At 37.8% G+C, this 72,089-nt stretch overlaps 3 protein-coding genes and 1 long non-coding RNA gene across 12 annotated transcripts; 2 read left to right on the top strand and 2 right to left on the bottom strand.

The window, feature by feature from the left end:
- Positions 1-6,035: 6,035 nt before the first annotated feature.
- LOC114270517 (CDK inhibitor P21 binding protein) lies at positions 6,036-18,435 on the bottom strand. Of its 8 annotated transcripts, none has more exons than XR_014330667.1 (11): positions 18,216-18,399; positions 17,512-17,703; positions 17,254-17,327; positions 16,899-17,123; positions 16,574-16,783; positions 16,403-16,468; positions 16,214-16,303; positions 16,080-16,136; positions 6,962-7,035; positions 6,464-6,574; positions 6,036-6,366 (listed from the first exon to the last, which is right to left on the bottom strand). XR_014330667.1 is itself a non-coding variant. In XM_082870680.1 (11 exons), the coding sequence occupies exons 2-10, from the start codon at positions 17,669-17,671 to the stop codon at positions 6,483-6,485; spliced, it is 1,017 nt and encodes a 338-aa protein (XP_082726806.1). In that variant the 5' UTR covers positions 17,672-17,703; positions 18,216-18,399; the 3' UTR covers positions 6,036-6,366; positions 6,464-6,482. The 8 variants fall into 8 exon arrangements, 6 of the variants coding, with proteins under 6 accessions (XP_082726806.1, XP_082726805.1, XP_028067853.2 ...); XR_014330668.1 differs by having other exon boundaries at positions 17,512-17,690; XM_082870680.1 differs by having other exon boundaries at positions 6,962-7,004.
- Positions 18,436-26,298: 7,863 nt separating this feature from the next.
- On the top strand, positions 26,299-27,564 carry LOC114270533 (uncharacterized). The gene has a single exon (XM_028212070.2). It carries the CDS (start codon positions 26,299-26,301, stop codon positions 27,562-27,564), a length of 1,266 nt encoding a protein of 421 aa, XP_028067871.2.
- Positions 27,565-42,763: 15,199 nt separating this feature from the next.
- Positions 42,764-57,431, top strand: LOC114263019 (ARM repeat superfamily protein). Of its 2 annotated transcripts, none has more exons than XM_028203513.2 (9): positions 42,764-43,304; positions 45,109-45,459; positions 45,549-45,764; positions 46,998-47,647; positions 49,055-49,151; positions 49,247-49,300; positions 49,390-49,496; positions 55,185-55,393; positions 56,582-57,431. In XM_028203513.2, exons 1-9 carry the CDS (start codon positions 43,080-43,082, stop codon positions 57,214-57,216), a joined length of 2,544 nt encoding a protein of 847 aa, XP_028059314.2. In that variant the 5' UTR covers positions 42,764-43,079; the 3' UTR covers positions 57,217-57,431. The 2 variants fall into 2 exon arrangements, with proteins under 2 accessions (XP_028059314.2, XP_028059313.2); XM_028203512.2 differs by having other exon boundaries at positions 55,185-55,399.
- Positions 53,312-54,280, bottom strand: LOC145791039 (uncharacterized). The gene is made up of 2 exons (XR_014330666.1): positions 53,928-54,280; positions 53,312-53,890 (listed from the first exon to the last, which is right to left on the bottom strand). It is a non-coding gene; the product is annotated as an uncharacterized LOC145791039 (long non-coding RNA).
- Positions 57,432-72,089: the final 14,658 nt, after the last annotated feature.

Raw genomic sequence — 72,089 nt, 5'->3', positions numbered from 1 at the left:
ACAACCACATTTGTGATAATTATTCTTTTTAATTAGTATATTAATAAACAGTGTCCAACTACTAAAAGGTTGAGGTTTAAGGGAACTGTGCAGTTTTTAACTCCCAAGCACATTAAATTAATCTACTACAACGTTGATTGTCTAACTTTAAGTGTATTTTATTCTAAGAAGATTTTCATTTATTAGCGAAGGACATTAATGTTATCACAATTTTCTATTCACCAGCTCTCCTAGATCCTCATAATCCTTTGCAGTTCATAATATTATTAAAAACCTCAAATAAGTGAATTTGAATTTGTGTAGGCCACCTCATAATGCACTTGAATTTGTATTAGGGAAACTTTAATTGCATGTCAAAAGAGTTGGGGCTGTTTGTTACAATTTTTTAAGGTGATTGTAACTTATTTTAATATAGGAATTTATGTCAAACTATTTGGTGCAGCTTCTGCTTATAGCTTATTAGGCAGAAATAGTTTAAATAAACTAAAAAAAAATTGATTATTTGAAAGCTGGGATAAGAGTATTTTTGACTCCTGCTTTCTGATTATCAACTTTTAACTTAAAAAAGCTCTACCAAATAGAATCGTTGTCATTGCCAAAATTTGACAAAATCTCAAAAGAAAAGTAATTCATCATAATTGTTCAATTTTATCATTAAAAATATAATAATGATACTTTGATAACAAAAATATTTCGTTCCTAAAAAGTAATTTTGCCCCTAATTTTTTTTTCTTCTCTAAACCTTAATTTATTGTAGAGTCTACCGGTCTCATCCATCAATAATATTTGCATTTGTTATATTTTAAATAGCATTTACACCATTAAAAAAAGGTTATCAAATTATAGCATTTTGGTACTTAAAGAGCATCTCCACTGATCTACATTCCTTGTCAAAAATAAAATTTGACAAAACTTCTAAAAAATTTCTTCCTAATTGTTAAAATTTGGCAAAACTCTCTCTCTACCTCTATCATGTTGCGGTCCACAAATTCATTTCATATTGAATTTTTATTGAAATTTTGTATAAAAAATTATTTTATCATTATATAATTTATTTTAAATTTATATCTATGATTTTTTTTTATATATTGTCCATGATATACTAATTACAAATAATATATATATATATATATATATATATATATATCTTTCTTGAAACTAATCGTAAAAATTTATATGAAATATTTTGTAAAAATTTTCAATGTTATAATTAATAAGTGCCCTCTCTGATTTAATTTCTTGGTTCCGCTACTGGTTACTAAGGCTTGGTTTGGGAAGTAGGTTGGCTTTTTGGCTTTTTGGCTTTTTTGGCTATTTTAGCCTGGGCTAAAAAGCTTGGTTTGGGAAGGGCTTTTTGGCTTTTTGGCTTTTTTGACTTTTTTTGTGAGAGAAGAATGTAATGATTATAGGTTGGATGTGATGTTTTGTTTGTTATGGCTAAAATAGCCTATTTTGTTTTTTGTGGCTAAAATAGCCAAAAAAAACCTGAAAACCATCTTGCCAAACAGAGGCTAAATTATAACATTTTAACACAATAACACGGCAAAATTTGGTCTTGGCACTGTCATTTTGGCATTTTGGCATCAATCACGAGAAAAGTTTGCATTGCTAAAATGGCAAAACATTCTGTTAATTTGTATTTATTTTTTATGTTTTAAGATAATACTATTGTCCATCACCCATTTCATAATCTCTCTTTTTGATAGATCAATCTCCTGCAAGGGAATGGTTGGGGCCACAAAGGACAGTGAGTACTAACCCCCCTAGCATGTGCTTCATGTGTCCCTGTTTTTTATTTTTTCATTACTTTCTAATAAAAAGAATGAAAAACACTTTGTTGCATATTAATGTTGGATACCATGTTAAGGGTAACATTGGTTGATTGAGGTGTCCCTTAAAAAGCAGATATGCCCTTAGGAGGGGGGCAGTGGGAAATGGATGGTGGACACTTATTTTTTTCTTGTTGCAACATTTGGCTATACTCAACAATCCCCACATGCCTATGGCCCTCTCCATGTGATTGTGTACATACACCACCCCCCTGTCCTGTCATACCATACACTACAGCAAGTTTGTTTGGTTCAATTTATCATCAGTTAAAAATTGATGGTAAAAAAGTAAAAAATTAAAACTATACATTTCTTAATTTCTAAATAATCAACTTTTTCCTAATTAATTTGAATTATTTTTATCTACCAAGTTGTAAATAGAAATTACACCAAGCAGTTTAACACTGATTCCTAAATAAATAAATAAAAATCTATAAATAATGTGAAGAATCAAAATTTATTTTTTATTTTTTTTTATGTCTTGAATTAGTTTACTTTTATTATTATTATTTGTTATGACACGGCAAAAGGTGATCATCTTGATTTTGGGACTGCAGACCTCATTAGATAAGCTATATTGGCTTTTTGACTTTTTAATTTTTTTGGCTATTTTAGCCTGGGCTAAAAAGCTTGGTTTGGGAAGGTCTTTTTGGCTTTTTGACTTTTTTGACTTTTTTTGTGAGAGAAGAATGTAATGATTATAGGTTGGATGTGATGTTTTGTTTGTTATGGCTAAAATAGCCTATTTTGTTTTTTGTGATTAAAATAGCCAAAAAAACCTGAAAATCAACTTGCCAAACAGAGGCATATGAGGTTTATTGGGCTATCAAGTCCATTTAATGCCAATGAAATTAGGCCTATATCCATATGCTTGCTAGAAACCTGGTTAATTATGGTGCAGCATTTCAACCTAGCAAAACTCAATAATTTTGATGTAATTTCCTTTGTTCCCATTTTAAGAAAAATTCCTCAATGCTAGAAATAGACTACTATAATTGCGTAATCTTTTTGTATAAATTACCCGAGTGCAAAAAAAAAAATCTCTTTCTTCAATAAATCAAATTTCTTCCTAGTTTTGTCGTATGTGCAATTTTGATGCGGAAAATGTGTCTGGCTTATTCACAAACCGTTCATAAAAACAACCAAAATAATTATGCTTACATCATTTGGTGCATGTTATTTTTTGTCGATGGTTTTACTTTAATGCAAAAATTTCAGAGATCAGATAATGCTAAAACTTCTTCACGTGTTAATGATGTATTGTGTAATGTCCTTAACTAACACTGGTGGAATGAATTCATGCTTCTTTGACATCTTTATAGCGAGTTTCGCAAGAATGGTGCACATTCATCTTCCTTTTGTTATACTTTTAGATGAGAAAGGGGGATTATATGTTGCTCCGTTACTTTTCACTGAAATGGAACTAGAAGGAAATAGAAGGATAGAAATACTATGTTAAAAGAAAAAGTAATAATATACAAATAGAAAATTCATACAGAATAAGATAATAGATGTGTATTCATTCATTTCAAAGCAAAAATTATAATTTTAAAAAATGCTACTACCACATCGTTCTTGTGGAAAGTTTTGTATGAAATTTGTATTTGCAAAATAATTTGGCAAGTCAAATTAACTTAAATAAGTTTCCAATAATTGTACATAGTTTACAATTACTATAAGTCTTGAAACATGAAACTTTACTTTAAAAATGGGTTTTCCAATAATTGTACTTAGTTTACATTTACTATATGTGTTGAAACAAGAAAATTTACATTTAAGATGTTCACATTGAAAGAACTAATAAGAAATCTTTATCCTATCAATGGACAAAGACAAAATCACTTTGTTCAAAATAGAAATAAAATTAAATGTCACTTACATCTAAAGATTGCAGATTCTAGTATTAATAAGAGAGTGCTCTAATTAAATTCTTATGATGTGTGCTACATGTGAACACATTCAAATCATTTTTATATTCATCTCTATTTTCATTGTGTGTAATAGCATGCTTGCTCTTCTGCTCTTTCCCCTCTTGGTACCAAGAAAACTACTAGTTCTTGCCATGTCCATTTCCCACCAGGGTTGCAATTTGGGTGGGTTTGCTTAGATTATTAGCGGGATTTGTCCAAGGCTGAAACTAAGGGCCTAAGTTTAATTCAAAGAATTTGGGTTAGGCTCAGGTTGCTCGAATTCAATTATATATATATGTATATATATTATCTTTAATTATTCTAAACAAATGTATCAAACTTTTTGACGAAAAAAATAAATAAATAATAATAAAAAATAACCTCACAAAATGCATACATGAAACATAAAATGAAAATTAGTTTGAATTGTGTACCAAGCAGTAAAATATATTACATTGTAATATAATTTAATCCAAATGGTAAAAAAATTACCAGTAATTTATAATATATTAATAAAAGATTTCGAATTGTGAGAACCTTCACTCAACCTCTATGAATTTAATTTGAACAGACATAATTTAGCCCATTCCCAAATCAAATTTGAAATTATATTATCTAAAAATTTTAAGGCTCTGTTTGGTGGAGCTCTGGAACGTTAATGTTTACGATTTTTAAAAATTAATTCCACTCACTTTTGAAAATGCGGTCAAAGGCGGAAAAATTTAGACTAACCGGTTGTCCCACCGATCGTTCGGCTGGTTGACCGGAATAGTGCAAATTTTTTTTTTTTGGCAATTGACACATGTTAATTTTTATATATTCAATAAAAAATATTTTCCAAATTTTTAAAAAAAAATTGTGAGCTTTAATGAAATTTTGAGTTGTGTATTTGGTTGAGTTGTAAATTTTTGTATCAAATATCATATGTCGTATCAAAAATTCCCCACTCAATTCAAAACTCTTTTCAAAACTCATTCACCAAACAAATTTTCTACACTCAAATCATAATTCCAAAACTCACAAACTTAAAATACAATTCTATTCTCAAATCATATTTAAAAAATCCTACCAAACACAACCTAAATCTTTCAAAATTAACCTCAAATTACTTGAGTTGAGTCAATTCCGCGTTGCACCTCTATTCACCACTATCCCATGTGAAAATGTCTATGCTTTTTTCACTTCTTGTGAGCAAAAGATGATTTGACAAAGAAAGTAGCATCAATATTGTCGAAGACTCTCTGCATCTCTCACTAATAGCTAGTATGTATATAGCATTGCTTTACAAGATGCTAAAAAGGACACCATGTTTGTTTGGCTTACTTTTATCTCTCTTTCACCACACTAAGTTTATGAAAAATGAGTGGGTAAGAAAGCTCAAAATGGCAATAAAGAAGCATCTGCACTATTTTACAGTTGGAACACACCGAGCAATAACTATTTGCCTTGAACAAAAGAGGGGATAAAATACTTTGCTTATGTTTTCAAACATTCATGTTACTTCATAAACATGTTGAAAATCTTCACCCAATTTTTAACCGAACTCTCAACAAATTGATAAAAGGGTGTTTTCTTCAACCTAACCCTAAACCCTAAACAGTAAAAAGCATATGTATCAACACTCATCTTTGGACCTATTACTTCAATGGGCCCTTCACTCTCTGATCACCAAATGACTCCATTACCATTTTATGATTGCGAAAAAAAATGACTCCATTATAGATTAGATTGTTCATTCTTTGTTTTTGAATAAAACATAATTTCAAGTGAAATACACAAAAAAACATAAGATTGCAGGCCTGTTTGGGGCAACTTATTGTAATTTAAAAGCTAATAATGATAAAGCAAAAACTAAAACCACTCTTTTCTGATCTCGTTTGAACATAGACTTTTTTAATAACTTTTTAATTTTTTAATTAAAATATGATATAAAAAACAATTTAATATGTTTTGAATAATTTTTTATAAAAAGATGTGCAAAAAATAAAATGAAAAAAAATTTTTAATTTTTTTATATAGATTATTAGTTTTTTTATTCTTTTAGTGACTTTTTAACTTTTAGTTAAAAAAATTACTTGCCAAACGAGACCGTTTTCAAATAATTAGTTTTTTTCAACTTATTTAAAATAATTAATTTTTTTCAACTTATTTAAGCCAATTCTGCCTAATAAATTATAAGCAAAAATTGTACCAAAGAGTCTACTACAAACTTTCGAAATAAAATAAGCTATAAGCAACTCAGATAAACTACACCATACTGCCATGTCACATTAGTTCAACCAGATAGACATGCAACTTGGCCCCAAATATTAATATCTCTACCTCATAATTGAATAACATTAAAACAAAAATGAGGAAAATAAATCCGATAGTTTAAACAATCCAAGATGGAATTGAATAAAAGAAACATGAGGAAAACAAAATTTCTGGCATCCAGCCTAGTTGACAAAATAATTCTCAAGCCTATATAGCTAAATATGCATTATCCACTAAAAATTACAGGCCTACTCCATGATCATTACTGAAATACCCGCAAGAAGATCAGGCAGGTTCTGAATCAGATGAATCCACCTCTGCCATGCTAGCAATGCCAGTGACGTGTATATCGAAAATTGAAATTCTTAGACCTGCAAAACACGAGTTCGACTAAGAACATGATGATGAGCTGAAATTGACAAATTATTGCAGAAATGTCAGAAGAAAACAAACTGACTACTTATGCACCTTTTGATGGCATCATGATTCATTTATCAAAGAATGCAACTGTTGTCGAAATGTCAAAACTTTTTCTGCTTCTAAAGCCATGACTAAACCCATTAACCGGTAATTCCTTAGCTGCAATTGTTATTATCAACCAAACAAGCAAGAAACATAATTGTGTTAAACAAACCGTGACTCCAAAAAACGAAGGCACAGAACAATGTAATATTATAGTGCTCCATCCTACAAAAGCATAGCAACTTCAATACCATCAATTAGAAACAAGACTTGTTGGTAATGAGAAGTAAAAGAATTACGAAACCACAAAGCATGAAAGATAAATATTACAGCCAGCGAAGGTCACAGTAAGCAAAGCAACTAAATTCTTCTCATAATTTTGTTTTCTAATTTTATTTTAAAGAATTATTTGGTTCCTCCTGTCCAAAATAAAGAAAGCAAGGCCAAAGTGAAAGTAGCTTTTCAAGAAGTGACCAACCAGGTATTATCTTATTCATAACACACCTGGAGGGTAGATACAGACTACGGAGAGCACCATTTGAAACACCTAGCATATATATAGCCCAAAACGCTCAACGCTCCACCCACCACAAAGAAAAAAGAATGTTAAAAAGAAATATAAAAGAACAAAGGAAAAACAATAAACAAAAATAATAGAAAATTACATCCCAGTTTGAATGATAACACATCGAATTAGAGACACAATATGCAAGCTACTAGGGTAACACCCCAGCCCCCAGCCATGACCATGAGTAAATAAGGAAGAAACAGAATGCTTTAGCATGTCCCACAGAATATTTTGAAGTGTGCCTTTATTTTATGGTTGCTGCGCCATGAAAGACTGGCCACAAAGAATTGATTTAAGGAATTGCACATGGGGATTGATACAACTTGTCTATTTTGCAACCAAGAAGACAAATCTCAGCAGAACTTGTTTTGAGTGCCAATATTCTGCTTCTTTTCAGGAAGCCATTATGAACAGGAATGATTTTCCCTTCGTCTGTGGACAGGAATCATTGAAGACCAACAATGAAGGAGTGAGTTGCAATGGGCTGTCCAGAATTCTTAGAAGAATAATTTTAAAAGTGCAGTTTACAAACTCTATATATATATTTTTTTATGACTGAGTGTCCAAATTAGTTTACGCGCACCTTGACTAATCCCGAGACCCACGCAAAGTATCCCCTCCACGTGGATCCGGCAAATCTAGGGCAGAGCCTGCGGGCGTGGCCCTAAGGAGTTGATAGCGCCTAGTAAGAGTTAAACCTGAGACCTGAAAGAAGCACACGCAAAGTGCCCCCTCCCCACCCCAAAGAATACCACTAGGTCAAGCCAAGGTATCTCTATGAAGAGTTCCACATTGTCTAGGTAGTAGGTACAAAGGGGATGTACATTGTATCAGCATGAGGACAACCTCACTTCAGAAGCTATCTTTTAGAGTTGAGTTCTACCCAAGACCTCAATCTCTCCCTAGCCACCCCTACTCGATAGTAGCATGACTTGACACCTCTAATTCAGTTAGTTTGGTATTTCCCTCCTCAGTCCATTAATTTTGTTAATTTGGTATTTCATATGGAGAATAAGGTTTTGTTTGAGGACTCTCCAGGAGTTGATGCTTTCTAGCCAGCTTCCATAATTACTTCTTGTCATCCCTGTGGTGGATACCTGTTAAAATCCACCTACTCTCCACCTACTTCACCCACTTAAACCTACTTCACTAAACCTAACCCACTACACCACTACCACCTCACCTACTCCACTAAACCTAACCCACTACACCACTACCACCTCCACTTCACCTACTCCTTACCTACTACACACTCACCCTCTTCTATATATAGGAATCATGAATCATTGTAATATAAATCAATAACATCAATCATAATGCATACAATTTCTCTCTATATCAATTTTTCTTACATGGTATCAGAGCAAGGTTAAGAACCTAGTAATTTCGTTTCACCGGTGGGCGGCAATCTCGCCTTGGCCGCCCGCCGGACAAACCCAAATTTCCTCGATTTCTTCTTTCATGGCAGATTCTTCAACAACACTTCATAGCTCCTGCTTTACATACAGCAAGTGAAACTGCCAATATAGCATTTGCACCAGCCCCATTCATTAACTGTCCCATCGAGTTCTTGCACCATGAAGTTGTCGATTTTGGTCTGTTCTGTTGGTTCCTTGCCAATCAATGCAGGTCCGATGATTGAATTCACATTATTCACAGCCTTGAGGACACCTTTTCCGAGATAATCTGAACCCCCATCTCTCAATTCCAAAGCTTCGTAAACACCTGTGGAAGCACCACTAGGAACAGCAGCCCTAGCAAAAGGTCCATCATTACAAATGACATCAACTTCGACGGTTGGATTTCCACGGCTGTCGAAGATCTGGCGAGCTTTGACGGCTTTGATCGTCACCATTGTTACAACATCCGTTGCTTCAGCTGCCTCTGTCTTCACCTCTAGAGCCTGTTCTGCTGGGGCAGGATCAGCCGGTGCATCTGTAGCTTCAGTAGTTTCATCTTTCACCTCCTCAACAACAGGCTTTGCCTTCACCTCTGGTTTTGGTTTGATGGTCCATTATTTTAGTATATATATATATAAAAGAAAAGTGTGAAATAAGGTGGGTGGAACTGCTGTGTTGTTTTTGAGAAGAGTCAGAAAACTTGCATCGAAATTCCTCTCTCTCCCTTTACTTTTTCAAACCCACAGCTCCTTTTTCTTTCACCACATGATCCCCTTTCTTTTCTTTTCTTTATTTTTCATTTTCAAACACACAATCCTTTTTTTTTTAATCAACCCACTCAACTTTCTTTTATTTTAATATATATCTATATATATTTATGTTTATTATAATATATTGCACCGACTCTGTCTACTTTTGCACAAACCCATTTTCTTTTCTTCTTTTCTTTCTTTATTTATTTCTTTCTTTTCATTCCTTTATTACATCTATACCCATATCCATCATCACTCTTTCTTTATTTATTTCTTTTAATCACCTTTTGCACTTCCCTCACCGACTTCCTCACCACAACATAGAATTTTTATTTATTTATCTTATTTTTTTTGTGTCCCCTTTTTCACAATCAAAAAAATATATATATAGCTTTGCACACCAAACCATATTTTATTCATTTCAGGGATCAACCCGATCCCCATTTTACACCAAAAAAAAAAAAAAAAACAAACAAACAAACAAACCAAACCAAACCAACCAAAACCACCCACAGGCGGGATTTTTCTTTTCCCTTCTCTACTCTACAGCAGGTCTCTTCTTCTTACTTTTATCTTGGGTGTCCCGTGCCAGTCCGGCCTCCGTGTTTCCCACTCCACTGGGCACGATCACTACTCTCTGCTCCTCCACTGCAGCAAATGGCGAACCTCCAAATCGGAACATAACGGTGGCCTTCCGCTTCAGCTCCTTGTTTTCTACCTTTAGCACACTTATCTCTGCTCGCGCATCCTTATACATGCGTTGGAGCAGAGCCAGCTGGGAATTTAACTGTTGCACCTCATTTGTCCTGCTCTGCAGCCGGTGCGACAAGTTTGTGACCGCAGTCATGGTTTCCACACATGACTTCAGAGTATACTGATTGGCCTCAATATCAGTTTGCACCGCCATTTTTTGCTCCACCGACCGCATCGGAAAGTTCAACGGAGCAAACACAGAGGTGTTTGGTTGAGGTTCACTGGCCACCGCACCAGTTCTCTCTCTTGTTGACTCATTGAGGTCGGGAAAGAGAGTGAGCAGCCCACGGGAAGACGAAGCCATTTTCTGGGCAACAGAGTGTTACAGCGTATTACAGAGTTTCTCTCTCAGCAACGGAAGAATTTTTCAGAGGTTTCTCTCAGTTTTTCTGTCTCAGCTTCTGCCTCAGCCTCAGCCTCCGTCTTGGTTAAATAGCCGAGGCAGCCACGCGTATCGCGCGCCACTTGACGCCAGACGACAAACGGGCGCGCCAGCCAAGGCACTCACGTGCCTCGCCATCATATCTGGCACGCCTTTTATGGATTGGGCACGCCTTTTGATGGCACACCTTTTGAGGGTGCGACTTTTTAAGGGTCCGACAAGACTCTGTAAATTGTCCCGACACTGATTCCGGTTAGCTCCTTCAGGGGTCCGACAAGACTCTGTAAACTGTCCCGACATTGATTCCGGTTAGCTCCTTCAAGGGTCCGACAAGACTCCGTAAACTGTCCCGACATTGATTCCGGTTCGCTCCTTCAAAGGGTCCGACAAGACTCTGTAAACTGTCCCGACATTGATTCCGGTTAGTTTCTACAAGGGTCCAGCAAGACTCCGTAAACTGTCACAACAACTGTCACAACAGTGTCTGTTACAACGGTCCGACATGACCCCGTAAACTGTCTTCTACATCGGTCCGACATGACCCCATAAACTGTCTTCTACATCGGTCTGACACGACCACACAGTGTCTGCTACAACGGTCCGACATGACCCCATAAACTGTCTTCTACATCGGTCTGACACCGCCATCCAGTGTCCTCTACACCGTTATGACACCACCATACAGTGTCCTCTACATGGTTATGACACCCCCATACAGTGTCCTCTACAACGTTATGACACCACCATCCAGTGTCTTCACCAATGGTCTGACACGACCATACAGTGTCTCTTATCCTCTTTTATTTTTATGTATTTTCTTGTTTTGTTACTCTCTCCAAACTCAAGTTGGTTAGTTCCTATCCCCCTTGAATTTGCGGGGGCTGTTAAAATCCACCTACTCTCCACCTACTTCACCCACTTAAACCTACTCCACTAAACCTAACCCACTACACCACTACCACCTCACCTACTCCACTAAACCTAACCCACTACACCACTACCACCTCCACTTCACCTACTCCTTACCTACTACACACTCACCCTCTTCTATATATAGGAATCATGAATCATTGTAATATAAATCAATAACATCAATCATAATACATACAATTTCTCTCTATATCAATTTTTCTTACAATACCTTATAGTGGATGGCATTAAGGGTCGAAGTATTGTTCTCATGACGAGTTTCATTCCTTGGATGCCTTCAACTCTTGTAACTCAACAGATGAGAGGAGTTTTTTTTTCTTTTTTTTCATCTAAGGAGAAATGATACGGACACAAAAGGAATTGGTTGAAGGTTAGGAAATTATCTTATTGTCATTTTCATATTTATAATTTAACAGATTTTACTGTTTTATTTAGTATTTAAGGTAGTTTTCATTTTGGAAACTCTTAATTAGGGTTTTTCAGAATCCTATACGTTGTTATTTATTAGGGTTATTCAGCTTGGCTTATGAAATTGAGATATTGAGTATTGAGGCTTCAGGATTTACTTAATTTCTTTGGTTGTCATTTTTTTGTTTTTTACTACATTTATTTTTGTTTTAATTTCCTAATCTTCATACAATAGGAATGAGTATATTCAAAAATGGGTAGTAGTATTGATAGAGGATAAATTGAGTAAGAATAGATTGAGATGTTTGGTTGTATACACTGGAGACCAACATAGGCAATAGTGAAGAGATGCGATACAGTGACGGTAGATGGTAGTGTTAGGGAAAAGGATGGACCTAAATTGACGTAGACTAGTGTAGTAAATAGAGATATGAATAATTTGACTAACGAAATGGCCTTCAATAGAGTCGACTGGAGAAAAATGATTTATATAGCCGACCACATTTGATGGGACTTAAGATTTGGTTTGATTTGGTTTCCTAATCTTCATCCAATATGGATCAAGTATTGTTGGTATGAGGTTTAATGAGCTGTTGTGGGCTGGTCTAACGGTTGTGGGTTAAATAAGTGCTGGAATTGGGTTGGCTAAGAAGCCGGTAGCTAACACTTGGGTTGTAAAAATTTGGTTGAACTTGGGTAGGAAGTGCTTGGGCTGGGTTGACATTGTTGGGTTTAATGGGCTTGGACAATGGAAATCGAATTACAGGGTTGGGCTTGTTAATGGCCTAATTTATGGATTAGGGAAAAGGAGTGAGCTGGGTTCAGTTTGGGCTTATTTACATGTTTATGTGCCTGGTGCGGATAATGGGCTGGGTATAAGAGTAATTGGGTTATGGCCTAGAGGTTAAAGAATTGAGCTTAAGTTAAGGGCTACTGGATTGGGTCAAGTCTAAGGGTTCTATTAACTCTATTGGTCATCTTCCCCAAAAGTTTTGCACAACAGTTTGTGCTCTCATTGATGAGGCTAAGGCAAGACGGTCGAGCATGCTCTAGTGAGAAACGATGAAGACCTAAGACACAAGGCCAAGCTTTTAGTCGATGACAACGTTGATTGATGTACGGGCTGGCTGCAGTTGTCAACAATGACTAGGTTTAATATGGTCCATGCTGCCAGTGAAGATGATCTCGCTTTCTGCCGATGGTGAGAACGACAACTTCCGTTGATGGATTGCTGATGATGATGCATTCCTGTGATGTCACAGAACACCGGGTGGTCTTTTGCTTTGTCAGCAGATGAGAACAAGAAGGTTCGTTGTCGAAGGTGTACTGGTTTGACAAAGACGAAGACGAAATCTGTGTGACGATGATGGCACTAGTTCTGGACACAAAGTTGTGAGGATTTGTTGGGCTCAATCACAGTGTTACCACTTGGATCATGAATAAAGATCTGACATTACATTTGATGTAGGATGGCTAACCAGAAGAAAACAAATGCAGAGAAAAACGAAAACCACGCCCAAGAAATTAAAATAAACCCTAAAATCTCAATCTCAATATCGCAATTTCATAATCCAAGCTGAATAACCCTAAATACATACCGGCCTATTTATAGGCATCCAAAAAACATAATTAATAATTTCCAAATTAAACCTCCCAGAAAGAAAAAAAGATAACTAATAAAGAGTTTCCAAAATAAAAACTACCTTAATTAAATACTAAAAATAAAACAGTAAAATTGCTTAAATTATAAATAAGAAAATAATAATAATAATAATAATATAATTTCCTAATCTTCATCCAATTTCTTTTCTGTCTACACCAACTACCCACCAGGAGGAGAGAAACTATAGAATTTTTAGCTCAAAATAAATCAGATTCAGTCTATTTTGTCAGGGAAGTGGATCAGGATGTTAGAGATCAATGTAGCTCTTGATAAAAAAGAATATGCCAGCTTCATTAATTGGCAGCTATGCCTAGGATGGAACTTGTAGCGATCCCGGTTTTGACCCGTCTCTTTGTGGTGTTCCGAACTCAGGTTGGTATGGTTTTGAACGGTGTTACATATCTTAGTTCCCTGTATTCCCCTTATTTTGGTTATCAGACTATAGTGGTGTGTTTGGAACGGGTAATGTCTCATGTTTGTATCGGGTTGTAGTGTATCTTTCATGTTTTGCCACTTCGCTGACTATGACGGGAATCGAACTGCCCGGTCAGCTCGCGAGGGTTCAGGGGCAGCGCCCCTTGGGGGATCCGAGGGCAGCGCCCTAGCGGGGTCGAGGGGCAACGCCCCCGAAGCGTAAATGCAAAATGCATTTGAAGTTGCTTGTCCGCTTGAGCGGCCGTTTATGCGCTCGAGCAGAGAATGTTTGGTTCTAGAAGTTTAAACTATCTGCAAAAGTACTGGGAAGGTGTATTCGACACTCGAGCGGGGCATTCCATACTTGAGCGGACCATGTTATATCAGTTCGTGAATATGATATTTCAGATCACTTTTGTATATCTCTCTCTAAAAAGATTTTCTCTCCTTCTCTCTACATTTCTCTACACAAACTAGATCCAAAACCTTGATTTCTCAAGATCCATTTGAGTTTTGCCATTGCTTCTTCATCAAAGTAGGTTATCATCTCGAGGGCTTCGTTGTGTGCGGTGAAAATCGAGTTTAGGCATCGTTGATTTTGGGGTTTCATCTCTATTCTTCTTCAAACTTGAGGTAGGGATTTTCTTTGAGTTATATATATATTTTTGTAAGATCTACATGATTTTCGAAATCATCCTTTAATAGCCTTTTAAAAATTAATTGTTGATTCAAGAATTGAGCGATTTTGAAACTGGGTTTGTCTCTTGTTCTTTTAAAATGATCTTATGGGTCTTGATCTTCGTTGATTGAAGAAAAGATGATTTTAGAAAGTTTTCTTTCAAAAGATTTGAATTGTATAATTTTGATGAGAAAACTTAGAAATTGAGAATTTTTAAAAGAGATTGAAAATCCATGAATGATATTGTTATATTTATTTTGTGTGTCAAAATAAATAGATGCTTGAAAATTTTCTTATTTATATTTATATAAATGATGAATTTCATGGAATATGAGAATTGTTGTTCATTTGAAAATTATTGTTCATTTGAAAATTATTGTTCAAAACGTTGAAATAGTTTTAAAATGACTAATTATTGAAGATACTTAAGAAGTTAGAATTGTGTTATTCCTTGGATGATGAATTGAAATAAAAGTATTTATATTCATCTTGTGAAATTGACGTATCAATTCATTTGATTACATTAAACTTTGAAAGTTGATTTGAAAATTTGCATTGAGAAAAGAATGTTGAGAAACAAGTTTTCATAGAATGGTTTTGAGATAAATACGTTGGTAAGTCTTGATAGGTGGTGTAAATGATATTGAATAAGTTGGCCTGAAAGTTTGGGGTGAAAGACCGAAACCCGCACGGATAGGTGTCGAGCCTTCCGGTTAATACCGGTAAAAATGACAATTTGATAGTACTTGTATAGTCTACTTGCAGACACCGACCTAGGGATTACCCGAGTTGTATTTACCGCCCTTGAAATAAATTGTTAAGTTTTGAACAATTGAAATCGCATGATATCATCGAGCATGATGGTTTTCAAAAGATGAAAATGTGATTTATCTTCAAAAAAGGCATAGCATGTCATGTGCATTTCATCTCTTGAGACTTGTATAAAATGTATATACTTTGTTAAGAATTTCCTATTGAGCTTTATGCTCACCCTACGGGATTTTTGTGCAGAAAAAGATGTAGTAATCCTACCCAACTAGGGGCGTGAAAATATGTGTGTTGGGAGTATAGTACTCTCATTTTGCGTAACTCTGTTTTGTAAACCAATGACTGTATTTGTGTGGGTTTGAATAACTGTTTTGTGTACCCAGACCTAAACCTTGAAAACTTGTAAACCCTTGGAGATATCTATTTGTTTATTTATTTGGTTTTGGATTAAACTTATAATCACATTGAGTAATTAATTGTATCATGTAATGCAAGTGTGGAGAATTATTTCTGTTTTCCTTTAAAGAGCCAATGATCGTTGTGTTATCATTTGGGCATAGGAAATTGGGGCGTTACAGAACTTCTACACAAAAATCTTGAAAGTAGCTTCTATATGAGCTTCTCACACGTGATGCTCAAATTAGAATATCCACGATTTGTTGTTTTTTTCAGTCCAATAGTACTTAAGGCTAGTTGATCTGGGATAAACCCCTAATAGTTTATTTTATTTCAATGAAATTATTTACCTAGCAAAAATTATTATGAAAGCTAGAATTTTAAAGAAGATTGTCAGCAAGAGAAAAACAAAACATGGAGAAAAAGAAAAGAAAAGAACAGAAAATGCAACTATAGCATAGGGTGGGTTAGTTCAATCATCACAACACGCTGAGATCACTGCTACTTACCTCATGAGATGCAAGCTGCTGAGTGCGCAATGGGAACCTAAAGGACCATGAACTGAGCTGAAATGGATCCAAAAAACTAATCAGGAAATTGATTGTGGACATGGTACAAGTTCTGTATAGCAATAAACTGGCACCTGATAAAAAATTTCATCTTCCGACTTAACATATACTATAGCCTCCTCACTGCTATTATTTGCTGCTTCTTTCTGTCCAGCATTCTTATGCTGTAGGTTCAATCAGAAACCCAAAAGAAAGAAAAGGAAACCAATTATAAATCAAAATGGGAACATGTAATGGGAACAGGTAAAATTCCACGCAAGTACCTCATAGATTCTGGTGACCAATAGATAATGCTTAAAGCAAAATGACTTCCTGAGCTCCTCTGTCGGCTTCAAAAAGTGGGAAAATGTTACTTACCAGAGAGAAAAAAGAGACAATGACAGAGAGAATTATCTATCAATCTCATCCCATCTCACACAGTATTCACATCTAACCTCATCTTCTGTAGCCCATGAGACTTCATCAAAGAGTGCGTCATAAAGAGGTGGCAAAAGCTGGGGAGGAAGATTAACAACACGCTGAGAGACCAAGAGCCCTACAGTTTGCGCTTGCTCTCCAAAAACTAATTTCAAGTTGTCTAGTAAATCCTTCTCCTTGCATACTTGAAGCAAGAACTCTTTGAGTTCCTTAATGCATATATGATCCTGGTCCAAACAAAATAAATAAATAAAAAAAAGAACACCATTGCAACAATTTTAAAGACAATGCCAAGCAACTAAGGAGCACTAATAGGTAAATTTTAAAATGTTTGTTGCTTGCCTTATATCTTCTCAAGTTAAGAGCAGTAACAACAGAGTAAGGTGTATCATCTTCATCTTCCTCGATTTTAACAATTGTCCCTACCGTGGTTTGCCCCAATATTAGGTCCACAAAACCACTTAGATCCCATTGCTTATCATCAAGATATGTCTGCAGCAGGACCTTCACTCCATGGAAGTCATCAGGTTTTGGATCGAAGAAAGCAAAATCTGCCTGAACAATTCCCTTCAGAAACACAGAATGGACTTCGATAAGAATTGTAAGGCAAATATAAATAAACAAGAATGAGCAAAAATTAATGGAACTTCCTGCAGCAAGTGTATAAATGTGATTGTATTAAGCTATGTATGCTTACTTCAAAGTCTTCTTCATCAGAAGATTCAGACGGTTCACTCTTATCTGCGAGAGAGTGATATCCAAGTTTGTCACCTAGACATACAAATTTATACATTCTATTAGAATTTTTTTTCCTTTCCTTTTTCAAGAGATCAACTTTTAAAAAAATTTAGAGTGTTTGCGGCATGATCATTCCAAAATGTAAAACCAAGAAGTTGCACTGCAAACTGGGGGAAAGGACATAAGCCTGCAAAGATTTTGCAAAAAATGATGATACCTGAAGAGTTGGGGGAAGATTTTCTATGAAACTTGGAGTTCTGGATCTGGCTCTTGACCTTATAAGCATTGGCCACTCGAGCAACTGCACGAGCAAATGGGGAGAACGTGAAAGGATGAGGTTTTGTTAATTGGCAGTGCCTTTTCGGCTTTCGCGGCATTTTTTCAATTTGTGATAATCTGAATAAACAAACTGAAGTCAAGGTCATTGAGATTGAACAAAAAATTCATGTTCAAAACAAACACAAGTGTTTTTTATGTCCTTCGAACAGTTTGGCATACACCAAGCATTATTTCAAAACCCATAAGCCCTAGCAAGCACAACCAAGGGAAAATATCCACAAAGAAAGTAAAATTTTGATATTTATGATTAAAGCAAAATATAAATAAATAAATAAATTTTGCGAACCCACATAACATATCCATCTAAGCAGAAGACAAACTTATCAATCAATCGATAAGTACAAATAATCAGAACCCGAAATCTCTCCATCCAATCCCAGCAGCCCCCAAAAGTTCATACCAGGAATGATTCAATACAAACTGCACAAACCCACAAGCACCCATTTCCTACTAAAACGATTCCAACTTTGAAAGACAGATTCCAAAATGCATAGATACTTTTTAACCAACAGTTGGTGTGCGAAACCTTCACTGTAAGGGACATAAGCATGAACATGTATATTAGAGAGAGAGAGTTAATACGTTTTTGCCCTCGTCGTTACCTACACCACCGCCGCCGCCGCCGCAGACGACGCCGTCGTCGTCCTCCGCCGCTAGCGAGCTCTGCTTTTTTTTTTTTGGGTACAGGGAGCTCTGCTTTCGAATGGGGGTCGAAAAGATTGAGTTGGGGTTTATGAGTTCGGGTGAAGATCCAATTTGACTGCTTGGGCTGAATTGGGACGGTTCTTCTTTTAGCTCACCTAATTGGGTCGGGTTCAAATATCCTGCCCTTTTCCTTAGATTAAATAGCATATACTAAATTCTATAAAAATAAAAAGATTTTTTTTAAAGCCCCTAGTATTAAAATTTTATAATATAAAAAATATCTAATATTTTCATAATGTTTAAGATCCTTCAACATCAATCCAGAGAAAATTTGATTCAGAGAATTTCTCTAGGCTCCCTAGAAAATTTATCAAAATTTATCTGTATTTTAATTAATTTTCTCTGATTTGTTCATAATTTTCTCTGTGTTTTTTATCAAACAAAAGAAAATTGAACAACCATCATTTTCATTTTAATCAATTTTCTATGAATTGTAAGACATTTAAACAATAACCACCCAGAGAAATTTGAACAAACTAGAGACCTACCTTATTTGAGCGCCTACCTCTACTGGACCTTCCTTTCTCTCCATCGCCTTCATCGTTCCTCTGCCCAAACCTGATGGTTGGATCGCTTGAGCCCTCAGCCCCACCGGAACCGGCATGGCCGGCGCACAAGCTTTCGTTGCCCTCAAGCAATCCAACGGCTCAATATCAGTCAACACATACAATATCAACTCCTACAGCTCCATTGTCCAATCGAAGATCACCTTCGAAGTCCCCAAAAAGAACGCCGAGTACTCCAGCGAAACGATGAAAATCGTTGCGACTCTCACATTGTCTGCAAATAGCTTGTCAACAAATAAGGTTTGTGTAACAACCCTCATACTGTTTACTGATTAATGACTGAATGATTACCGTTAATCATTGATTACTACGAAATGGAACTGATAACTGACTGAAATTGAAACTGAATTGACTGAGTATATGTTAGTTAATTGCATTCTATCTGTTTAATTGTCTGATTATCTGTTCATGTTTATATGTTTAAACTACTAATTGAAGGCCTTACCGACGGCCGAATCCGAAACCGATTAGTGTTCTATGATCCTTAGAATTAAGGTGATTTTATAGTATAATTATCTGAAAATTGATTGGGTATGATTAAATTAGATTAAAATAAGCCAATTAAAGAGTTTAGCCATATTTACCATTTTGCCACTATCTCATATACACACACTTGAGCCTTTTACACTCCACGTATGTGATCAAACTAAACATTTCTTCTCCTCTTCTTGCCTCAACCGACCCAAGCTAGAGAGTGAGAGAGAGTTGAGTTGTTCTTGAGAGATTTGCTTGATCTTGCTTGGAATTGAAGTGTATTTGCATATTTGAGCTCCCTTCTTGAACTACAAGACTAAAGGTAGCTCCATTGTCTTCTTGTCCATGTTTTGAGTTGATTGTTGCATGGTCCATGTTAGATTGTAGAGCTAAGTCATGATTTGGGTCATTAATGGTGAATTGAAGCTTAAGTGTTGCATGCATGTACATATATTGAAGTTTTGAGGTTATAGTTCATAATGCCTCACATGCATGTCCATCTTTTGGTCATACTCCATGAGTTCATCTTGTTTTTGAAGGCTTGAGCTCTCTTGAAACAGCATTAAAGCTTTGAAAATGATTTAAGATCATGCATGTCATGTTTGAAGATTGTTCTTGGAAAATGATTTGAAATTGGTTTGAAATTGGGTTTGAATTAAACACCCTTGGGCTTTGATTTCTCAAATTGGGCTTTAAAACATGTTATTCTATGCGTTTATAGATGTTTTCTGGAAATTTAGCCCAAGAGGTCGAGTTTTGATGCTTTTGAACTTGAGTTTGAGCTTGGAGGTGCAATCTGGGTTTTCCAGATTTCGCACTTCCGCTCGAGCGGGGAAATTTACGCTCGAGCGTGGAATCCGAGCAACCAGCATCTCTCTGCACTGTTTTGCAGTCCGCTCGAGCGGAGTATTGGGCGCTCGAGCGGAGTCATGTCTCAAGCTCGAGCGGGCGTCGAGCGGAGATTTCACCCATCCAGTACTTTAACAGTACGCTCGAGCGGGAAAGTTTGCGCTCGAGCGTGTACCTTTGTTTGCCTGTACGCTCGAGCGGGGAAACCTGAGCTCGAGCGGGACTCTGTTTTTCTGAAAATCCTGAACATGCTTTTAAATGTACATCTGTGCATCCTCATCCCATTCTAGGCATTCTTAGGCCTAGTTTAAGGCATCTTGTTGAGGATATAGATGTAGAACACACCGAGGAATTAGGGAGTAAGTTATAATATTTCCCAACTGTATAGCTTAGTGTGTGTTCAACCTGTGAACTGTGTAGGGTTGGCAACTGGGGAGACACGCTCTAGCATACTGTAGCCCAGAACTCTGTGAGTAACAATTGTGTAAAGATATGTTCAACTGATTATCTTTTGAATACTGAACTGAACTGTTTACTGAACTGGTATTATTTACTGAATGAATGTATGTCCTTTATTTCTGAACTGTACTATGGCATCCTTAGTACCTACGGTTTACTGTTACTGTTACTGTTACAGAGATCTCTGTCGGTTCCCTCGTGGAACCACTACTGTTTACTGACTGATGGCCATCATTACTGTTCGGTCTTTTAAGACCTACTGTTACTGTTATGCTAATGGATGTACCACATATGACTGTTTACTGTACCGAACAACTGAATGACTGATTGAAATGAACTGTTTTCATACTGTAAGGACATTCATTCTTAACCTCTTTACATATTGTGTTATTCACTGGGCTTTAGCTCACTGCTCATATATATATGTAGGTGTACAGGCACCAGATCGGAGCTAGGAGCGTCAGGGTTACTCCAGTTTTGTCAAGCCAGCCTTTGCGCCTCACTGCGAGGTTTCGAGTTGCCATGCTATGGCTTGGGGGTGTTTTGGTTGTTTCCCCCACCTGTCTTCTGTACTGTCTAACTGTTCTGTATAGACTGACTGTTTACTGTACTGTTATACAGGGATTAGGTCCCTGTACTGTGTGACTGTAAATTTTGTATAGACCGTACTGTTCTGTACAGGCTGACTGTTCACTGTACCGCTATCTAGGGTTGAGTCCCTAGTTTGATTGAACGTCAATATTGTACATACTGTTCTGTACTGTTTATGTATGAATGCATGAAAAATATTTTTGGCATACTGACTGTCACAGCTCATTGGACATTGTTTAATTACTGTATTGGCTTCCGCCAGGCCCTGTACTCTGTTTTACTGTATTAATGTTAAGCAGGCCTTCGGTAATCTCGGATTACTGGCCGGTTACGGTGCTAAACCCATAGGGCCGGGTTTGGGTCGTGACAGTTTGGCAGGTCGGCGGCTTTATCACAAATGACTTTTGCGGACAAGCATGAGTTCCAGCCGACGAATCTGAATGCTAAGGCAACTTTGGATTTTGGTGAAGACTTCATAGAGTAACAGTACAACTCTGCGCTGAGTTTCTGGCGCTGAGTCCGACGAGTGGAAATACAACTCTAAGGGGAGGAGGATCGAGTGGCGTTAATAGTGGAGTGATCTCGATGATCGAAAACAAGAACTTCGCATTTTTTGTGATTTGTTTTGTATCAAGTTTTGTGCTTAAAAGAGTCAAATTTCTCTGTGATATATGTGTGTAGAGTTGAGTGACCCTAGACATCGTAAAATAATTTTGTGAATTTCTTCTGTTACTAAAAATAGAACAGAGACTTTAGATTAATTTTCCCAAAAAATAAACTTTTCACCAATTAATCTAAAAGAATTATGGTTCTGTTTAGTCAGACTTTCTAACTATGATTTGAGAATATGAGTTGTATTTTGAGTTTGTGTGTTTTGAAATTATGATTTGAGTGTAAAAAATTTGTTTGGTTATAATTTTTGAATAAAGTGTTGAATTGAATTTCGAATTAGAGCGTGGAATTGAGTTTTGAAAGTTTGATTTGACATGTGAAGTAAGAAAATTTGTTAGTTATAAGTTTTGGAAAGAGTTTTCAAAACTTAATTCAAATTGTTATAACTCATAACAAAACATATTATTTTCATACTACTGAAAATTCTGATCAACACTCATAACCAAACTCTTTTTAAAATTCAATTAAAATTTTTTATTATTAACAGAAAATAACATTAATCAAATTTTTAATTGAAAATACTACAAAGGAAGTAAATGTTTTTCAAAATAAATATTCAAAAAATTTAAATCATAAATATTTAAATAATTTAAATAATCTAAAAAATTTAATAAGTAAAAAATCAAAATAAATATTCAAAAATTTTAAATCATAAAAATTTAAATAATTTAAAACTTTAATATTTTAAATTTAAAAGCAACTCTACACTCCAATCATAACCAAACACATAAAACAAAACTCAATTAAGAAATTATTTTTAAAACTCATAACCAAACACATAACTCGAAAGTTCATGCTACTTTTACAACTCTACACTCAAATCGTAACCAAATACATAACAAAAAAATTAAAATATTTAAAAATATTTTTTACAAAATAGAGTTTGAATTTATTTTTATAAAATATTTTAAAATTTAAAAAATTAAAATCGTAATATTTAAAAATATTCAAAAAATTAAAAAATAAAAAAAGTTGTAACATATTTAAATATTAAAATATTTAAAATCTTAACAAAATTAAAATATTTTAAAAATATTTAGAAAATTAAAATATTGATTTGGATTGAGTTTTTGAAAAGAGTTTTGAATTATGTGTTGGAGTTTTCTTAAGTGTGCAAGTGCACACCACGTGCCACTTACACAAAAAGTGTAAGTGTAAGGTGTAAGTATAAGTATAAGGTGTAAGTGTAAGGTGTAAGTGTAAGGTGTAAGGTGTAAGTGGGTTGCACATGGTGTGCAACCTCAAAAAAGGTGTAAGTGTAAGGTTTAATTTTTTACAAAAGGTGTAAGTGTAAGGTGTAAGTGTAAGGTATAAGGTGTAAGGTGTAAGTTGCACACCATAACCAAACCCTTATGTGTTTGGTTAGGAGTTTTGAAAATTAATGATTATGTTTTGAATTGAGTTTTGAGAAATGAGTATAGAATTATGATTTGAAAGTTTAAAACAAACACCACACTCAAATCAATGGGTGAAACTAATTTGAGAGGCTTACCAAACGGAGCCTATAATTTTTTTTGGAGTTGAGTGACCCTAGACATCGTAAAATAATTTTGTGAATTTCTTCTGTTACTAAAAATAAAACAAAAACTTTAGACTAATTTTCCAAAAAAATAAAATTTTCACCAATTAATCTAAAAAAATTAATTTTCTTGGTGCAAAATAAAGAAGAAGGAAAAAAAGAATTCAAATCAATATTGTGACACCCAAAATGTTTAATTAAATACTACATAAATATTTATAGTTATATATAATTATGGTTGTATGTGATGATAGACTATTAAATAAATGAATATATAAATTTAATTTGGCTTGGATTATCAAATATAGGATTAATTAGGAATTATTATTATTAGGGACAAATTAACACATTATGGAATTATAATACTAGTTGGGTCAAACTACAGATAATAAATAAATAAATAATTTTATAACGATAAAATAATAAATAATAATAATAAAATGAGATGTAATTTAATTTAAATTAGGAACATTGAAAAAGTTTAACATTAAAACAAATAAATAAATGAATAAAAAGAAAAGGGAAATGAGAATTTGTTAGCCCAGCAGCAGCTTATGGATTTTGGCCTAAAAGAAAAAGGAAAAAGAGGAAAAAGGCCAAAGTCTAAATATTTATCTCTAACAGATTCAATTTTATCTTAAATCTGCAATTAAGAGCTCACCTTCTAGCCTCATTATAGCCTCGTGAGGAGGGGATACGTGGCACTCCATTGAAGCTCGACTCACAGTATAAATAGGAGCAAGGTGATGAACTAATGAAGAAACGTAAGAATAAAGAGGAGAAGCCAAGACAGAGAGAGACGAAAGTGAGAGTGAGGAGTTGATAGTAGGGAAGTTTTGGTAGTAAGTAAAAGGCTAAGGGTTATAATTAAGGTGAGTTATATTATACCTTGCTTTATCATTATATATTTTACGAATGTTTTGAGTTACCATAGCTTATTTTATACAAGTTATATTTATTAAGTTATATAAATAAAAGTTATATTTATAAATATTTCAGTTACGTGGGTTACTTCTAAACTCTATTTACTTAAAAAAGAAACCCATGGATATGTTTGTTTAAATTTTAGTATATATTTGACTATAACCTTATAAACAATTATGTTTTGTAAGTATCACCACGGAAGTCCCACGCCTTGGGGGACTTAAAAACCACTGGCCCCTGTTTGACCACTTTGTGGTCCTCTGTTTGTCATGAATCCATTGACCTCTATTCTGACTGTCACTTCTATGACCTCTGTTCTGTTCTGTTTTATACCGTGGTTATGATTATTTATTTACATGATTTCTATATTCTACCACTTTAAATAAATTGTCGTTTTAAATTAAAATATGCAAATATTTTAACCTAACTAATTATCCATGGTTGTTTTGTATTTCCTTACTCTTTTGGTATAATATTTCTCACTCTGCTGTGTGTTTATAGCTGTTACCCTTTCAGGTGACGAAATGTAAGGGAAATCCATAGCCCTACAAAATGGAACCTGCATATGGACTAATGATGAATCACTATTTTACCTTTCTCTTTTTTATATTTTTGCTTCCTTTTGTCTCTATTCGGGGCTGGTCACTAAATAAAAAAAAAAACGAAAGCCCTAGAAATGTATTTCTTTTTTTTAAATAGTAAAATATAGTAAAATTTCTGTTTAATTATTTTTATTTTCACTTGCGCAACTTAATTTGCTTCGAATAAGAATAAGTTAGTAAGTCACGATTCCAACTCTAAGCCCCTGGGGTTGGGTCGTGACAAAGGTGGTATCAGAGTAACGGTTCACAAAAAAAAAAAAAAAAAAAACAAACAATATATATATATAAATATATGTGGTAAATAAAAATAAAATAATAATAAATAATTACATATGACGCTAGTTTTATTGTGTAAAATCTCACGTTTATTCTGGTATTGTAGGATGTCAGAGATTTACTTTGATGATACTTTTTGGAATGACCTCCAGGCCATCAACTTAGATGAAATTTTAGCCGAACACCCTGCCCCCGTCCCCGCCTCACCTGAGGGTTTGGGAGATTCTGAGGAGATAGTCAGGGAATTACACCCAGGTCTTGGCCGGTTGATGGGACGGCCAATTTATATCCAGTTTGACTCTACCGATGTTCCACACCTATTATGGAGGCACAGCCTTGTCCATACACGCAGACGTTTTCTCGGACCATCTCGCATCCTTGGCGTCGCCCCGGGTCATGACCGCGCATTATATTATAGGCCCTCTACCCCCAGAGTTTGCAGCCAGAAGGGGGAACGTGTACCCCGAGGATTACATTTTCACCACAGTCCCAAATCCACTAGAGATCATTAATATGCAAAGTGTTGACTTCGAAAATGACCTTTCATATGTTGAGACACCTGTTTGGATTGTCAACCGAGTATTTGTGGGTCATATACGGTCTATCCCCATTTTCACGGTCCAGGTAGCATGGATGTGTTTTGGTGTAGTCCAGTTGGAGTGGGAGTTTGAGCTTTTTATGCAGCACTATTTCCCCTGGTTTTTCGGGCCATCTGACCCACCACTCTAGATCTGGATAGTAGAAAATCTTTTGTATGCTGATATTGATGAGTTCTAATCCCTTTTTTGTTGACTTTTGCTTTTGTTTACCACGGGAATGGGACACCAACATATTCTGACTAATGTAATAGGAATTGTAAAATAAATAAATAAAAATGTGTAATGTTGGCAGTTTATATAAATATAAAGCGTACTACATGTTGTGCTACATATATATCTATGCTGCGTTGAAAATATAATACCTCGTCTATTACTTGTAGAATAGCTAATGGTAATGGAAGTGAGTCATCAGCTAGCGGTACGGAATCGATGGAAAGAGTAATGGAAAGAGCGGTTGCTAGTTTTCTACAAGCTTTGCAAGCTAACATCAACAATGGGACGCCGGGACGACAAGAAAGGCCGGTTACCATAAAACAGTTCCAGGATCTGAAACCCACCACATTTACCGGCAGCCCAGACCCAATGGTAGCAGACGCTTGGGTTAAAGACATGGAAAAGATTTTTCGTGCCCTACCTTGCACCGAGAGGCAAAAGGTAACTTTCGCCACTTTCACTTTCAAAGACAATGCACAGGAATGGTGGCTTCTCGCTCTGGCCAAAGAGGAGATTACGACTTGGGCAAGATTCTTGGAAGTATTCAATGAAAAATACTTTCTAGATTCATTGCGGGAACAGAAGGCATCTGAATTCATACATCTGAGGCAAAGAACCATGACAGTGGCCGAATATGAGAGCAAGTTCACACAACTTGCTCGGTTTGCAACATACGTCATCCCCACTGAAACTCGAAAAGCAAGGAAATTCGATGCAGGATTGAATGTTGGAATTAAAGACCGGCTTGAAGTCTTGAAATTGCCAACCTATGCAGAAATGGTAGACCGAGCGTACATAGCAGAAAAGGGAATTAAGGCCTCACGTTCTGGAGAACCAAGCTACAAGAAGCGGTTCTGGGAAAGAGATAACAGAAGATCCGGTGTTGCACCTCATAAAAAGGTGAACATGGGCACAACCAACTCAGGCCACCAAGGTTCTACCAACCCCGAAGGTGGCACTATTCCAAATTGCCCCACTTGTGGGAGGATTCATTGGGGGCAATGCCATCGGGACATGGGAGCATGTTTTAGATGCGGACAGTTTGGCCACTTGCTAAGGGATTGTCCAAAGATAGTTAACCCTACAGCCAACCCCTCTAGCCCAGTCAGGAGAACCGCGGGACCGGGAGGAGAAAATGAGGATCAAAACCGCCAAGGTCGGGCTTTCGCCTTGGTACCTGGAAAACCAGAAATTATCAAAAATGTTGTGTCAGGTACACTTTCTGTCTGTGGTCTTTTAGCTGATGTCCTTATTGACTCTGGGCCAACTCATTCTTTTGTTGCACCACACTTTGCTGCCAAGTTGACATCAGCACCCGAACCATTAGGATATACATTGTCTGTGTCTTTTCCTTCTGGTAAGTCTGCTTGTAGTACTGATGTGTACAAATCCTGTGCTATATTTCTAAAAGGCAAAACCTTATGTGTAGACTTGATTCCCTTCCGCATTGGAAACTTTGATGTAATCTTAGGTATGGATTAGCTGGCTGCCAACCACGTCTCTATCGATTGTAAAGCCAAAAAGGTCTCCCTCAAGTTACCAAACCAACCCGAAATTGTCTTTGATAGGGCTAAAGTTTCTAACCCTTCCGGTATCATATCCTCCCTAGCGACCCAACGACTTCTAAGCATGGGTTGTGGTAGTTATATTTGTTATGTGGTTGATACACAAAAAGAGGCCCCTACTGTTGATGCAATTCCTGTAGTTCGAGAATTCCCGAATGTCTTTCTTGAAGATCTACCCGGTATTCCAGTTGATCGAGAAATCGAATTTACCATTGAAACCCAACCTAGCACGCAACATATATCAAAAGCTCCTTACCGCATGTCGATGACAGAATTGAAAGAGTTGAAGACTCAACTCTAGGAACTCTTGGACAAAGGTTTTATTCGACCTAGTACCTCACCCTGGGGAGCTCCGGTATTGTTCGTGAAGAAAAATGATGGCATGATAAGATTATGCATCGATTACCGGGAGCTGAACAAGGTCACCATCAAGAATCGATATCCTCTGTCGCGAATCGATGACTTATTTGATCAACTTCAAGGCGCACAAGTATTTTCCAAAATTGACTTACGTTCTGGCTACCATCAGCTAAAAGTCAAAACGGAAAGCATTGAAAAGATTACCTTCAGAACCCGGTATGGGCATTACGAGTTTCTCGTCATGTCTTTTGGCGTCACAAATGCCGCAGCAGCCTTCATGGACCTCATGAACAGAGTATTCAAACCCCTATCTTGATGAGTTCGTCATCGTTTTCATTGACGACATCCTCATATACTCCAAGTCATCAGAAGCCCATGAGCAGCACTTGCGAATGGTCCTACAAACACTACGTGATCGTAAACTTTATGCCAAGTTAAAGAAATGCGAATTCTGGATCACTAGTGTACACTTTCTCGGTCACGTCATTAATAAAGATAGCATCTGGGTTGATCCCCAAAAAGTTGCAGTAATCGTGGACTGGCCGTGACCTACTAATGTGTCAGAAATCCGAAGTTTCTTGGGTCTAGCCAATTATTATCGACGCTTCGTGCAAGATTTCTGTCACGACCCAAACCCGTCCCTATGGGTTTAGCACCGTAACCAGCCAGTAATCCGAGATTACCGAAGGCCTGCTTAACAGTAATACAGTAATACAGAGTACAGGGGCTGGCGGAAGCCAATACAGTAAATAAACAATGTCCAATGAGCTGTGATAATCTCTATATACAGTCAGACCAAAAGAATATGTACATATATACAGTCATTCAGTCAGGGACCTAATCCCTATTAAACAGTACAGTAAACAAAATAGTTACAGAGATAGAAGGGGAGACTAAAACACCCCTAAGCCATTACTTGACAGGCTCGGAACCTCTCATTGAGGCACATAGGTTGGCTCGACAAAACTGGAGTTTACCCCGACGCTTCTAGCTGCGGTCTGGTGCCGGTACACCTACATATATATATGAGCAGTGAGCTAAATGTCACGACCCAAACCCGGCCCTATGGGTTTAGCACCGTAACCGGCCAGTAATCCGAGATTACCGAAGGCCTGCAGAACAGTAATACAGTAAAACAGAGTACAGGGCCTGGCGGAAGCCAATACAGTAATTAAATAGTGTCCATTGAGCTGTGACAGTCTGTATGCAAAAAGGCTTTTCATACATTCACACATAAACAGTACAGAACAGTAAGTACAATATTTACATCCATTCAAACTAGGGACTCAACCCTACAGAACAGTACAGAAAACATTCCGTCTGTACAAAACAGTACGGTCTATACAAAATTTACAGTCACACAGTACAGGGACCTAATCCCTGTATAACAGTACAGTAAACAGTCAGTCTATACAGAACAGTTAGACAGTACAGAAGACAGGCGGGGGAAAACCAACAAAACACCCCCAAGCCATAGCATGGCAACTCGGAACCTCGCAGTGAGGCACAAAGGCTGGCTTGACAAAACTGGAGTAACACTGACGCCTCTAGCTGCGGTCTGGTGCCTGTACACCTACATATATATATGAGCAGTGAGCTAAAGCCCAGTGAATAACATAAAGCGTAAAGAGGTTTAGAATGAATGTCCTTACAGCAGTGAAAACAGTTCAATTCAATTAGTATTTCAGTCGTTCAGTACAGTAAACAGTCATATGTGGTACATCCATTAGCATAACAGTAACAGTAGGTCTTAAAAGACCGAACAGTAATGATGGCCATCAGTCAGTAAACAGTAGTGGTTCCACGAGGGAACCGACAGAGATCTCTGTAACAGTAACAGTAACAGTAAACAGTAGGTGCTAGGGATGCCACAGTACAGTTCAGAAATAAAGGACATACATTCATTCAGTTAACAGTAATCAGTTCAGAAAACAGTACAGTTCAGTTGTTCAGAAAATAATCATTTGTGAACATATCTTTACACAATCGTTACTCACAGAGTTTGGGCTACAGTAGGCTAGAGCGTGTCTCCCCAGTCGCCAACCCTACACAGTTAACAGATTGAACACACACTAAGCTACACAGTTGGGAAATCTCATAACTTAATCCCTAATTTGCCTTGGTGTGTTCTACAACGATATCCTCATCTAAATGTCTTAAACTAGGCCTAAGAATGCCTAGGATGGAATGAGGATGCAAAAATACACTTAGAAAACATTTTGTAAACTTTGCTGAAAATAGGGGCTTCGCTCGAGCGAGACTTTCTACGCTCGAGCGTAAGTCCAAAATCAAAGGCGTCGCTCGAGCGAGGAATCCTTCGCTCGAGCGGTCTGCAAAACAGTAAAAGTACTGGATGCTGAAATTTTACGCGCGATCGTCGCTCGATGGTCGCTCGAGCGGAGCCCTGGACAAAGGTGCTCGCTCGAGCGGGGAATCCTTCGCTCGAGCGAGGAAGCCAAATCTGGAATTTCCAGATTTGCCTCCCAAGCTCAAACCAAGCATTCAACCACTCCAAACTCGACCTCTTGGGCTCAAATTCTGGAAAACACCACTAAATTCAATGTATAACAAGATTCAAAGCTCAATTTATGAATTCAAGCCCCAAAGGTGAGTCAATTAAAACCATATTCAAACCCATTTTCAAGAACAACATTCAAACATGCATGAATGAGTTTTAAACCAAATTGAAGCTCCAAAGCTTGCTCAAATGAGCTCATTTCTTTCCAAAACCAGATGAAAACATGGTCTATAACAACAATATGAGCATGCATGTACCAATGTCCATGTAATCAACCTCAAGATGCAATAATACTAACATGCATGCAAGAGATGAGCTTCAATCCAACATGTATGCACCAAAACATGGCTTAACTCTACAATTAAAGCATGAATTGTGCAAGAATGAACTCAAGAACACCATTAAGATGATGAATGATCTACCTTGGGTGTAGAATTAGAGGTGAGGGAGCTCAAATATGCAAATACACTTTCAATTCTTCAAGATTCACAAGCTAAATCAACAAGAACACTTCTCTCCCTCCCTAACTCTCTCTATGGTCGGCAATGAGAGGGGAAATGGCTGAGGAAATGTTGTCTTGATTCAAGTATAAGGCTCAAGTGTGTATATGAGATAGTGGCCACTCATGTGGCAAAATGGTAAATATGGCAAACTCTTTAATTAGCTTATTTTAATCTAATTTAATCATACCTAATCAATTTTCAGATAATTATACCATAAAATCACATTAATTACGACGATCATAAAACATTAATCAGTTCCGGATTCGGCCGCCGATAAGGCCTTCAATTAGCAGTTTAAACATATAAACATGAACAGATAATCAGACAATCAAACAGATAGAATGCAATTAACTAACATATACTCAGTTAATTCAGATTCCAATTTCAATCAGTCAGTTCAGTACTTTACTCAGTTCAATTATCAGTCAGTTATCAGTCATTATCCGTTTCGTTTAACAGTAATCGGTGATTATCGGTAATCAATCAGTCCCTAATCAGTAAACAGTATGAGGGTTGTTACAGTCTCCCCTCCTTAAAAAGAGTTTAGTCCTCTAAACTCGAGTTACCTTCATTCTGGAAGAAAACAGGATTCAGTGGAAACAGTTCAGGATATCGTTTAGCCATGTCATCTTCCCTTTCCCAAGTGGCATACACGCCACCATGGTTCTGCCAGTCAACTTTCACTAACGGGATCTCTTTGTTCCTCAGTTTCTTGATTCGTCTGTTTACAATCTGTATAGGCCGTTCCTCGTAAGTGTAGTCATCACTCAACACTACGTGGGTAGGCTCTATTATATGGAAAGGATCCCGAAGGTAGTCTCTCAACATAGAGATGTGGAAGACGTTATGCATGTGCTCCATTTCAGGAGGAAGCGCAACTTGATACGCCACCGGATTGATTTTCTCAATAATCTCGTATGGTCCGACGTATCTCGGTGCTAGCTTGCCTTTGACTCCGAAACGAGTCTGGCCTTTCATTGGTGTCACTTTCACAAAAACGTGATCACCCACTTCATACTCTCTGTCCCGTCTTCTGACATCTGCATAACTTTTCTGTCTACTCTGTGCAGTTTTCAGTCTTTGCTGTATCAGTTTCACTTTTTCAGTTGTTTCATACACAATCTCGGGCCCAAGCAAAGGCCCATCTCCGACTTCTGCCCAGCAGATTGGAGATCTACATTTTCTGCCATACAATGCCTCAAAAGGCGTCATTCCAATACTCGAATGGTAGCTGTTGTTGTAGGCGAATTCAACTAATGGCAGATGACTTTCCCAGTCTCCCTGAAAATCAAGGACACACATTCTCAGTAAATCCTCCAGAGTTTGGATGGTCCTTTCTGATTGGCCATCTGTCTGAGGATGATAGGCACTACTCAGTCTCAGTTCAGTACCCAGTGCAGTTTGTAGGCTTTGCCAAAACCTCGATGTAAACTTCGAATCCCTGTCAGAAACAATAGACACAGGCACTCCATGCAGTCTTACAATTTCATCAATATAAATAACAGCCAATTTGTCCGCGTTATAGATTGTCTTGACAGGTAAGAAGTGAGCAGATTTGGTTAGTCTATCAACAATAACCCAAATTGAATCCATACCTTTTCTGGAGCGAGGTAATCCCACAATGAAATCCATCGTGATATGCTCCCATTTCCACTCTGGTATGGGTAGGGGTTGCAATAATCCGGCAGGTCGCTGATGTTCAGCTTTGACCTGTTGGCAATGAAGACATTTGGATACAAAATCAGCAATTTCTTTCTTCATTCCCGGCCACCAGAAGTTCTGTTTCAGATCTTGGTACATTTTCGTATTCCCCGGATGGATAGACAATTTCGAATTGTGGCCTTCTTGCAGAACTCTTCCTTTCAGTTCAGTATCATTTGGTACACACAGTCTTTCTTGAAATTTCAGTACATTATTCTCAAATTTGAATCCCGGTCTCGGTTTAGATTCTCTTTCTTCGATGATCTTTTTCAAGAAGTCATCCAGTTGCTGTTTCTCTTTAATCTCTTCGATCAGTGCCGGTTGAGCAGAAATAGCAGCTAAGATTCCACCTTGTTCCTTCAAAACAATTTCAATTTCAGATTTTTCAAGGTCACAAAGCAACTCTTTCTGTCCTGTAAGCAAACAGGCTAAGTTTCCAATCGACTTCCGGCTCAATGCATCGGCAACGGTATTGGCTTTTCCCGGATGGTACAATATCTGTAGGTCATAGTCTTTAATCAGTTCCAGCCATCTCCGCTGTCTCATATTCAGTTCTTTCTGTGTGAAGAAATACTTTAAGCTCTTGTGGTCGGTGTATACTTCACATGTCACCCCATACAGATAGTGACGCCAGATTTTCAGTGCAAATACTACTGCAGCAAGTTCCAGATCATGGGTCGGGTAGTTCTTTTCATGTGGTCTCAGTTGACGGGAAGCATAAGCAATAACCTTCCCATTCTGCATTAAAACACATCCCAAACCCTTATGAGAAGCATCACTAAATACAGTATAACCATCCGTACCTGAAGGTAAGGTAAGAACCGGTGCAGTCACTAATCGAGTTTTCAACTCCTGGAAGGCAGATTCTCTTTGGTCAGTCCAGTCAAATGATGTCCCCTTCTGAGTTAACTGAGTCAATGGTAGGGCAATTTTGGAGAAATCTTTGACAAATCTTCTGTAATATCCAGCCAGTCCCAAAAAGCTTCGGACTTCAGTCACATTGGTCGGTCTAGGCCAGTTCACTACAGCTTCAATTTTCTGCGGGTCAACAGAAATTCCATTTTTGCTAACAACATGCCCCAAAAACATAACATGGTCAAGCCAAAATTCACATTTAGACAGCTTAGCATACAGTTTCTGTTCTCTTAAGGTTTGTAGGGCAAGTCTCAGATGATGTTCATGCTGTTCTATGCTTTTGGAGTAAATCAATATGTCATCGATTGAACACACACACTAAGCTAACCCTACACAGTTACAGATTGAACACACACACTAAGCTACACAGTTAGGAAAGATAACAACTTAATCCCTAATTTGCCTCGGTGTGGTTCTACATCTATATCCTCAATAAGATGTCTTAAACTAGGCCTAAGAATGCCTAGAATGAGATGAGGATGCAAAGATGCACTTTTAAAGCATTTTCAGACTTTCAGAAAACAGGGGTCACGCTCGAGCGTAGGTTACTTCGCTCGAGCGGACATGCAGACAAAGGTTTCCGCTCGAGCGTATCCTTACCCGCTCGAGCGTTCTGCAAAACAGTCAAAAGTGCTGGATAGGCGAAAATCACGCTCGATTGGGCGCTCGGCACCCGCTCGAGCGTCAATTATTCCGCTCGAGCGGACTTCAAAACAGAACAAAATGCTGGGAGCATGATTTCCACGCTCGAGCGCCAGTCACCCCGCTCAAGCGTGAGTCCAAATTCTGAAAATTCCAGATTTGAACCTCAAGCTCAAAACCAAGTTTTAAACCATAAATTTCGATCCTCTTGGGCCAATTTTCCAGAAAACACATCAAAACTCATACTTTAACATGATTCAAAGCTCAATTTGTAAATCAAAGCCCAAGGGTGTTTCAAATAAATCCAATTCAAACCAATTTCCATGAATATGAAGAACGTGCAAACATGCATGAATTAAAACTATTTCATAGCTTCAATTTGATGCTCTAAGGAGCCAATTGTTCCAAAAACAAGATGAAAACATGGACTTAACATAACCATGAGCATACATGAGACAATTCTCCATGGAATCAACTCAAAATTCAACAATATTGGCATGCATGCATGGAATGAGCTCTTAATTCAACAACTTGAGCTAGTTCTAGGCTTGGGTCACCAAGAACACAAGAACCATGGATGAACATTCATAAACACAACAATAAAAGGTTGAATTTCCTTACCTAAGTCTTGAATTAGAGGTATGGAGGCTCAATGTTGCAAGAACTCCTTAATCTTCCTAATTTCCTAGCAATTCTCTCAAGAATAAATCAACTCTCTCTCACTCTCTATCTTGGTCGGTTGGCTTCTCAAATGTGGCTGACCAAATATGTGTCTAAGTGTAATAAGGCTCAACATGTTGAGGTAGTAGCCATTAAGGATGGCAAAATGGTAATTAAGTCTAAGTTGTGCAATTTAACTCATTTTAATCTAATTTAATCATACCTAATCAGTTTTCAGGTAATTACACCATAAAATCACATAAATCACGATGATCATAAAACACTAATCGATTTCCGGTTCGGCCGCCGATAAGGCCTTCAATTCGCAATTTAACCATAAAAACACGAACAGATAATCAAATAACCAAACAGATAGAATTACAATTAAACAAGTATACTCAGTCAATTAATATTTAATTTCAGTCAGTCAGTTCAGTAGTTTATTCAGTTCACTTATCATTCATAATCAGTTTCAGTTTAACAGTAATCAGTGGTTAATCGGTAAACAGTGACGGGGGTTGTTACAATTTCTCAAAAATAGCATCGCCCTTGACCCAGCTAACTTAGAAGAACACACCCTTTGAGTGGACTGATAAACAGGAGCGTTACTTTCAAGAACTAAAAGGTCGACTTGTGTCAGCCCCTATACTGGCACTTCCTACTGGAGCGGATGGGTTCGTAATTTATAGTGATGCCTCATACATTGGGTTGGGTTATGTTTTCATGCAAGACGGAAAGGTCATTGCTTATGCGTCACGATAATTGAAGATTCACGAGAAGAACTACCCGACTCACGATTTGGAATTGGCTACGGTGATCTTTGCTCTCAAAATCTGGCGTCATTATTTCTACGGTACAACCTGCGAAATTTATACTGACCACAAAAGTCTAAAATATCTATTCACACAGAAGGAACTGAATATGAGGCAACGGCGGTGGTTAGAATTTATGAAAGACTATGATATAGAAATCCATCACCATCCGAGCAAAGCTAACGTGGTAGCAGACGCACTGAGTCGAAAGTCAACAAGAAGCTTGACATGCACCCTCGTTTCCCGCAAGGTCAATGGGTTACTCACCAACGTAACCATGGAGCCTGCATTGATTGGGGAAATTAAAGCGCACCAATGGGAAGATAAACTCTTGAAAAAAAGATACGAGGAACAAGGAAGCACGCCTGATCCTGATTTCATTATAAGCAATGGTATACTGAAATTTCGGAATCGAATTTGCATACCCGATATCCCGGAACTCAAGAAAAAGATACTGGAGGAAGCTCATAACTCAAGATTTGCAATCCACCCTGGCAACACAAAGATGTATCATGATCTGAAGGAACATTACTGGTGGACCGGAATGAAAAAATATATAGCAAACCATGTTTCTAAATGTCTGCATTGTCAGCAAGTTAAAGCAGAACATCAAAGACTGGCGGGGCTACTGCAACTACTCCCTATTCCTGAATGGAAATGGGAACACATTACTATGGACTTCGTGGTCGGGCTACCACAGTCTTTTTCAAAGAATGATGCAATATGGGTTATAGTAGACCGATTGACAAAGTCAACGCACTTTCTACCAATCAAAATCATGTATCCTCTGAATAAGTTTGCCACTTTATATATCAAAGAGATTATTCGGTTACATGGTATCCCAGTTTCAATCGTGTCTGACCGAGACCCTCGTTTCGTGTCTCACTTCTGGAATAAATTGCAAGAAGCTTTGGGAACTACACTGAAGTTCAGCACGGCCTATCATCCACAAACGAATGGGCAATCCGAAAGAACAATCCAGACATTGGAAGACATGTTACGTATATGCGTGTTGGACCTCAAAGGTAACTGGGATGAGCACCTACCTTTGGTGGAATTCGCCTATAACAACAGCTATCAAGCAAGCATTGGAATGGCACCGTACGAAGCTCTGTATGGAAGGAGATGTCGATCACCCCTGTGCTGGACAGAAGTCGGGGACAGGAAATTGTTAGGTCCCGAAATCGTGCAAATCGCAAGTGAGAAAATCCAACTCATCCAACAGCGGATTCGTACTGCTCAGAGTCGCCAAAAAAGTTATGCGGACACTCGGAGGCGAGACTTGGAATTTCAAGTAGGGGATCACGTGTTTCTCAAAATCTCACCAACAAGAGGAGTGATCCGATTCGGAAAGCGTGGAAAGCTAAACCCACGTTACATCGGGCCATTCGAGATACTGGAAAGAATTGGTCCTGTAGCCTATCGCCTTGCACTACCTCCTGAGCTATCTAATATCCACAATGTGTTTCACGTTTCAATGCTCCGACGGTATCTCCGAGATCCTGGACATGTCATCGACTATGAGAACTTGGAAGTTCGAGAAGATCTCTCTTACGAAGAACAACCAGTGTAGATTCTCGATCGTTGTAATCAAGTTCTTCGAAACAAGACCATACCGCTGGTAAAGGTATTATGGCGAAATCATCACATCGAAGAAGCCACGTGGGAAACAGAGAGTCAAATGCAAACCAAATACCCAAACCTCTTCGAAAATTAAGATACGTCGAGTTTGAGGACAAACTCCTATTTAGGAGGGGAGAAATGTGACATCCTAAATGTTTAATTAAATACTACATAAATATTTATAGTTATATATAATTATGGTTGTATGTGATGATAGACTATTAAATAAATGATTATATAAATTTAATTTGGCTTGGGTTATCAAATATAGGATTAATTAGGAATTATTATTATTAGGGACAAATTAACACATTATGGAATTATAATACTAGTTGGGTCAAACTACAGATAATAAATAAATAATTAATTTTATAATGATAAAACAAAAAATAATAATAATAAAATGAGATATAATTTAATTTAAATTATGAACATTGAAAAAGCTTAACATTAAAACAAATAAATAAATTAATAAAAAGAAAAGGGAAATGAGAATTTGTTAGCCCAGCAGCTTATGGATTTTGGCCCAAAAGAAAAAGGAAAAAGAGGAAAAAGGCCAAAGTCTAAATATTTATCTCTAACAGATTCAATCTTATCTTAAATCTGCAATTAAGAGCTCACCTTCTAACCTCATTATAGCCTCCTGAGGAGGGGATACGTGGCACTCCATTGAAGCTCGACTCACAGTATAAATAGGAGCAAGGTGATAACTAATGAAGAAACGTAAGAATAAAGAGTAGAAGCCGAGAGAGAGAGAGACATAAGTGAGAGTGAGGAGTTGATAGTAGGGAAGTTTTGGTAGTAAGTAAGGTTAAGGGTTATAATTAAGGTGAGTTATATTATACTTTGCTTTACCATCATATGTTTTACGAATGTTTTGAGTTATCATAACTTATTTTATACAAGTTATATTTATTAAGTTATATAAATAAAAGTTATATTTATAAATATTTCAGTTACGTGGGTTACTTCTAAACTCTATTTACTTAAAAAAGAAACCCATGGATATGTTTGTTTAAATTTTAGTATATATTTGACTATAACCTTATAAACTGTTATAAATACCATGTTATAAATGATGTATTATTGATTTGTTTGTATTGATTGGTGTGTGTATTGTGTATATTACAAGGAGTTATATAGGAGAGGATTTGAGAGTAGGTGAAGGTGGTAGTGGAGGTGGTAGGTGGAGTGGGTGGTAGTGGAGGTGGTAGGTGGAGTGGGTGGTGTGGTAATTTACACAATTTACATTTTACATTAACAGCCCCCCTCAAACTCAAGGAGGATAGGAACTAACCAACTTGAGTTTGAAGAGAGTAATAAAACAGAAAAATAAACTGATAAATAAAATAAAACAGGATAGGAGACACGGTATGGTCGTGTCAGACCGTTGTAGAAGACACGGTATGGTCGTGTCGGACCATTGTAGCAGACAGTTTACGGGGTCATGTCGGACCGTTGTAGCAGGACAGTTTATGGGGTCATGTCGGACCGGTGTAGCAGGACAGTTTACGGGGTCATGTCGGACCGTTGTAGAAGACAGTTTACGGGGTCATGTCGGACCGATGTAGCAGGACAGTTTACGGGGTCATGTCGGACCGTTGTAGAAGACAGTTTACGGGGTCATGTCGGACCGTTGTAGCAGAGGTTGTGGTGGTGCACCAAAGGGGCGACTTAGGGAGTGCGCCATGAGCGACTTATACATGATACTGTGTATAACCCCCCCTCAAACTCAAATAGGTGTGAAGATAGAAACCTATTTGAGGTTGAAACAAAGGGATTGATAAAGCTGACCGGTGTAGAAGACACTGTATGAGTGTGTAGATAGGCTGCCCAAAAGATATACATAGATGTAGATATCGAGCCCTCAAAAGTCGTGCCCTCAAAAGGTGTGCCCGCACCCTCAAAAGGCGTGTCATCAAAAGGCGTGCCAGAGGCATCAAAAGGCGTGCCATGAAAAGGCGTGCCAGGTTGTCGGCGTCAAAAGGCACGCGATGCGCGTGGCTGCCTCTGTGTCATGGTCTTTATAAACCGAAGCGGAGGAGGCAGAAATTGAGACAGAAAAACTGAGAGAAACCTCTGAAAAATTCTTCGTTTTGCTGAGAAAGAGAGGTCGTTTTGCTGAGAGAGATAGTCTGTAACACTCTGTTGCGAGAGATATTCTGTAACACTCTGTTGCCCAGAAAATGGCCTCGTCTTCCCGTGGGCTGCTCACTCTCTTTCCCGATCTTAACGAGTCCACAGGAGAGAGAACTGGGGCGGTGTCCCGTGAACCTCAACCAAACACCACTGGGTTTGCTCCGTTGAACTTCCCGATGCAGTCAGTGGAGCAAAAAATGGCAGTGCAAACGGATGTGGAGGCTAATCAGTATACTTTGAAGGCATGTGTGGAGTCCATGACGGCGGTCACAAACCTGTCACACCGGCTGCAGAGTAGGACAAATGAGGTGCAGCAATTAAACTCCCAGCTGGCTCTGCTCCAACGCATGTATAAGGATGCGCGAGCAGAGATAAGCGTGCTAAGGGCAGAAAACAAGGAGCTGAAGCGGAAGGCCACCGTGATGTTCCGATTTGGAGGGCCGCCATATGCTGCAGTGGAGGAGCAGGGGGGAGTGATCGTGCCCAGTGGAGTGGGAAGTATGGAGGCAGCGCCGGGAAGGGACACCCAAGAGAAAAGCAAGAAGAAGAGACCTGCAGTAGAGTAGAGAAGAAAAATCCCACTGTGGGTGGGGGTGTTTTGTTTTGGTTTTGTGTTTTTTTTTTTTTTTTTTTTTTTTTTTTGTGTGTGTGTTGTTGTAAAATGGTGATCGGGGTGAGCCCCAACATGAATAAAATGAGTGTGGTAGCAGTTCTTCTTCGTCTATTTTTTTTTTTTTTTTTTTTGTTTTTTTTGTTTTTTTTTTAAGTAAAATGGAAGATAAAATAAAATAAAAAAAAGGTAAAATGGTGTGGTGGGAACGTGGTGTGGTTTGTTGAGTTCTACGAAAAAGCAAAAAAAAAAAAAAAAAAAAAAAAAAAACAAAGAAAGTGGTGTACTCTCTGGCCCACGAAAAAGCAAAGAAAGAAAAATAATTAGAGAGTGGTATAGTGGGAACTTCTTTTTAGGGTTTCACATTTTGACGAGACTTGCCCCCTCCACGTTAGGCACACTAATCCTCACCGAATAAATTTCTAGAGAGAGAGAGAGATGGCCATGATTGGCCAGGTTGCTGGACTGCCGTGAGTTGTTGATGCTGGGTGTGTGAGTTGATGGTCTCGGCTAAGGTTTTTGATGTGGAGCTGATGAGATACCAAAACATCGAGGAAGAGATGGTGCAACGCTGGCAGATCGCGATGGCGGGTGTATCGACTGTACCGGATCAGAGGCCATCGATGCCTGAGGTGGTCCGCATGAGGGTGAGACTGATGATGGGTTACGACGATCGTCGGAATGAGACGAGACATGGCTGGCACTGAGTCCAAGTGAGGTCACTGCCGGTGTTGAAGAGGAGGGTGAGTCCGACGGTGACGATGAAGTTACCGGTGCCGATTGAGGCGCCGGAGTTTACTGGGAGAGTGGCCTTGGAGGAGTTCAGTATATTGTTTTGTGCTGAGTTGGAGCTAAGGCGAAAGTGAATTATGTTGACTCGGGATTGGTCTTCGGAGAGGATTTGAGTCACATTTGGGGCATGGGCTTTGTCTAGACTCAGGTGAGAGCATGGCCCGTGCTTGGGAGGTACTTTCAGTGTTGCCTTTTTGCCGGCTCTCGAAAGCCGAGGCTCGATCGAAGCTGTTGTAGCTGTAGAGATCGACGAAGGCTGTGGAGAGAGGGGTTGAAGTGTTGGCGCTGACGGAGGCGCCGGAGATTGATCGGAAAGTGTGGTCTCCTCCGAGTGGACTGTGGAGGAAGAAAGATGATTCGGGTCGGGTCTGACGTAGCAGAAGGAGTGACCCAGATCGTCGAGTGGGTCGGAAATGACGATGGACAAAGAACTCCATCATGGCCGGTGAAGCAGACGCTGATCTTCCCCACAGAAAATCGCAGTGTTTTTCTATGCCCTAGCTTCCTTCTGAAGAGAAAGAGAGCCAGAGCCCTCAGCCCATGTGTGTGTTGTGGTGTCTGTGTGTATGGCAGTGTGTGGATCAATATGTGATGCTTCTGCTAACTCCGAATCAAAACAGCGGGAGAGAAGGTATGTGTAGAGGTCCGGCGGGCGGCCAAGGTGAGACTGCCGCCCGCCGGTGAAGCAGAATGACTAGGTTGTTAACCTAGCTCTGATACCATGTTATAAATACCATGTTATAAATGATGTATTATTGATTTGTTTGTATTGATTGGTGTGTGTATTGTGTATATTACAAGGAGTTATATAGGAGAGGATTTGAGAGTAGGTGAAGGTGGTAGTGGAGGTGGTAGGTGGAGTGGGTGGTAGTGGAGGTGGTAGGTGGAGTGGGTGGTGTGGTAATTTACACAATTTACATTTTACATTAACATAAACAATTATGTTTTGTAAGTATCACCATAGGAATCTCACGCCTTGGGGGACTTAAATAACCACTGGTCGCTGTTTGACCACTTTGTGGTCCTCTGTTTGTCATGGATCCATTGAGTTTTGTTCTGACTGTTACTTCTGTGACCTCTGTTCTGTTCTGTTTTATACCGTGGTTATGATTATTTATTTACATGATTTCTGTATTCTGCCACTTTAAATAAATTGTCATTTTAAATTAAAATATGCAAATATTTTAACCTAACTAATTATCCATGGTTGTTTTGTATTTCCCTATTCTCTTGGTATAATATTTCTCACTCTGCTATGTGCTTATAGCTGTTACCCTTTCAGGTGACGAGATGTAAGGGAAATCCATAACCCTACAAAATGGAACCTGCATATGGACTGATGATGAATCACTATTTTACCTTTCTCTTTTTTATATTTTTGCTCCCCTTTGTCTCTATTCGGGGCTGGTCACTGAATAAGAAAATAACGAAAGCCCTAGAAATGTATCTTTTTTTTTTGAATAGTAAAATGTAGTAAAATTTCTATTTAATTATTTTTATTTTCGCTTGCGCAACTTAATTTGCTTCGAATAAGAATAAGTTAGTAAGTCACGATTCCAACTCTAAGCCCCTGGGGTTGGGTCGTGACAAGTATAAATTCTACAAAACAATTACAGAAAAATAATAAAATTTATAAATATTAATAATTATAATTATAATTATAATTTTTTTTCATAAATTTATAATAATTTTCTAAAAATACCATAATTTCTTTATTAAGAAAAAACAATAATAATTAAGTAATTTTTAAATTTTTATAAAAAAAAATATAAAAAAAAATATAGCAATTTATAATAATTTTTTAACTACAATTAAAAATTGTCAAAAAGACTTCCAAAAACAGATCTCAAAACCTTGGGGATGCCCTAGAAAATTCGAGTGAAAAAACCTCAGCAAGGGACCCACCACTCCTCTCTAATCAGGAATAGCAAGAGAAGAGAAGTTGCACAGCCATGTATTAATGCTGTGCTCTCATAAAATCACAGATTATTTGTGGTATATGACACTGTCAACTCGCATTTGTAGAATTCTATCAGATTCTCACCATGCAAACACTGCACTAGAGGGGAAAAAAAACTTGGAAAAACCCCAGATACTCGCACACTCTCTCGTTTTCTTTTCCTAGAAAATCAAGCTCAAAACCTCCAAGAGTTATCCATGATGGCTTTAACAATCCCAACTCACTTCAAATTCAAGCCTCCCAACCTCCATCGCCAGAGCTCGCACACCCATTTGAAAGTTAGTTCAAAAGCTTCTTACTTTTCAAACAATCGTCATGGATTTGACCCAAAATTAAGCTCCATCCGAAGAGTCTTCTCCTCAAGAGTCTACAGTGATGGTGGGGCTTCAGCTGGTGCCACCCCACAACAGTCAACGCCTTCTGTAAGCTCTAAACTAACTTCAATTCAATATATTTCCCACATGTTATATATACATGTATTTGTGTTTGTCTAAATTCAGTGTTGCTATAAAAAAATTACTACTTATTTCATTTTCCCAAATGTTACATATATAAATTCAGGTTGCTATAAAAATTTGATAGTGTAAACGGGTTTCTGTTTCAATGAAATGCCTCGTGCATTCAGGGCATTGTTTAGTAGTGTCAGAATTTGGATGAAAAGTGATTTTGAAATATTAAAAAAAGAATTAAAAAGATTTCTGAAATAAGTTTTGAAGTTTGGTGATGAAAAGTGTATCGTGTTTTTTCGATTTTTGTCGTTTATTTTTTGGAGGCTAGAAGACTCAGCACACTCCGTATGCAATTGAAACTGTAATTATGGTGATCATAGGTGGGTGAGAGTGAAGAGAGAGTCTGTGTTGAGTAGTGGGAATACTTGATTTTAGATGTTAATCCTTTCAATAACTGCTAAGCAAGGTAAATGTTTGGGAAAAATATAATTTTGTTGTGGTTTTTTGGGAATCAAAATTATGTGACAAATTTTCATACCAAGTGAGTTGTGTGTTTTCTATAATAGAATAGATGTTATGCTATTTTGGTGTTGTGGGGTTTAAAGACATTTGATAGGGAGTGCAGTATTGAATGCTGGCATTGTTGACAATTTCTCTTCCTGGGAAACATGGTTGGGGGATCTGGTCGAATGTTCCTCAACTGCCTTCAAAGGGAAATTTGTAATTAATGTGTTCTGCTGTGTAATTTGAGTGACTAGACTGATATATAGCTATAAAGATTGGCATGTTTGTTTTGTCTTCATTATGCTCGAGGGAAAATGGGCTGGATTTTTCATCAAATAATAGTAAATAGAGTTTAAAAGATTGTCAATTTTTTCATTTTCCCCTCTTTTTCATATGATCAGGCTCACTGTCTTAAAACGAAAATTTAAACTCATTTAAATGCCAGGAAAGAAAAACAAGTAAATGCATACCAAGTATTTGTTGGAATGTATTCCACATCGCCTGGAGTTGCCCATCTGTGCTAGTTATAAGGCTCTAGTTTCCCTTTCCTTAATACTTGTGATTGATGTGCCGTTTGTCCGGCTACTGTATGTTGTGGTCCAGGAGGATGTGTTGGAATGTGTCCCACATCACCTAGAGTTGCCCCATCTGTGCTAGTTATAAGGCTCTAGTTTTCCTTTCCTTAATACCTAGGTTTTAAGGAGAACTGTGGGCTCGTTGGGCTTTTCAATTGTATTCTGGTAAAAACAATGGACTCTCTGAGTCACTCGACCTTCTTTTAGCATTCACTGTGCAAACACTCTCTGTTCTGTTGTGTATCTTTAGTGGCTCAAGGGTTTTGATGTGTGTTATGTTTATCCACATTGCTGATGTTGTAATCTAGTTAGATGGCATCTTGACAAGCTACTCAACATTTTAGTTTTAACCTGAAAACTTTGGTACCCCTGTTTGCTCAACAACCCTGGATATTTATTTATCTCTTTAATACACTGATTGCTTTGAAGTATGAGAAAAAGATGCCAGAGCATTTGACTTGATTGCTATTCTTGTTCTTAAGAATCGTTTTGTTGACCTACATTTTTTTTTTCTTCTAAACAAATACTTCTGACATATACAGATATTTTGTATCTATAATATACTCTCTCTCTCTTCTCTCTCTCTCTCTCTCTCTCTCTCTCTCATTTTCTTTTTGTTACATATATCTCAATAAGGTTGCCAAATGTTCTTCTGTTTGAGCTGCACACTATTGAAAATATTCTCGCTTTAATTTCAGGACGTTGAGGCATTAAGAGGCAGCTCATCTAGTTCTGCTGATGGTTACGTGGCCTTGTTTGTCCGTATGCTTGGGTTAGATAATGATGCCCTTGACAGAGAGCAGGCGATAGTTGCACTATGGAAATATTCACTAGGAGGAAAACAAAATGTTGATGCCATCATGCAATTTCGTGGCTCCATAAATCTCACAGTAAACCTTCTAAAATCAGACTCTAGTTCTACATGTGAAGCAGCTGCAGGGCTATTAAGAATGATGTCCTCAGTGAATGTATACAGAGAATCAGTTGCAGAAAGTGGGGCAATAGAAGAGATAACTGCCCTGTTGAGCCGATCTTCTTTGACGTCTGATGTATGAAAAGGCTGCCTTATCATTGGTACTTATCTGCAAATATTTTTTGGACAAAGAAAATAGAGGTAAAGCTTGAATCTGTGCTGCAGGTAAAGGAGCAAAGTATATGTACATTGTGGAACTTGTCTGTAGATGAGAAATTTCATGAGAAAATTGTAAACTCTGATCTCCTGCCTTTACTAATCAAGTTCTTGGAGGATGAGGACATAAAAGTGAAAGAAGCTGCTGGAGGGGTTTTGGCTAATTTGGCATTGCGCCATTCTAATCACAAGGTCATGGTTGAAGCAGGTGTTGTTCCAAAATTGGTGAGGACTTTACACTATTTATTTATAAAAGCAGTTAACAATCAGAATTCTATATATCAATTGAATGGTCTGCTGAATTTAATAAGTCAATACCAAGCCAAAAGAATCTGGCATAAGAAACGAAAGAGATGAACAAGATAAAAATAAAGAAAAGATGAAAATAGGCTGTTTAGCTGAATTACTGTGGCAGGAGTTCATTTTTTGGTCATGATTCTTAATTTCACAGATGTTGGAAAACTGAAGGCTTAAAGCTAATCTGGTACACATAGCCTATTCCTCGATATAAATTTCTGTGTTGCAGACTTGAGATGGACTGATACTATGCATACATCTTATGTCTTGAAGCCAACATGAATTGGGGCATCATTTATCACTGAAATCTGGACAATCATCTTGACATGTCTAGTGTGGTTTAGCTATGAACCCTCGACATGAACCATTCCAAGTCCCTCCATGAAAAGTATTATTCTATATCTTTTGAGGTTTCATCTAAATATTTTTATGTATTTTTATGCCTTTTTATTTGAGGTATCACTCTTGTTTGCTATTATTACTTCTGATTTGTAAAAGATGTGATGCCTCACATTCTCTCCTCAACTGTCTTACCATTTTTCCGTGAAGAAAAATTTGTTAAAGCATGATGGCACCAAATTTTTTTATCTCATTGGCCCACTGAAAAGGCAAATGCGTGTTCACATATAATTAGTAAGTTATTTGGTTTTACTAGTGCATCTTATCCTCGATGAATCTTCACATTGTTGGGCCTTGTATGCTTGTGATTGAGAGGTACCATCTTTCATGGCGTCAATGAATTTCTTTTACATCTTTATATATACAAGAAAGAAACTGGACATGGCCAATTTGGTTGAGGACAACCTCCACTATAACTTATTAGCGTTTCAATATTGCTTTGATTTAGGTAATTAATATCAGAGTTTTCCATGTTCTACAAGTAAATGGATGAAATAAATGATCATGTACGGAATCATGTGTATAACTCTACTGAATATTATCACTTGAAAACTTTTCTGCCGATTTATGTTTTGTTTGTGGTTTGGTTTTGTCAATGGTTGGCTTCTCTTTATTGGTTGTATTTGGGCTTTACCATGCAAAATCTTGTATCAATACCCTTTTAGGGACCAGTCAACAACCTGAAAAAAAAGTAATTTAAAACCATTATCTGTGAGAGTATCACGTGTTACAGATTCTTATTACCTTGAACAACCAATGCAGGCGAAGCTCTTGAAAACAGATGTAGAGGGATCAAAGATCGTGAGAAAAGAAGCAAGAAGTGCTTTATTGGAACTTGCTAAAGATGAGTACTATAGAATTCTTGTTATGGAGGAAGATCTACTTCTTGTGCCTCTGGTTGGTGCTGCTGCCTACAAGTCCTTCAAACCAGCTTTGCATTCATGGCCTTCTTTACCTGATGGTACGGAGATTGAACAGAGCTCAAAAGGACCCTCAAGGTATGGTGCTTCTGAATTACTTCTTGGATTAAATATTCAGGACAAGGATGCCAACCTAGGGGAAGCAAAGAGGAATGCAATAGTTGGACGGACACAACAAGAGTTTCTTGCTCGCATTGGGGCTATAGAAATGGAAGATGAGCAAAAATCTCAGAGTGAATCCTCTTCAGGTTGCTGTTTTACCCTTTTGCCATGGGTGGATGGTGTTGCTCGTCTGGTTTTGATTCTTGGACTAGAAGACGAGTCAGCTATTGCCAGAGCGGCAGAGTCAATTGCTGATGCATCTATCAACGAACATATGCGGGTTGCTTTTAAGGAAGCTGGAGCTGTCAAGCATCTAGTTCGGCTATTAGACCATCATGGTGATGCTGTTCGATTGGCAGTTATTCATGCTTTGGAGAGGCTGTCTGTCAGGTTATTTATTCCGTGCTTGCTTCAAGTCCTTGTTTCTATGAATAAGAGTAGTAGTGCAACATAACATTCTTAGTTGTGAATGAGGAAAGTTCAATTAGGACAGAAAGTTGCAGAAGAAGGAAAAACTTTATATGGCGTGAAGGGTGATATTGCAGAAGCGGAAACGTTTGTACTAGAGGCGGTTGAATACACAAAATTTTAAAAGAAATTACCAATTAGAATTTACTCAGTAGATTAGTAAAATCTTAGTAGCAGGAAACTCAAATGGGGGCCTCGTTCCTCACTATCGAACCTCTCTCCCACTCCCACTCCCACTCCCACTCCCAACCTTAATTTGAGTTTGTCATAAAACTATGCATAAAACCCCTGTATTATGCATGAGATTCTCTTTGGCACCTTGTGAAACATTTTACCCTATAAAATAAAAATAAGTGTATTAAGCAATGTATATATTTTGTTGTGTTCCTGTGGCCTTGGACATGAGAATTAGATGAATCATACAATTACATATATACCTACCACTTGACACCCGTACTGAGTCCATGTAACATAGGTCCTGAACTGATGCAGTATGCTTATGTAGTTATACCTGAGATCTTATTGGAGAGCGCTTTTTATTGTTTCTAAACATCTTTAATCTTGTAGACTTGGATACTCAACATTTACACCTAAATGGAAATCACATAGAAAATGTTTTGTTTACAAAAATTGCCAACACACTGAATCCTGTAATAAGGGGAAACACTTCTCCAGTCAATGATTGGGTGTTCCCACTCTGGAGGATAACTTGTGTGACCGTCAAGGTATCTATGATGTTGAGCGAGAGTTCCTAGCTAATGACCAGGTCTTTCCTATTCGAATTTTTCAGAGGGTTTTTTTTTTTTTTTTTTGGTGCTAGTGGCTTTTCATTTATTTTATTTTATTTTATTTTTTGGGGAAGGGAGAGGGCCAGAGGGGGGTTTGTGATGAAGTCAGAGAGCTTGGGAAAAGCATGTGAAAGGTGGAGGGTTTTTTTTTTTTTTTATTTCTACTTAAGTTTGCTATTCTGGTCTTTTGATTAGAAACCTTTGTAATAAGCGCATTCTTTGCATCCGTGGACTTTTTGACCACTCAGACATGCAATGACTATAATCTATGAACATCTGAGTAGTACACTTTTATTTAAGCATGTCCTGTCATAGACCCTGATGACTGTGCATGCAGCTAGTGCCGTGTGTATGAATGTGTTTCTGTTCATATGCTATCTTGTTCTTGTATAAGAACTTTGTATTAGTTTCACACTCCAGCACCTCTTTCTTTATTGAAGTGATATTTACCAGTCTTCTCTATCATAAATTATCCACAAAAATGTCACTACTAGTGTGTTTGAGTTTTCTAACTTACCATTGATCAATTTTTTATCTGCAGCAAAGATGTTTGCCAGATAATTGAAGCAGAAGGCGCTTTGCACTATTTGATAGATTCACTGAAGTACTCAGAAGTCTCTGAAAGCTTGATGGAAAAGGTAGTGCAGTGATTTAGTTTCTCACCCAAATCTTTTGGCAAAATGCATTTGCATCTAGTGTTGTTGAAATTGAAAAAAATTTCTATGAATCGCAGACTTTGTATATTTTTGCTCGGATTTTAGACCCCAGTAAAGAAATGAAATCGAAGGTCAGTCAGATATTGCTCACTGAATTTCATGAGAACTTACATCTTTTTATTTTTTGCTTTTCTAATACCTTGTGTGTAGTATCTGTCAGTTTTATGATGAACCAGTTAATGGATCAAAGAAGAAACAAGACACAACAATAACAACAGGATCAGCTGGAAACATGAATGAGACACCAGTATCAAAACCAACTTCCAGGTTCTTTCATGCTTGTTTCCATGTCAGAATTTGTTGTCACTATTTCCTTCAATTTCGTATTTATAGTAAATGTAATTGTATGATTTTCTTGATTACTAATGTAACAGTGGTGACCTTTCATAAGAACGAAGGATGCAAATGTAAATGGATTCTAGTAATAATCTCTTTGTAGTTAGATTTGTCTTTTGCAAATGTTACTGGTTTCTAGATATCGTTTTAGATAGGTCTCTTTTGGTGCTTATCATACTCGGTTTAAGTTTCTAGTTTTTACCAAAGGGGTGGGCCTGCAGAATTACTCTGCAGAATTACTCTAATGACCTTCACATCTATATATTTGGTGCCAGAGATGGAATAGGACAACGGAATTGGAGACTGAACCTAAGTTACATGTACAAACCAATACGCATGAAGTAATTTTGGAAGGTATTATGCTGTCAGTGTAGATATGGATATAGGATATAGATGTGGAAAATTAGATGGTTTTGAAAGTTTGGCCATGCCTTTGTTTCCTGACATGCAAATGTTAGGCAGATTTGAAACTTTTGCACATTAGGGGCACCCGGGCACATAAAAGCATATCAACAATGTCCATGGAGTAAAGGCTTAAACTTTATGAATTAAAAATTGTTACATTGTTGTTGACTTGGTTCATTGATTGCTGCCAAAAATGTAGGGTTCTAGTAACTCTCTTTTACTTTATGTGGTAGTAAAAAAGTTGATGGAAAATCAAAGTTCCGGGCCAGCTTTATAACCAAGGAAGCACGGGTGCGGGTACGAGTACGGTACGGGTACGAGTGCGGGTACGCCGATTCGGCAAAACTCAAAAAAAGTACGATACGGGTACGGCTACGGTACGCCGATATTTTTTTATTTTTTTTTAAATATAATTTTGATTAAAGGATCCAACCTACAAATTAAAATTAAATATCAAAACTAAAAAAAGAACTACTCATTTTCCTATAATTTAAAACCATTAAGCGTTAAAAATAATATTTGTGAAATCTCTCACTTTGATATGTTATGCACTGGGAATTTGTGATCATAATTTATTTTTAAAATCTTTCTTTTTGCTCATCAATTTGCTATTTTTATAGGGTGAGACCAAAGAAATAACAGGAGACCAAAGAAAGATTTAAAGTTAATTACCAACAATAAAGGAAAAAAATTCTCAATTGGTGCAGGTTGTCAATTGCAATTTGCATAATACATAAAATTGCATCATTCCCAACAACTACTAATCAACTAATACAGTATCAATTTTTAATGTTTTGTGCATAAACTTTAAAAGTTTGTTATGATTAAAGATTTTATAAAGAAATTCTAGGAGGATCTAAAGCAAAAGCATAATGCATAGTCATACACAGAACTACCCTTTATAGGCCTTGTTATTTTTTTTTGTTCAAATTGCTTTTTAAAAACATTAAAATCATTTGTTGATATGCTTCTACAATTTATACAGACAAACAGGACATCAGAGAAACATCAAAATTACTGATCTGCAAGGGCACCAAAAAAAATAAAAAAAAAATAATAATAATTGCTAATTTGCAAGGGCAGAAAAAAAAAAAAAAAAAAAAATTGGCCTTGGCGTACCCATGGCGTACCCACGCCGTACCCGTGGCGTACCCATGCCGTACCCGAATAAGCCAAACGTACCGGACCCTCTTTTGCCGTACCCGGTACGCGTACCGCCGTACCGGTACGCGTACCCGCACCCGGTAAGTACCCAGTACTCGTACGGCACTATTTTTGGAGTACCCGTGTGTAAAAAATAATGTATAGAGAAAGAGAGAGAATAAATTGTATGTATTATTATTGATTGATATATTGATCTCTATTACAATGATTCATGATTCCTATATATAGAAGAGGGTGAGTGTGTAGTAGGTAAGGAGTAGGTGAAGTGGAGGTGGTAGTGGTGTAGTGGGTTAGGTTTAGTGGAGTAGGTGAGGTGGTAGTGGTGTAGTGGGTTAGGTTTAGTGGAGTAGGTTTAAGTGGGTAAAGTAGGTGGAGAGTAGGTGGATTTTAACAGCCCCCCGCAAACTCAAGGGGGATAGGAACTAACCAACTTGAGTTTGGAGAGAGTAACAAAATAAGAAAATACATAAAAATAAAAGAGGATAAGAGACACTGTATGGTCGTGTCAGACCATTGGTGAAGACACTGGATGGTGGTGTCATAACGTTGTAGAGGACACTGTATGGGGGTGTCATAACCATGTAGAGGACACTGTATGGTGGTGTCATAACGGTGTAGAGGACACTGGATGGTGGTGTCAGACCGATGTAGAAGACAGTTTATGGGGTCATGTCGGACCATTGTAGAAGACAATGTTGTGACAGTTGTTGTGACAGTTTACGGAGTCTTGCTGGACCCTTGTAGAAACTAACCGGAATCAATGTCGGGACAGTTTACAAAGTCTTGTCGGACCCATGAAGGAGCTAACCGGAATCAATGTCGGAACAGTTTACAAAGTCTTGTCGGACCCATGAAGGAGCTAACCGGAATCAATGTCGGGACAGTTTACAGAGTCTTGTCGGACCCTTTACAGAGTCTTGTCGGACCCTTGAAAAAGCTAACCGGTATCAAATGTCGGGACAGTTTATAGAGTCTTGTCGGACCCCTGTAGAAACTAACCGGAATCTATGTCGGGACAGTTTACAGAGTCTTGTCGGACCCTTGTAGAAACTAACCGGAATCTATGTCGGGACAGTTTACAGAGTCTTGTCGGACCCATAAAGGAGCTAACCGAAATTAATGTCGGGACAGTTTATAGGGTCATGTCGGACCGTTGTAGAAGTTGCACCCTCAAAAGGTGTGCCCAATTTTGTCAAAAGGCGTGCCATCAAAAGGCGTGCCCAATTCATCAAAAGGTGTGCCGGACATGATGGCGAGGCACGTGGGCGCCTTGGCTTGCGCGCCCGTTTTGTCGTCTGGTGGCAAGAGGCACGCGATACGCGTGGCTGCCTCGCTATTTAACCAAGGTTGATGCTGAGGCTGAGGCAGACAAAAAAACTTCTGAAAATCCTCTGAAAACAACTCTTCCTTTGCTGAGAAAGAAACTCTGTAATACTCTGTAACCAACCCGTCTCTGAAACACTCAGCAACATGGCCTCTTCTTCCCGTCCAGCTACCCAGAACATGGCCTCCTCTTCCCGTGGTCTGCTCACGCTCTTTCCAGAACTGAACGAGTCCACAAGAGAAATAACTGGTGCGGTGGCCAGTGAACCTCAACCAAACACCTCTGGTTTTGCTCCGTTGAACTTTCCGATGCGGTCGGTGGAGCAAAAAATGGCGGTGCAGTCGGATGTGGAGGCCAATCAGTATACCTTGAAGTCATGTGTGGAAACCATGACTGCGGTTACAAATTTGTCGAACCGGCTGCAGAGTAGGACAAATGAGGTGCAGCAGTTAAACGCCCAACTGGCTCTGCTCCAACGCATGTATAAGGATGCGCGAGCAGAGATAAGTGTGCTAAAGGCGGAAAACAAGGAGCTGAAGCGGAAGGCCAGTTTTATGTTCCGATTTGGAGGGCCGCCATATGCTGCAGTGGAGGAGCAGGGAGTAGTGATCATGCCCAGTGGAGTGGGAAACACGGAGGCAACACCGGCAAGGGCCGCCCAAGACGGTGGCAAGAAGAAAAGACCGGCAGAATAGGCGAGAAGAAAAATCCCACTGTTCCGATTTGTGTTGGTTGTGTTTTGTTTTGTTTTGTGTTTTTTTTTTATTTTTATTTTTTTTATTTTTTTTTTTATGGTGTAAAATGCTGATCGGGGTTGATCCCCGGCATGAAGAAATGACAAGTTTGTAAAATGTTGTTTTTTTTTTTTTTTTTTTTTTTTTTGGGAGTGTTTTGTTGAAAAAATAAAAATAAAATGAAAGAAAACAAGGGAGAAAGAAAATAGATAAAAAATATTTATAGATGGATTATATGAAAAACATCAGTGCGATTGTTTCAAAATAAAGTGGGGTATTTAAAAAAGAGGAAAAGTGACTTGGAAAAAATAAATAAAAATAAGTGATTTTTGAAATCAAATGGAGGAGAGAGAGGGACAAACCCATGTGATAAAGTGGAGAGAGAGTCGGTGAGTGGGGTGCAAAAGGTGAAGGAGAAATGATGGATTGAAAATGGTTTGGGTCAAAAGTGGACACTGTTAGTGGGGAACATGAGTGCATTGATTATTTGATATAATAATAATAATAATAAAAATAAAAAGTTAGAACAGTTGGAGAGAATGAGTGGAGTATGGTAAGGGTTTCATCCAAAGCCAAAATTCCTGCAGCGAATCACTTCGCAAATCCTAGCATGAGCTTTTTCTCTTTCCAGGCTTATTCATGAATTTCCTGGTGATTTCAAGAGCCTCTGGTGGCATTGTGGCAGAGAACACCCCAACCTGGATTTTGGGTGGCAGCAACTGAGAACACCCCAACCTGGATTTTGGGTGGCAGCAACTGGAAAATATCATAGATCTGATTTTTAAAAAACCTCGTGACAGCATTTCATCAGCTTCATCCAAGACAAACATTTTGATGTAAACAGGGCGAAGTGATTGTCTCCGCAACATGTCAAACACACGACCAGGAGTACCAACAACAACATGAACCCCACTGGAGAGAATGCGCTGATCTTCGCGCACACTAGTCCCTCCAACACAAGCATGAACCTTCACACTTTGCTGGGCAAGTTCAAGAGTGGGTGAAAGAACCAAAGCTTGGCACTCAACCAAGCTATAATCTAGCTGCTGCAGAATTCCAGAGCAGAATGTTGCAGTGTTTCCAGTTCCAGACTGTCTCGTCATATGAGATGAATAATTCTTCTCCATCAGCCTCACACATGACTACAGTTGCACAAATCTTTGTTGATTTTATCAGCGGAATAGGTTGAGGTCCGGCGGGCGGCTAAGGTGAGGTTGCCGCCCGCCGGGGAAGCGAAAATACTAGGTTTTAAACCAGCTCTGATACCATGTAAAAAATAATGTATAGAGAAAGAGAGAGAATAAATTGTATGTATTATTATTGATTGATATATTGATCTCTATTACAATGATTCATGATTCCTATATATAGAAGAGGGTGAGTGTGTAGTAGGTAAGGAGTAGGTGAAGTGGAGGTGGTAGTGGTGTAGTGGGTTAGGTTTAGTGGAGTAGGTGAGGTGGTAGTGGTGTAGTGGGTTAGGTTTAGTGGAGTAGGTTTAAGTGGGTAAAGTAGGTGGAGAGTAGGTGGATTTTAACACCGTGCTTCATAGTTTATAACCTTCTCTCCAACCTAAGTGCATGGTTCTGTATCTTCCCATCTTCAAACCACTAATATGCGTTTGTTACCTAAAAACATTGATTGCTCTGAAAGGCTAAACTGGAATCACACCTTGTTTTTTTTTTTTTTTTTTTTAAGAAATTGGAATCACACCTCATACACCACTGACTATGTAGTTTGATGGGTGGCTTATTTAGAATATTTTGTTGGAATGTGAGAGACTAGTTACAAATTTAGGGTGGTTATTTTATTCTGTTAGAAAAAGGGATAAACTTTATTATTTTTTTTTTGGTTTCAATTAATTACCTTTGATACTTTTTTTGTGAAAAAAAACTTAAATGGAGTAAAAGAAAGTCATTTGCGGCTTCACCGACAGTATGCACTTGATATTTCCTTTATGAATCTGCATGCTAAACAACATGAACTCTTGTACAGCTTGCAAACTGCCCATGCAAGAGATCTGTTGGATTCTGCTGCCCTTGCTCGCCTTGTTCAGATCCTGAAGTTGTCATCCCCAAATTTGCAAATAAAAGCAGCTTCCATCCTTGAGTTTGTGACAATGGCTGAGCCATGCATCGACCAAATCATCTCAGTGGACATCGAATCTAGTTTGGGTGCTGTTTTCCAACAAAAAATTGTGAATGGTACAGGTAACAAATTTCATTTCCTTTGATATTTAAGTTTAAACTTGTCAAAAGGTCTGCTTGTTCAATTCTTCCCTTTTCGGTGACCTTGGCAATCACCAACTGATAAATGGTCTTGTAATCTTATATACCCTAACTGAATAATTATGTTGATTTTTTAACTAATCTATATATATATATAGCTAAAAAAAAAAATGGAGGGGAGAAAACAACTTAGGTCAACTGTTAAGACAATATACCCTAAAAATCATGTAAATGGATGTCATAACTTGTTGTGCATCAAAGTGGGAGTGGTATTTAGGTGCTTTGGGGACTAGGTGGAAGGTTGATGGGGATAGAGATGCGAGCATTGGTAGCTTTTATGGTTGTTATTGGGATGGCAGATTCATAGTTCAATGCTAATGCAATGTTACTGGCAGTTATGGCTGCAACTTTTGCGGTTTGGGCTTTTTGGCCATGGATTTGTTGACTAGAAAAGGAGGAAAGACTGATGGATGCATGGTTGTGGAACAAATAGGAATTCACCTTCGTTGGTAGGAGGTGGTGGGAGAGTTGGCATTGGGCTAATCTACGTATGAGAGAGAGGGAGAGAGAGTGTGGGGATTCAAGTGTTCTGTCAAAATGGTATATATCACTATTTAAGAGAAACAAGTTTGGGGAGGCCATTGTGTCCTACTGTCCTCTTCGAGAAAGACCTTTGGGAAGCTAATCGTTGGTTTCCATTAAAAAAGTCTACACTTTGTTCTGATTTTGTTTTGGATCTTCTTGTGCCTTTTTATCCTTCTTCCTCCGGGGGCTATTGGTGTATTTGGAAATTTATTTCTTAATACAGTGATAAAATCGATTCTCATTATTTTTTATATGAAAACAATGTGATTTTGAGCAGCATTTGGATACTACATAGACTTGGTATCCTTTAGTCCTCTCTCTCTCTCTCAAGTTGAAGTCATAATGATTATCCATTTTCTGGAAGTGGTGTTACAAAATATTAGGAACATGAAATTTCAACCGAGTTAATATGTTCAAGACTATTTATTCTATATTTTTGCCTAAGGTTCTAAAAATGACACTACACTTGCAACCAAGTGGACTCATCTAGAAATACCAAAGAGAGTTTATTCTTATAGTTGTCCAAATGCTCCAAATGTTTCTATTTTATAATCTCTATCTCAATTTGGTATAAAGCAGACATGGAAGCCGATATAGACTGTCAGCAGCCAGAACTACGTGCCCTAGAAATTGAAGAAGCTGGTCTTGCAATATCCGCGGCATCCCGATTACTAACAAGACTGCTCGACTTTGACAAGTTCCGAAGCACCATAAAGCCAACTCCTTTCATAACATCGCTACGTAAAATTCTCACATCAAGTATCCCCCTTCACCACAAGGATTGGGTCGCTGCTTGCCTGGTTAAACTCAGCTCTTTGTCCGGCCCCAACATAGACTTTGAGAGTCCAATCAGTATGGAGGTTACTCTTTACGAGACGATCCCAAGATTGATGGAGCAGATTGAAAACCCGTCTCCGGAAGTGCAAGAAGCAGCGGTTGTAGAACTGAACAGAATAATCTCCGAAGGGGTTGTAGATTCGACTAGAGCGGTTGCTGCTGAGGGGGGAATATTCCCGTTGGTGAAGTTGATTGAAGAAGGGACGGGGAGGGCAGTTGAAGCAGGATTAGCAATTTTATATAATCTGAGTATGGATGCTGAGAACCATTCGGCTATTGTAGCTGCAGGGGCAGTTCCGGCATTGAGGAGAATCATTCTATCACAAAGACCACAGTGGACGCGAGCGCTTCATTTGCTGAGGACTTTACCTACATGATGATGGGGAAAAGCCAAATTTTCTATACTTCGTGCTGAGGAATTGCAAAAGGTATGTATATTTATCCATTTTCATCAGCTTTGCTATATAATGAAGCTTTGTTATCAATTAAATTGTTCATAGTAACCTGGTTCCTTTAGAGCTACATAAAACTTTTACAGTTCACCCTTGAACAGTTGGGTTAAGCTTTGTTGAGTAACATGTTTCCTTCTAAAGTTTCTGTTGCATTTTTTGTGGGATTTGTACATTGTTTGTTTTCGTTGTGCCTCTTTTGTAAAGCAATTTAGAGAGCGAGAGAGAGAAGAAGTTGGGAGTTGATTGTGGCAGTGCTGGTCCGGCTGGATTCAACTGAAACTAGGATTATCTCATTTGATGGCATGAATTTTTGGTAGGTGGAAATGTCAAATGAGATGCTCCATTTGGTTCAGCTTATAGGATCCGATGTTCATAATAGTTTCTTTTTTGGATAAATTACACTTTGTCCCTTTAGACCGTGTTTGGATAATAGATTTGGCTGGAGATTTGGGAAAAAAGAAAAAGGTGAGCAAATGTGACTGAAATATGTATTCATTTCTATTTGCTTTTTAAATTCCTATCAAAATCCATCATCCAACATTGTGTTAAAACATGGCCTGTTTCTCATTTTGGTCTTTAAACTAATTATTTTTTCATTTTGGCCTCTGGACTTTAATTTTTCTCGCTGTGGTCCAACAGCTAACTGTGGTCACGGTTTTGGCATTATTAAAAATAAGTTTTTTTCTAGTTTGGTCTCTTAAAGTTTTAAATTTTTTCCACTTTAAGTAGGAGGTAAATTTTCGTGCCACTAAGCTTAGAGGCCATTATACAAGCTGAACAGAGGTCCAAAAAACAAAGAAGCAAGATAGAAGGGAAAAAATGGAAGGAAAAAAATGAGAGAGGGCACACAAAAAAATGGTAGCCATTTGTTGTTGTTGTGGGGAGTTTGCTTCAATAAGGACAAACTTGGACAAATGCCTACATGGATGATGATTCCTAAGTTGTAAAAAAATTGATGCTAGTGGTTTTTTTCAGTTGTTTGATGCTTTGCAATCATCCCAAGGCTTCTTCAAAGACGTGATATGAGATAGCTAGGATCAAAACAAGAGGGGAAAAAAAAATTGAATTATGGTAGGGGTGGTTTAGAAATTGATTATTTTAATTTTTTTATAAAATGACGTGTAAAAAAAAAGCAAAGAGAGTGACGTGATAATTTGTAATATTTTTTAATTTTTAAGATAAAATAACTTATTCTCATACGGAGATAGGCTTTTAAAAATCAAATGTGATGAACATTTTATTCTAACCCATTTCATTATACAAAACATACTGTTGACAGTAGTTAGTACAGTTAGAGATTTTTGTTCTTCTCATACAAAAATCAATAAAGTTTAATATTAAAAAATATATTAATTAAGATTAAGACATCATATTTACCCATGAAACACATTTAATATTATATTTAATTGATATACTTGTTAAATAATTAATGAAAAAATGTAATATGTAACATGCGACTCAAACCGTACCATGTAATTAGTGCGTTAAGATTGATCATAGTTTTAACTCATACCGTACATGTAATTAGTACGTTAAGATTGATCATAATTTTGACACAGACACGAATATGACACAATCCGACAACCTAAATATTAAATGAGTTGTGTTAGTATTGAACACTCGTAAGATCCATTTATCTCATATAAAAATTCATGTCAATATGTGGACATGAACCCATTATTGATTTGCAGGTAACTCAAATACAAATTGAATTTGGTAGTCATATAATTTTAAATATTTTATCCTCAACTATTATATTATATTTTGGTATTGAAAGAAAACTTACTTTGTTTTTGAAATTTTGTTTGATGTTTAGATATTAACAAGTGTCAATAATTCATATTGGATGTGTGACAGATCAATAATGAATCTTTTAAATTATTTTCATGAATATTGTTATAAATATTAATCTTGTGTCTGTTAATAATTTAAACATATTATTCTTATGTATGTAACATGAAATAAATTTTCTTAAAATGAGTTGTCTAATTTACGTATAATTATACTAATTAAACGTATCATATTTAAATTAATATGATTATAAAGTATCAAGATAACTGGCACATTGGGTTAATATTTACTTGTTTAGACATAAATCCAAAATATATTTATTCTAGCACAATGTACATGTTATTATTATTTTTTAAAAATATTTGATGGTAAAATGTGTGTTATAAAATAGGAAAAATTACCAATAAATCTCATTTCACAAACTATTAAACCAATTAATCCCAACTTTATTCTTTTGTTCGGATAAGTCCTATCAGTTGGGAAGTTTGTTTCTTGCTGATCCTATTTTCCATATTTAGTGTAACTGTGTAGACGATTTTACCCATTATTGTTATGTTTCCATATTCTGTTGGGGGCCATCAGTGTGATCCCTCACTTCACCATCTCCCACATTATAACTCTTCCCCCCTTCCTGTCTGCAAACCCATCCGCGCTTTCTCTCTCTAAAATTTCGTTCCCTCCAAACCCTTCCACACAACAAAAAAGAGTAAACACTTAGAAAATTGAATTATAGAGAGAGAAAATCGAGTTTCGATTAGGGCACCGTCATTATCAACGTCTTCATCGATTCTGAAACCTAGCAATGGGGAAAGACGACAATGAGATGAGAGAAGAGATAGAGGAGAGACTGGTAAACGAAGAGTACAAGATTTGGAAGAAGAACACACCGTTCTTGTACGATTTAGTCATCACTCATGTTCTTGAATGGCCTTCTCTCACTGTTGAGTAGCTTCCCAATCGGGAAGAGCCGCCGGGGAAGGACTACTCAGTCCAGAAGATGATTTTGGGGACTCACACATCCGAGAACGAGCCTAATTACCACATGCTCGCTCAGGTTCAGCTTTCACTCAAAGATGCAGAGAACGATGCCAGACATTACGATGACGATCGGTCTGATTTCGGTGGATTTGGCTGCGCCAATGGCAAGGTACAGTGTGTAATTAATTGTTTCTGTAGCAATTGTTTTTTGAGTTTTAGATTGATGATTTACTTTATGAACTGATATGAGAAGTGATTGGATTGAGAAATCGAGAAGAGTCTGATGCATGTGTGTTGATGTCCCAGTCTGTGCCGTGTGTATTGTGTGCGTTGTGTGTGCTGTGTGTTAAAGCCATCAGTGTGTGTGTGTGCGTGTTGAAGCCATTAGTGTGTGTGCGTGTGCGTGTATCAGTGTGCGTGTGTGCGTGTAGATGCATGTGTGTTGATGTCCCAGTTTGTGCCGTGTGTACTGTGTGCGTTGTGTGTGTGTATCAGTGTGTGTATGTGTGGGTGTGTGTTGAAGCCATCAGTATGTGTGTGTGCGTGTATCAGTGTGTGTGTGTTATGCACTGGGCGTGTCTTAGAGAGAGGAGAGAGAGTTGGGTTTGGTGTGTGCTCTGTGTGTGTGTGTTGTGTGTATGGTGTGTATGAGTATGGCTGCTGGGTGTGTGTGTGTTAATGGTGTTTTGTGTGCATGGTGTCTTGTGTCTGCTAGAGAGAGAAGATGTGTGTGGCTGGGTCTCCATGTGAGAGAGAGAGAGAGAATGCTGAGAGAGATGAGTGGTGTCTAAATGAGGGTAATTACGTCTCTTATAATTTTCCAGGACTAAACGGTTTACTAGAATAAAAATGGGATCAATTGGTTCATAAGTTTACATTTTGGAATTTATTGGTAAATCTCCTTATAAAATAGAAAAAATTTAATTTTAATTTTAATTTAAAATTAAAATTAAAGTATGATTTTAATTGTTTATTTTGATAATATTGGTGTTATCGTTTTATAAAATTGTTATTTGAATACTTATATATATTAATTTTAGTTAAATTATTTGTGTATTTTGATAAATTTAGTTCTATCGTATTATAAAAGTGTAATTATCATATAATAATTTTTTATGATATATATTAAATTATAAAATAGTAAAATAAATACTCATTTTGATATTAAAAATAATAGTTAAATTAGAAAAATAATTAGTAACATAAGATTAAGAGTAATTCTAACTATTTAATTTTTTTTGTATTGATTTGAAAAATAAAAATATGTAAAAATAGAAATTATATAAAAAAAATTTAAAAAATTAAATATAAATATGTTGTAGTTGGATTATCATATAATGATTTTATATGATATATGATATATATATATATATATATATATATATATTGAATTATAAGATTATAAAATAAACACTCTTAATTAAATTAAAATATCAACTATATAAAATAAATTTAACGACAACTAACTAAGAAAGAATAGCATAACATCTAAATCAAAAAATAATAATAATGAAAACATTCAAATAATAGATATATTTTAGTGTGTAAAATGATTAATCATCTGTAATATGATGTCAAAACATAAAAGAACTTACTGTTCAACAATTGAAAAGGTAAATCAAGTAATAAATCCGAACTTTAGAAGCTCTTCAAGAGTATTATTGTTGTGTAGGTTTTTCTTCCTGCGAGTAGTGATTATATAAAATAATATAGGAAATGAAATATAATTTCATATATAAAATCACTATAAAATTTAAATAACAAATTCATAATATCTGATTGGTACTGAATATATAATAATGCATGGAAAAATAAGGAGAGAAAAAAAAAAGGCAATTTAGTATTAAAAAAAATCATAATACCCTTGAAAGAATTAAAAAGAACTAAAAAAAATGTGAAATGTAAAATCGGTATTGGGTTTATAAATTATCTCAATTTAAGATGAAAAATATATGGAAAAGAAATATTTGTCAAATAGAATCCATATAAAATAGATAAAGTTAGTATAATTTAAATCAGATTTGAGTTTGTGTAAAACTCTATATGTAATTAAAAAAATACATGCTGACGTGAATCTCTTAAAAAAAAGTAAGCCATTATAATGTACCACCTAAGTATGGGAAAAATACTATTTTTAATAATATACTAGCAGTTGACCGTGCAATGCAGGTGCTATTTTTTTTCAAAAAATATTTGATGGTACAATGTGTTATGAGAGAATAATTTTAATTTAAAATCAAAATTAAAGTAAGATTTTAATTATTTATTTTGATAATATTGGCGTTATCATTTTATAAAATTATTACTTGAATATTTATATATATTAATTTTAGTTAAATTATTTGTGTATTTTGATAATTTTAGTTTTATCATATTATAAAAGTGTAATTATCGTATAATAATTTTGTATGATATATATTAAATTATAAAATAGTAAAATAAATACTCATTTTGATATTAAAAATAATAGTTAAATTAGAAAAAGAATTAGATTTCTTTTATAATCATTTGGAAAATAAAAATATTTAGAAGTAGAAATTATATAAAATTTATTAAAAAATTAAATATAAATATGTTGTAATTATATTATTATATAATGATTTTATATGATATATATGCATATTAACTTATAAGATTATAAAATAAACACTCATAATTAAATTAAAATATCAACTATATAAAAGAAATTTAACAACAACTAATTAAGAAGGGATCACATAACAACATCTAAACTCAAAAAGAAAAAATAATGAAAACATCAAAACGATAGATACATCTCAGTGTGTGAAGTGATTAATCATCTATAATATAATGTCAAAATATAAAATAATTTACTATTCAATAATTGAAAAAGTAACACAAGTAATAAATCTAAATTTTAGAGGTTTTTTGAGAGTATCATTGTTGTGCACGTTTTTCTTTCTGTGAGTTTTGATTATATAAAATAATGTAGGAAATAAAGTATAATTTCATATATAAAATCACAATAAAATTTAAACGACAAATCCATAATATAGAATTGGTATTAGGTATAGAATAATGCACAAAAAAAAAATAGAAATAAAAAAAAATGAGGAAATTTAGCATTAAAAAAAAATCTTAATACCCATGAAATAATTAAAAAAAAAAACGTGAAACGCAAAATTGATATTGGATTGTGGAAGTAAAAAACATGTAGAAAATAAATATTTGTCAAATAAAGTCTATATAATGTAGATAAAGTTAGGTTTGTGTTTGTATAGAACTTTATATGTAATTAAGAAAATACACGTTGACTTGACTCTCTCAGAAAAAAGTAAACCCTTATAATGTGCCACCTAAGCATAGAAAAAATACTACTTTTAATTAGGGTGGACAACGGATATTCCGATCCGTCAAAACCAATTGAACCAAACTGAAACGATCCGCCACATTTAGGACGGATGCGTGATAACGAGCAAACTGTTGTGGATTGATTTTTTTCAATCCGCTTAATTTTAGACGGATGACGGATTTGAGGTTTCTTTGGCTGCAATCGAACCGCCAAACCACGACCACCCCTACTAATTTGTAAGATTTTATATTTTCAATTTGTTTAGATATTTTATTTGTGTTTTCTATTGAAAAATAGTTTATATATTCTATTGTGTTTTTAATTTATTTTCAATTTGGAAATCCTTTTATCAAATAGCAAGTGTTGATATTTTGTATTTTTGTGTGAAAAATATAAGACTTAATTTTATCATTTTTTAAAAAATAAATTAAATAGTTTTTGAATAGAAAAAAGTAGTAAAATAGTTTTGATAATGCATGATTTTCTTATATGTATTTATTAGGGGAAAGCACCAATAAATCTCAAGTTTAGATATTTCGAACTATTTAGTCTTGCAATTTATTTTGTAGACTGATTGGTCCCATGTCAATGTTAATTACACTTGAGCCCATTGATGTAACACATGGATTAGCTATTTGGAGGGGTATATTGGGTGTTTAAGTGATGTTGTAGTTACCAAAAAGCTCAAAAATATACTATAGCATTTTTTTTCCTTTTCCCTCCATTGCGAACAAAACGGAAGCTCAAAAATAGGAATGACAACGTTTACTTGACAATCTTACAGTGTTAATCCTTAGTTTGTGTGAGTTGAACGCTAAACATTACACCTATAATTTGTTATTCCCCAAACAACATCACAAAATCCCCTAAAAAACTCTAGAAAATCATGGAAATCCCTTCTATCAAATTAACAGAAGCAAAGCGGCGTGGGGAGTACGATTAACATTGAGGACGTAACTTTGGCGATTTAAAATTAATTCGTCGACGACATCATTGATTGTGTGTTAGTGCGATGACAACAAGTATAGGTGCCTTCAATGTTAGTTTGGTTGTTTGTGGAACAATATGACATCAAGGTCGATACTCGAAATGAGTTTTTGTTTAATTGGTGCGTCATGTGGGGTTTTAGGTGATCGTGTTCACGTCGCAGGTTTGAGGTTTACCGTTGATTACAAATGTGATGTTGTGTATGTTTGTAATGTGATAGACGCATGGTTTTATTGGTTAATGTTGTAATATTTTCACGAGTTTAGAAGTTACTAGTGATTGCAAATGTGATGTTGTGCATGTATGTAATGTAATAGATGCATGGTATTGTAGTTAATGTTTGTATGATTGGGTGTGTATTTTGTAACGTTGGGGACTAGTGGGAGGATGTATGTCTGAAAGTGTTGGTAGGGTTTGGTGGTAGTAGGGGTAGCGGCTGTTAATTGTCGGAGATTGTCGGACTGTGTCGATGTTATGTTATGTGGTTGGTGGTTGGTGCTAATGTTATAGGTTGTTAGTTGGAGGCTTAATGCTACGGCAATATGGCTCTAAGCTGATGCTATGTAAGTAAATGTGAACATTACAACCTACACGCCTCTCCAGGAAAATGCAAATAATTTAACATCAATAATATAACACCAAGCAGGTAACATTAATAATCCCACAATCACTCCACGAAATCCCTAAAAAAATATGGAAATGTTAAACTATACCTTATCCACATACACTCAATTCCAAAAAAAATAACAAAAACATAATCACAATACGAGGCAAACAAGTAAACTCAAATATTACTAAATCAAATCAATAGCACATACTACAAATAAAAAGGACTATTTGGTTTATAAAAAAACATGTAGGACTAAATGGACTAACATTTCCGCAAATAGGTTTTATGAGTAATTTTTTCTATTTATTATTGGTATTTGACAATTTACTTAATAATCTTTTAGTTATGTTAAGTTGAATTATTATCCAAAAAAAATAGTGATAAGTTGTTGTATTATGTTCAAATTTTGTAAAAGTTTAAACCGCCAAATCGATTCGCATCTATTTGTCAATCTGTTAATCTACTCAATTCGCATTCGTTAATCTGGCGGACGGATACGGATTGATCTTTTTTCAATCCGCCAATCCAGCGGATGAATAACGAATTGAAAATTTTCCGATTGCAACCGAACCGCGAACAACCTTACTTTTTATAATATATATATATATATATATATATGTATATATATGATACTTATATGACACGATTCTTAACCGTATAATATGCGATTAATTATTAATAATTAATTGAAGGGTTTGGTTATGGTGTGCAACTTACACCTTACACCTTATACCTTACACTTACACCTTACACTTACACCTTTTGTAAAAAATTAAACCTTACACTTACACCTTTTTTGAGGTTGCACACCATGTGCAACCCACTTACACCTTACACCTTACATTTACACCTTACACTTACACCTTATACTTATACTTACACCTTACACTTACACTTTTTGTGTAAGTGGCACATGGTGTGCACTTGCATACTTAAGAAAACTCCTTAATTGAATTGCTGGCCGCAATTCCCAACAAGGTGGGAATTTCAAAAAATAAAAAAATAAATCATAATTAGTTTAAGGTTCGTTTGGCAAGATGGTTTGTGATTAAAATAGTCACAAAAGATAAAATAGACTATTTTAGTCACAACAAACAAAATATCGCATCCAACCCATAATCATTACACTATTCTCTCAGGAAAAAAAGTCAAAAAAGCCAAAAAACCCTTCTCAAACCAAGTTTTTTAGCACAGGCTAAAATAGCCAAAAAAGTCAAAAAGTCAAAAAATCAACTCACTTCCCAAACCAACCCTTAAAATATGAATTATTTTTTATAATTTAAAAAATTACAAATATTTTTTTATTACAATTTTTATTTTTATTTAACATAATTAATTAGCAAAATAATTTTTTAACTATTCTTCTATATAAAAATAAAATTATCTAAATTATTAATTAAAAATATTTTTAATATTATTAATTAATTTAATAATTTATTATAAAATTAGAAAATTTAAGAAAATCTTTAATGATCCATCACGAAAATGAATAACTTAAGTTACAATTTAAAAATGAACAATGTAAAATAGTTGTAAAATAGTAATGTTGATCCAATAATGAAATTTCTATTTTTAAATTTTCCCCCATTTAATTGATTCAATTCAACTACTTTAAACCATTGCAATCATCCCTTAAGACATCTCCACGACATTCCCTAGGTGGATCACTGTAACCATTTTAGGACATCCTGGGACAACCACTCTAAACCATTAAGGTTTCATTTGGGAAGAGGGGTTGGGTTGTGATGATACAATTTATTTCAGTGAGTGAAGCGAACTGATCCAAGCTCCTCAAGTCCAAGTCCAAATGATCAAGCTCACCGGATAACCTGCAAACAAGTTCCACGGGGAACGGGGTAGTCCCCTAGGGAACCCTCCGACGAGCAAGTTAGGAAGAGAAGTAGAGTATAGAGGGAGAGATTAGAGATAGAAAGCTTAACCTTCTTCTTGTCTTCAACGTTTGCTTATATCCTTTGGTAATCATTTCGCTGTCCCTTCCCACCTACCCTCCTCGTCGAAAGTCTATGTTGTAGCTTACCTTGTTCAGGGTAAAGGGGTCCTGTTCCGACGGGGAGGTGTTGTCGTAATAAATGCTATGATGGGCTGCATTAATGGTGATGTGCAGTGGCAATAACTTTGCAGATCTTTGTCTACTGATGTGGCTTGTCCTTCACCTGCCACGTGTCTAAATGCCACCAGCTGGGTTATGTATTGGGCTCCAAGTGATGGGCTTGGGTTGTCTATAATGATTCATGGCCTTTGTGGACTTGTACACATCAGTAGTCCCCCATTCCCGAGTGCAGCTTTAGTCCAGCGAAGGGAATAGTAATGAAGAAGGTGAGGGTGTTAGGGAGTGGTAGTATGGAGGTCGACCGGCGAGGGTGATCGAGCGGGTGAACCGACCGGGAGGTGGTCCGACCGTGCAGGGCGACCGAGTAGGAGGGCCGACCGCGAAGGGGGTCGACCGTAAAGGTTGGCTGAGTGGGAAGGTCGACCACGGGGAAGGGCGACCATGAAGATTGGCCGAGCGGGAGGGCCGACCGTGAAGAGGGCGGTCGCGAAGAGGGCCGACCGCGAATGTTGGTCGGGCGGGAGGGCCGACCATTGGGGAGGGCCGACTGCGAAGGGTGCGGTGGAGGAGCGTGGGGCTCAAGAGGTGGCGTGTCACGTGGTGCTTTGAAGTGGAAAAGACAAGGTAAGGGAAGGAGACAGTGGATCGTGGTCGTACACGTGGCAACATCCCGTAGGGGGGAAGATTAGGCGTTGGATCAAAAATGAAACGTTAGGTCATTATGAGTGTTGAAGAGACAGTTTTGGCGGATGATTTTGAAAAGTTTTCAAACTGGCGAAAATTAATTGGGATCCTTGGAATATGGGCAAACCGTGGGCTTTTGGCATTATTCGATTCACCTACTTGTTTACGAAAAATCAAAATATTCCAAGTGTGAATTTCTTTGTTGTTCACGATACACCTCTGCAACACTTTTTCGATTTCCTTGCACCTGCCTTCGAAACGATTCGCAGACATACCACAGAAATGGCCTAAGAAGGAACTGCGATTGTCAGGGTGGACCCACTTGGAGATGATGATGTGGTGGAGTTAGCGCAGCAATACAGGATGGAGAGGGTGGGGGAGTCGATTGTACGATCCCACGATTTCACCATGATAGCAGCTCCAAAGCCAATCAACCAGGCAGAACCTGATCACTGGCACACAAAGGCAAATAAATCAACGGTCACTGCAGCGGATTTGGAGGCTATTCGCGAAAAATACCAGGTGCCTGCCGAAATAGAGTTGTTGTTGCCGATGTCGACGGAGAGGCCATCCGATGCCAGGCTAGGGCAGTTTGCCCTTTATGAGGAGGCATTGAAAGGAGGACTGAGGCTGCCCCTGCCACAGGTGGTAGTAGATGTCCTAAATCGCTTGGAGGTGGCGCCGGGCCAACTAATTCCCAACGCGTGAAAGATCTTGCTGTCCTGTGCAAGTGCCTGGCCGAAGGCAAACAAAGGGGCGGCCATGACGGTGGACGAATTCTTTGCGTGCTACAAGGCCTCGTGGCAGCAAGAGACTTGGGTCACTCTGCAGGCGGCAGCAGGAAAATGGCTGGTGGCAGGGCTGCCGTCGTCGATCAAGGGGTAGAGACCACAGTGGTTCTATGTGTTTGCCAGTGGAGGAGTCAGAGCGCAGACCATTTGGAAGGTGCCCACCAAGTCGATGGAGCCAAGGTTGGGAGCAGCAGCAGAGGAGAGGGTGAAGAGGGTAAAGGTAAAGGAGTGGAGGGAGAAAGAAGGGGCCAAATGAGACGAGCTCATTCAACCGTCTGCATTGTTTGAGGCAGGGTTGGGTCCACAGCCGAGCTGTGGGGACCTCGACCGAGCGGAGTTGGAAGCGAGGAGGAGGGCTCAAGAGGTAGAGGATCAGACCATCCTTGCGAAAGCCCAAAAATTCAAAGGTCCCAGGCCGACCGACCACCAAAGCCGGTTGTAAGGGAAAGAATTCGACCTCGCCCTAAACCCTTGGGAGAGAAGGACTTAGGCGAATTTGTGCCGCAACCGCCCCCAATAGACCCTTTGAAGGAGAGGTTTTTGAAGGAGATTGAGGCGTTGGGCGTGGTGAAGAAGAAGAAAAGGGTGAGGCGGAGTGAAGAAGAGCCTGCCCAAAAGAGGAGGAGGAAGACGAGGGTAAAGGAGACCAGTGTGGCCAAGGAGGCAGAGGGGGGGGGAAGTAGGGGGGACCCCAGGAAGAGTGATTGCCTCAGAAGTGGTGGACATCGCCTCAGAGGGCATGGAGGTGGTGCCAGTAGTGGCGGCGATCGCCGCAGGGGTCGCAAGGGCCGCCCCTAAAGGACAAGTGGAAGATGGGGCAACTGGCCCTGGGCCAAGGAGGGAAGAATAGCCCTAGGGGGGTCCTGCACCTCAAGGAGGGGGAGTCAGTCTGACCACAGCGATCTATCATGCTTGTGCGGTGGCAGGGCGGCTGGAGGGAGAAGAAGGCCCAGCCAGGGTAGGGGCAGACCGCCTGGTAGGGATTGTTGAAGAGACAGCCTTGCGCTCGGCATCCAGATTCAACGAGGCTGAACTACTAAGGGGGTTATGCTCCGCTCAAATGGAGGTAACCACCCTAGCAGGGGCTCTGCTGAGGAAGGCGGGGGCTGCCAAACTCAAGGCAGATGAAGCCAAGGCTCAGCTTGCAAAGTTGAATAAGAAGAGCGCAAGTTGGGAGAGTGCCCACGCTGATCTGCAAGCGGTTAAGGTGGAGCTGGAGAACACACGCCGCCAAGTTGTGTCGCTCGAGTTCCAACTGGCTGGCGAGCAGAAGAAGTTGGATGAGGCCCAAAAAGCTTGCGCAGTCGCGGTCGAACACCATGAAGAGGCAATGAGCAGTAATAAAGAGCTGGTCAGGCAGAAAGACGAGGCAGATGTAAAGGTTGACGATCTGCAGAAGGAGCTCGATGGCGAGCGGCTAAGGCAATGGAGGAGAGGAGGAGCCTTCAGAAGGAGTTGGAAGCAGAGAGAGCCAAGGCGACGGTGGAAAATGAGAGCCTGAAAAAGGAGTTGGAGGAGGAGAGGGCTAAGGCTGTATCTGAAAGGGCGACCTTGCAGAAAGAGCTGGACGAAGAGAGGGCGAAGGCAGCCTTTGAGAGGGCGGCCTACCCCGATCTGTGCGTCGCCGCGGTGGAGCAATTCAAAGGGTCTGCTGAATTTCACATGGCAGTTGATGCCGCGGTCACCAACAGCTTGGCTAGGCAAGAATCTGGGGGGCGGGCCTATCAAGGACGACCGCTGGAGGCAGAACTGAAGCAGAAGTTATTGAGAGCTTCGAGCAGTCAGATTTCTATAAACACGAAATGGCTGAGTTCTGGGACAGTGGCTGGAAGATGTTCAAGCGTAGAGCTGAAAAACTGTTCCCAGACTTAGACCTCAGTAGTGTAACAATTGGTGAGGACCATGTGGCCCAAACCCCCCTGGATGAGGGTATTAAAGAAGAGGACCTCATCTCCAGTGAGGAGGAGTAACTGGAGAAGAAGAAGAAGACTGTGCACAGACATTGTTTTTGTTGTTTTTCTTTCTTTTTTTTGAATTGCTGTAATGAGCTTTTGTACAAAGTTGTGGATAAATAAAATTTCAGTTGTGTTTTGCATTTCACTGTTTTTGCTTGTGCGTCTGAAATGGATGAAAACTGGTGATAAAAACTTGTGATAGACTTGTGATAAAACTGAATTTAGGAATTCCTCAAGGCAGAGTGGGATTGAAATCGTAATAAAAACTGAGTGCAAAGTAAAGTTAGGAACTCCTCAATGCAGAATGAAATTGAACTGGTAACAATGCAGAGTGAAGTTGAACTTGTAATAAAAACCCAATGCAGAGCGAAGGTGAACTTGTAATAAAAACTCAATGCAGAGTAAAGTTAGGAACTCCTCAATGTAGAGTGAAATTGAACTGGTAACAATGCAGAGTGAAATTTAAAATGTAGTAAAATTACAAGTTTGCGTTTGCCACACTGCTCAAGTAGGTTAGTGGTTTACGGGGTGAGGCCTGGTTTGTGAGTTCGATCGAGAAAAGAATAACCTGACTTTTGTAAGAACGGCTTTGGAATTCGACTGAGTGAAGAGTGTTGTAGGGATTTGGAGCTGGAATTTACATGGGTGGCCTTGACCGAGTCCTGCATGCGTGCTCATTTGGGGCAAGACATTGTAGGTAACTGAGTCTGACCCTGAAACTGTGGCGCTCAGTCTGGCTAAGACTTGTCAGGCAAGCCGAGTGCTTCATGTTCGGTCTGGCAGAGGCTGTTAGTGCTCGGTCTGGCCGAGGCTTTTTAGTGCTCAGTCTAGCTAAGGCTTTTGGTGCTCAGTCTGGCTGAGGCTTTTAGGCTAACCTCCAGTTTTTCAATGACCAAGATCCAGGGGACACGACAGTCAACTGGTTTGATTATGAGGAATCGACAGAGGCTACCGGGTGGCTGGATGATCAATCGGATGTTGTGGAAGAATTCCAACCAGAACAGGGCCCGGCAGGGCCGAGAATATCAGTTGTGGCCGGAAGGGCCGGAAGTCAAAATGAATCACCGGAGAGCGCCAGTGTTAAGAATTTCGCTCAAGATTGGAGCATTTTAAATACAGGAATTGATGAACAGCCAGCTGTACTGACACAGTTGGAACAGGAAAGGTTTAAGGATTCTGAGAGAATCAGGAAAGTTAAGGCCCATGTGGAGACTGAAACTGCTGTGTGCACAGAGACAGAGAATACTGCGAGCATACGGATGGAGGGTACTGTGAGTACGAGAATGGTCATACCGGAGCCGGACAAGTGTCTGTCGGCTGCCGATGGAATGTGGTGGGAGGACGATGACCTATGTCTTGCCCACACGGATAAGGATTGGGGGAGTAATCAGCCAGATGATACCTGGTATATCGGTGAGGTCAATCATATGATGAGAAGCGGGCGGTATTTCAAGCCCCCGCACCTAGACCAGCCGGAGGCATCTGGGAAGGATAAGGAAGTTAAGAGACAAAAAGAGAAGCAAGTTGAAGAAGAGGCTGTACTGAAGCAGTTAAAGAAGATACAAGCAGACATCTCCATCTAGGGACTGCTTATGGCATCGCGAGTGCATCGACAAGC

This window comes from Camellia sinensis, chromosome 5 (assembly GCF_055761805.1).
Source record: "Camellia sinensis isolate YWXY chromosome 5, ASM5576180v1, whole genome shotgun sequence".
NCBI classification, from domain to species: domain Eukaryota; kingdom Viridiplantae; phylum Streptophyta; class Magnoliopsida; order Ericales; family Theaceae; genus Camellia; species Camellia sinensis.
The sequence above is the reverse complement of the archived record's forward strand: the minus strand, read 5'-3'. Positions and strand labels throughout refer to the sequence as shown.

Bases quoted from the DNA above. Each gene is read 5' to 3' on its own strand.
- LOC114270517 (XM_082870680.1), bottom strand. From the start codon at position 17,671: ATGCCGCGAAAGCCGAAAAGGCACTGCCAATTAACAAAACCTCATCCT. The intron at 16,304-16,402 runs GTACTTGCGTGG...TTGAACCTACAG, and splicing joins TGGTCACCAGAATCTATGAG to CATAAGAATGCTGGACAGAA. The intron at 7,005-16,079 runs GTAAGTAGCAGT...TATATATGCTAG, and splicing joins AGCAGCTTGCATCTCATGAG to GTGTTTCAAATGGTGCTCTC.
- LOC114270533 (XM_028212070.2), top strand. From the start codon at position 26,299: ATGGAAAGAGTAATGGAAAGAGCGGTTGCTAGTTTTCTACAAGCTTTG.
- LOC114263019 (XM_028203512.2), top strand. From the start codon at position 43,080: ATGATGGCTTTAACAATCCCAACTCACTTCAAATTCAAGCCTCCCAAC. The intron at 47,648-49,054 runs GTTATTTATTCC...TTTTATCTGCAG, and splicing joins TTGGAGAGGCTGTCTGTCAG to CAAAGATGTTTGCCAGATAA. The intron at 55,400-56,581 runs GTAACAAATTTC...GGTATAAAGCAG, and splicing joins AAAAATTGTGAATGGTACAG to ACATGGAAGCCGATATAGAC.